The 54,601-nt window shown below is 60.6% G+C and overlaps 4 protein-coding genes across 11 annotated transcripts in view; 3 read left to right on the forward strand and 1 right to left on the reverse strand.

Moving 5' to 3' along the window:
* Positions 1-7,256, reverse strand: part of UNC93B1 (unc-93 homolog B1, TLR signaling regulator) — an 11,067-nt gene extending 3,811 nt beyond the window's left edge. Inside the window, exons 1-9 of the mRNA XM_036862295.1 lie at positions 7,095-7,256; positions 6,780-6,921; positions 6,033-6,186; positions 3,536-3,697; positions 3,180-3,312; positions 2,738-2,831; positions 1,711-1,835; positions 999-1,181; positions 88-361 (exon numbers count right to left, since the gene is read on the reverse strand). Of these exons, the coding sequence (XP_036718190.1) occupies positions 88-361; positions 999-1,181; positions 1,711-1,835; positions 2,738-2,831; positions 3,180-3,312; positions 3,536-3,697; positions 6,033-6,186; positions 6,780-6,921; positions 7,095-7,190 (1,363 nt within the window). The 5' untranslated portion in view covers positions 7,191-7,256. The remainder of the gene's footprint in view (positions 1-87; positions 362-998; positions 1,182-1,710; positions 1,836-2,737; positions 2,832-3,179; positions 3,313-3,535; positions 3,698-6,032; positions 6,187-6,779; positions 6,922-7,094) is intronic.
* Positions 7,257-15,394: 8,138 nt separating this feature from the next.
* On the forward strand, positions 15,395-33,368 carry ALDH3B1 (aldehyde dehydrogenase 3 family member B1). Of its 5 annotated transcripts, none has more exons than XM_036862674.1 (11): positions 15,395-15,526; positions 16,031-16,190; positions 20,640-20,802; positions 24,353-24,463; positions 24,576-24,696; positions 24,993-25,078; positions 25,663-25,744; positions 27,950-28,336; positions 29,048-29,214; positions 30,763-30,862; positions 32,671-33,366. In XM_036862674.1, exons 3-11 carry the CDS (start codon positions 20,641-20,643, stop codon positions 32,859-32,861), a joined length of 1,407 nt encoding a protein of 468 aa, XP_036718569.1. In that variant the 5' UTR covers positions 15,395-15,526; positions 16,031-16,190; position 20,640; the 3' UTR covers positions 32,862-33,366. The 5 variants fall into 5 exon arrangements, with proteins under 5 accessions (XP_036718569.1, XP_036718570.1, XP_036718567.1 ...); XM_036862675.1 differs by lacking the exon at positions 16,031-16,190 and adding an exon at positions 20,347-20,431; XM_036862672.1 differs by lacking the exon at positions 16,031-16,190.
* Positions 33,369-34,741: 1,373 nt separating this feature from the next.
* NDUFS8 (NADH:ubiquinone oxidoreductase core subunit S8) lies at positions 34,742-38,899 on the forward strand. Of its 2 annotated transcripts, none has more exons than XM_036862624.1 (7): positions 34,742-34,824; positions 35,777-35,834; positions 35,924-35,974; positions 36,548-36,637; positions 36,732-36,904; positions 38,497-38,625; positions 38,711-38,899. In XM_036862624.1, exons 2-7 carry the CDS (start codon positions 35,777-35,779, stop codon positions 38,840-38,842), a joined length of 633 nt encoding a protein of 210 aa, XP_036718519.1. In that variant the 5' UTR covers positions 34,742-34,824; the 3' UTR covers positions 38,843-38,899. The 2 variants fall into 2 exon arrangements, with proteins under 2 accessions (XP_036718519.1, XP_036718520.1); XM_036862625.1 differs by lacking the exon at positions 34,742-34,824 and adding an exon at positions 35,465-35,528.
* A 2,637-nt stretch (positions 38,900-41,536) lies between these two features.
* On the forward strand, positions 41,537-53,100 carry TCIRG1 (T cell immune regulator 1, ATPase H+ transporting V0 subunit a3). Of its 3 annotated transcripts, none has more exons than XM_036862535.1 (21): positions 41,549-41,600; positions 42,600-42,703; positions 43,857-43,977; positions 44,364-44,442; positions 45,283-45,503; positions 45,592-45,677; positions 45,925-46,048; positions 46,132-46,214; positions 46,391-46,484; positions 46,620-46,832; positions 47,513-47,657; positions 50,198-50,337; positions 50,410-50,567; positions 50,643-50,733; positions 51,274-51,392; positions 51,471-51,684; positions 52,008-52,130; positions 52,223-52,327; positions 52,401-52,518; positions 52,702-52,879; positions 52,964-53,100. In XM_036862535.1, the coding sequence occupies exons 3-21, from the start codon at positions 43,861-43,863 to the stop codon at positions 53,040-53,042; spliced, it is 2,487 nt and encodes an 828-aa protein (XP_036718430.1). In that variant the 5' UTR covers positions 41,549-41,600; positions 42,600-42,703; positions 43,857-43,860; the 3' UTR covers positions 53,043-53,100. The 3 variants fall into 3 exon arrangements, with proteins under 3 accessions (XP_036718429.1, XP_036718430.1, XP_036718428.1); XM_036862533.1 differs by having other exon boundaries at positions 41,558-41,600; positions 42,599-42,662; XM_036862534.1 differs by lacking the exon at positions 42,600-42,703 and having other exon boundaries at positions 41,537-41,600.
* Positions 53,101-54,601: the final 1,501 nt, after the last annotated feature.

A 54,601-nucleotide genomic window follows, 5' to 3' on the forward strand; every position in this document is an offset into this window, starting at 1 on the left:
CGCTGGGATGTCTGTGCTCCCCGCAACCGCCCTGAGGTAGCCACAGGGTCCCCTGCCCAGCCATCCAGGGCCCACGGCTATACTCACTGCTAAGCCCCGTCTTGTTGAGGGCACTGCCCACACCCCAGAGCACGGCTGCTGCATAGAGGATCCAGATGTGCTGCAGGACCCGGGGCGCGGGGGCCCAGAAAAAGAGGCTGAGAGTGAGCAGCAGATGCAGTCCCGCCCCGGCCACCAGGGGCACCGGGCGCGGCAGCCACAGCCCCAGCAGGCCCAGGGCCGAGGAGGCCGAGGCGCCCAGGCTATAAGCCACGAGGAGGTACGCCAGGTGTTCCAGCCCCACCGAGCACACGCCATAGCCCTGGGGGAACAGGGGTGAGGGTTGGAGGTCAGCCGGCCCAGGCTCTGGTCCTCCCCACGAGGTCTCACTTCAGGCCACGTCCTGCCCTCTCTAGGCCACCGCAGGGCCAGCTTCCTCCGAGGCTTGTGGGACGGTTCCTCGGGGACAGACAGTGAGAAGACGCTTGGACAGTGTCCCCAGACACCAAGGCTGAAACCCACATGGAGCCAAACACTTTACGGCTGTTATCCCATCTCAACAGTGTAACTCCTCTGGAAGTGAGCATGGTCATTAGAGACTTCACAGATGAGGAAACAGGCTCAGAGAGGTGAAAGTAACTTTCCCAAGGTAGGGGCGGGATGGGGGGAGAGAGGGAAAAGTAGAAGGAGGGGAATATCTGGGCCTACAATTGTCCCTTGGTGTCTGCGGGGGATTGGTTCCAGGACGCTTCGCGGATACTAAAATCTGCGGATGCTCAAGTCCCTTGTATAATATGGGGTAGTACAGTGGGCCCTCCGGATCCGCCAATGCAGAGGGCCCACTGTACTTGTACATACTTATACATATATATTCAAAACTTATTCGTTGTTATTCTGTGATTCAAATTTAACGGACGTCGTTTAATTTTATCTGGCAACGCTCTTCAGGCTGCACTTACCAGGGCGAGACCAGTGCAGGCAAAGAGCACCTCGAAGCCGCTGTAGATAAAGAAGGGCACGAGGTGGCGCAGGCGGAAGTCGCGCACGTGCTTGAAGGGCAGCTGGAAAATGTTGCCCCAGCCGACGCTGCGCAGGTCGATCTCCTCCGTGGGCCGGTACGCTGCGCCGCAAAGGCCCAGCACCTGCAGGCAAGGACGTGAGGGTGGGGGCGGGCAGCTGGGCATCCTGGCCCCGCCCCCGGGACCCAGCCCCGCCCCTCAGCCCCAGCCCCGCCCCCAGGCAAATCCACAGATGAGCCTCCCAGCCCCGCCTCCAGCCCTAGGACACAACCTAGTCACGCCCCAAACGCCTCAGCGCTGCCTCCTGGTCCCACCCCCAGGTTGGAGCCCCACCTTCTGACCCTCAGCCCTAGGTCCAGCCCGTGTCACAGCCAATCCTCTAGGACCCTGTCTTCAGCTCGACCCCGGACCAGGCCTGGATCCCCTCTCACAGGCCTCTGGGATTCCAATTCCTCTCTCAGTCCGCAGGCATCAGCCACACCTCCGAGCCTCAAGCCCAGCTCCTAGGCTCAGGCCCCCTCCCCAGGACTCAGCCCTAACTCTGGACTCAGAACAAGCCTCCGGCCCGCCCTCCGCGCGCCCAGCTCGCATTCCTCTCTCCCCGCCACGGTCCCCAGATCTGACCCCGTCACACCCCCATCCCGGGCCGCACCAGCAGCATGGCCAGGAAAGCCACCGCCATGAGCACGCTCTCCACCACGATGAGGTTTCGGCTCCGCGGCAGCGTCTGCAGAACCGTCTTGTTGAAGCCAATGAGGATGCCCTGGCTGTTAGTGCCTGAGAAAGGGGAGGGTGGGGGGCATCACGAGGCAGGGAGCAGGGCACACTGTCAGCTGAGCCACAAAGAAATGCAGCAGGGCTTCCCTGGTGGCACAGTGGTTAAGAATCTGCCTGCCAACGCAGGGGACATGGGTTCGAGCTCTGGTCCGGGAAGATCCCACATGCCGCAGAGCAACTAAGCCCGTGTGCCACAACTACTGAGCCTGTGTGCCACAACTACTGAGCCCGCGTGCCACAACTATTGAAGCCTGAACGCCTAGAGCCCATGCTCCTCAACAAGGGAAGCCACCCCAATAAGAAGCCCGCGCACCACAACGAAGAGTAGCCCCGGCTCACCGCAACCAGAGAAAAGCCTTCACGCAGCAATGAAGACCCAATGCAGCCAAAAATAAAATTAGTTAAAAAAAAAAAAGAAATGCAGCAAAGCAGGCGGGTGAGGGGAAGGTTAGAGGGGGTGGGCAAGGACCCTGCCGGCAAAGGCAGGGTTCCTTTGGGAAGCACTTCGGAGGTGAGGGCCACTGGGGCTGAAAGCACCTCCCCTCCCTCCTGCCCTATTACCCCGAGGCTGCCGTGGGAGCCAGTCCACCTCCCACCTCCATACATTCGCCCTGCATTGAGGGTATACTTGGCCCTGAGAGATCCCACAGGCAGCCTCAGCCCAGATGGCACCTCCTCCAGGCAGCCTTCCCTGACGTACCCCACCACCACCCCAGGCTGGATCAGATGTTCTAACGACAAGGCCCTGTGCCTCGGTCATCAGAGCTGTAGGACACCAGGCTCTCAGCCCTGAGCCCTGTGAGCGAGGGCATCCTTTCTGCCCTTGAGGGCCCAGTGTCTGCTGGGTGACTCAATGGGGGAGGTGAGCAGACCTTAGGGACCCCACCCCCATAAGCACTAACCGCAGTTCTGCACGTTGTACAGCGTGTGGTTCAGGTCATACAGGTAATGGTTCAGGAAGTAAATCATGGGCAGCTGGGCGCAGGCAAAGCTCAGCTGTGGGCAGGAGGGCAGCTTGGGTCAGGCTTGGGGCATGGAACCGGGCAAGGAGCACAGGCACAAACTGGGAGGGGGCCTGGGCACAGCCTTGGGGGAACAGGAGCCCTCCCACCTCTCGGGGGCAGCCTGGTGGGGGGGGGGGTGCCCAATGCAGGAAGACTTCCTCCTGGTCAGCGCTGTAGACAGGGAGGGAATGAGGTCTCTGTCACCAGAGGTAAGCAAACAGGAGTTGGCTCAAGAAAGGGCAGTGGGACTAGAGGGCTGAAAAGTCTGTGCAATGGGCTCCAATATGTGATTCTGGGCCTGGAATACCCCACCCCCCGTGTTCCCATACATGGCGCTCACGTGGAAGAAGCCGTAGAAGATGGCTTGGAAGACCAGGAGATAGGGTGCGTGGGAGCCCCGAGGCGGGCGCTGCCGGGGGCCCTGCTCATCCTGCTCCTTATAGTGGGAGTACTCGTAGTATTTCTGGGCCATCCTGGACCACAAAGGAGAGAAGGCTCTCCCCAGCCCAACCTCCGCCAGATGCCTCCACTTCCTGCACCCAGGCTTATGGACTGGCCAGCCAATATCTCACGAACGGGAAAACTGAGGCCCACAGGGCGGATGGGGCTGGTCCAAGGTCCCCAAGACGAGGTGGGCAACACAGGAGAGGCTCTGCCAGGTCTCCAGCCTCCCACCCTGCTGCCCACCAGGCTCACCTGGTAATGTAGTTGCCCATGGAGGCCCAAAGAGGCACAATGGCCATGCCCAGCACCACGGCTGAGGGCACAAGCGTGTAGTAGCGCTCCCAGTAGTTGGTGGAGACAAAGAGGGCGTAGATGCCCACAGCCAGGAACATCATCCACTTGGTGCCAAAAAACCTGCGAGCAGCAGGAAGGATGAGGATGCTGGCACCATGGGCCCATCCAGCCTGCTGCAGCCCGAAAGCAGCGTGGCCACAACTCCAGGCCCCAGCTGCCGAGGCTGTATGAGGTGGGGAGGGACCCCTGGCCTTGGAGTTGAGGGTCCTAAGATAGAGTCTCAGAGACATGGACTTGCTGGTGGCCTCAGGGGAGCCACTCTAACCAGACACCTGTAATGTGGGCTCTGCCCCAACCTCGAGCCTCTCACGGCCACTGCAGGGATAGAGGAGATAAAGCGGGGAGAGGGTGTCATGAGTCAGTGGGCCTTGGGCACATGCAACCCTCATTTGTGTCCTGGGCTGACTCGCCAGGCCCCCTTCTCCACCCACGTGCAGTGACTGCAGGACCCAGGTGAACAGCTGAGGGACTTGTCCCAAGCTGGGACTGAGGACCAGGGAGAGGAACCCTGGCGCCCCTTCCCCTCTGCACTTTGCCCTTTCAGTCCACTGTGGTCAGTCGGGAAGTTTCTTGTAGAACAATGGCCTCACTGGCTCTGGGAAAATGTTGCATCGTGTTAGAGGCAGGTTGACGAGTGACAGGATAAGGGCCCATTCAGGGCACTGGAGGCTGATCAGCCTAGACACAACCATTGCGATCTTTGGGTTGGTTTTGTTTTGGGTTCTGTTTGTTTGTTTTGAGTATTTGTGCTCGTTATTTCCTTTCTTTGTCTGAGTCTCCAGGAAGCTCAAAGCTCAATGACTCTGGTTTTCTGATACAATTACTTTCTCTTCTATTGCAGGGTCCCGGTTCTTTCATTTTATCCTTATCTTGCCATATAATAAATTGACAGGCAGCCTCCTCTGATCTATTTGGGGAAGGGCACCCAAACTGCACTGTAAATTTTGAAACAGCAAAAAGTAAAAATACTAGAACTCATTGCTGGTGAGGCTGTGGTTTTAAAAATGACACATACAGCCAGAGGGCATGCAGATGGTACAGCCCTTTGGAAAGTCAGCCTGGTAGTTTGGGTCGGGGGGCAAGCATGGGGTTTGGAGTCACTGCCTGGGTTCAGACCTTCAATCTGCCAGTTGCTGCCTGTGGGAATGGGTTCAACCTCTTGGTCTCCCTGTGTCTAAGATCAGAGCATCCACCTTGGATTGTAGGGAATGCGATATGCTTATAAAGCGCCCAGCACATAGGAAATGAAATGAGTTTGCCATTAATAATACTGCTAGGTTTCAAGAGCCATAAAGCCTTTTATATGCTTCTGACCTAGTAAGGGCAGCTCTGAGAGTTTATCCTAGGAGGTTTTCTTTCTTTCCTTCTTCCTTCCTTCCTCCCTCCCTCCCTTTCTTTCTCTCTCCTTCTTTCTTTCTTTAATTTTAAGACGAGGAAACAGCCAGAAGCATAAAGAGAACATGCAAAAAAGGAGAGGGAGCCGCAATGTCCAGCCCTGGGCCACAGTTCAGTGCCCCCATGTCTGCAGAAGATGCTAACATCACGAAAGTCCCCACTGTGAAGCTAGCCAAGATGTGTGCAGTGAAAAGAAAGCAAAAGTGACATTGCACATGCACACATGCACGCGCATACACTACTCCAGTTGACAAGGACAGAAATGTTATCCATGCATGCCGGTGGAAAAACAAAGTTAGCCGACTGCCTGGAGGGCTTGGGAGGGGTTTTCTTTTTTCTGATTTCAATTATGATTCTAATGTTGTTTGTGCGATTGTGATAAAAGAGTTTGAGGGGGTTGTTACTGTTTCGGAAAGACAGGGGAATTCATCTAATGTGTCCACTGATCTCTGGGTCCCATCTGAGTACAGATCTACTGCCTGGCGGTAGGATACTCGTGGAGGGCATTTTTGCACTGCACCAGATGCCACTAAGGCTCAGGTATGGAGTAGACCCGCTGGGGCACCTGCCCAGCCACACCCTTTTCAGTGAGAAATGTCCCTCAACACTGTCACAGCTGACCGGGCTCTTGGTGCGTCCCTGGCTTTGCTGGCTAATCAGATTCTCTCCAGAAACTCCACAGCCCTGATCTCAAAGGTCATTGTAGCTCCAGGCCACAAAGGAGGGCATGAAGATGATGCCACATGGGGTACGGGCAAGCTGAGGGAAGGAGCCTGAGTGAATTTCTGTTGCTTGAAACCCAAGGTGCCTTGGTTGCAAAGCTCTTGTTTCTTCCCCAAACCTGGGTTTCACCCCTTCTCTCTCACCCCTCCAGGTAGGCAAGTTCTCTCCCCACCCCACCCCAAAAGAACACCAGGGCAGCTGGAGACCCCATGTCCAACAGCCCTTGCACCCCTTCAAGAGCAGGCAGACAGCCCTCACAGGGACAGCAGTGTCACACCTGATGAGCACAGGTGTGTAGAGCAGGGCCACGATGGGGGTCACGTTGATGCCCATCAGCATCTTGCTGTCGATGTCAGGCAGCCCCATGTTGCCGTATTTCACCTCGCGGTAGGTCTCATCGTAGTGCAGGATCAGCTGCATCTGCAGGAGGCCTGGGGACAGGGAGGAGGCATGGAGGGGGCGACCCGGCTCTGGGGGCAACCAAGCAGAGGCTGGAACGCAAGCCTGGCAGGGAGCTCCAGGCACCAAAGGGATCCCCGGTTCCAATGCCTGTGAGGACAGAGAGGACACCCAGGCTGGGCCAAGGGTCCTACCTGCCAGTGGCCACGACAGCGACTTGAATCCAGACCCCCGCCCCGCCACGTCCCTCCGCCAGCCACTTGGACCCCAGCGCCCCTGATTCCGAAGGCAGCAGACCTGCCCAGGGCGCCCCGGGCCCGCCCACACACTCACGAAGCCTGTGGCTGGGCCCCGGGGACACTGCACCGTCCCCCCATGTGCGGAGGCCGCAGCTGCAGCTGTGACGGCGCAGACGGAGAAGTGAAAGAGGAAGGGAGCCGACTGGCCCCAAGGTTTCTCTTTTCCTGAGAAACCTCAGGCCTGGGGAGGGGCGCGCGGGTGGAGGGGAAAGGACTTGGGTCCCAGCGCAGAACCCGCCGGGCCGTGCCACCTCGTCCGGCCCGGGGCGGAACGGCGTGGCCAGAGACCCATCCCGCCAACCCGCGGGGCGCAGCGGGCCACCTACCCAGGTAGACGCCGTAGGTGAGCATGCCGCCCGCGCTGGCCGCCAGCACGTTCTTGAGCACGCCGAGCCGCTTGCGGCGGTAGTAGCGGCGCTCCTCCTCCTCCTCGTTGTAGTTGGGGTACGCGCCCACCAGCTCGTCCAGCTGCGGGGCACGACGGCGCTCGCACCCGGCCACTGCACCCCCGGAGCCCCGCGTCCATCCCCGGCCGCCCCCGGCCCCCCTCACCCCAGCCCTGGGGCCGCATCCCACTCCCGCGGGGGAGACCCCGGCCCTCCGGGTCCCCGCGCCGCCACGCCTTCCCAGTCCCCGCTCACCGGGGCCTCGGGCCCGTCTGGGACCCCGAGCTGGTCCTCATCGCCCTGCGCACCCACGGCCCCCGCCACCGGATAGAGCGGCGGCTCCGCCTCCATGGCTGGACCAGCCGGAGGACTCGTCCGGCAGCAGACGGCCACTTCCTCCGGGCGCCGGGACCTGCCTCGCCCCGCCCCGGGGCCCACCTCCTCCGCGAGGGGAGGGCCTGGCGCCGCTGGGGGCGTGCCCAGCGCGTGTGCGTGTGCGTGTGTGTAGGGGAGTGTCCGTGCGTCCCTCGGCGGCCTCAGGAATGCGAGGTGCGATTTCGAATGCCCCGTCTGCCACTTCCCGGCGTGACTTTGGAGATTAAGTCCACTTCTCTGTGCCTCATTTTCCTAACTTGTAAACCGGGGATACTCAGCACGACTTCCAAGGGCTCTTTGGGGATTACTGAGTTAATGCAAAGCCTTAGGAAAGTGCCAGGCCCGTAATAACTCCCCTCAGCCTTACCGCTGTCACTGTCATCCCTACCCCACCTCCAGCCCTACCCCTACCACTGTCATCCCTGACCCATTTGGTGTGTTTGCAGGTCAGCAAAGAGCCCTCATAGCGGGGGGAGAGGGCTCCCACCACAGGACTCGGCAGCCCGTGCCCACCTCCCGCTCACCCTGAGCTTCCTTTGGGCACCCGTAAGTGGGAGCTCTGGCAGGGCCCCTGGGAGGCCGAGATTGTGGGGGCTGCCGGACTGCAAGGGGGCGACCCACCCACCACCACCCTGCAGCAGGGGCCAGAGCCTCCTGCCCCTGCCTGACTGGGCACTGGGGCTGGGGCTGCAGTGAGAGCCCATGAAATTTCTGCTTTGCTAGAGCTGACACTCCACAGCTCTGGGTGTCAGCCTGGTTAGAAATACTCTGGGAAGCTTTTAAAAATATTGGTTTCAGGATAGTCTCCTCAACAAGTGGTGTCGGGAAAACTGGATAACCACATGCCCAGAATGAAATTGGGCCTCTGTCTCACAGTACGCACAGAAATTAACTTGAAATGGATCAAAGACACATAAGACCTAATAACCTAAAACTCCTAGAAGAAAACATCGTAGCTCCTCAACATGGGTCTTGGTAATGACTTCTCAAATACCACATCAAAAGCATGAACAACAGGGCTTCCCTGGTGGCGCAGTGGTTGAGAATCTGCCTGCTAATGCAGGGGACACGGGTTCGAGCCCTGGTCTGGGAAGATCCCACATGCCACGGAGCAGCTGGGCCCGTGAGCCACAACTACTGAGCCTGCGCGTCTGGAGCCTGTGCCCCGCAACGGGAGGGGCCGCGATAGTGAAAGGCCCGCGCACCGCGATGAAGAGCGGTCCCCGCACCGCGATGATGAGTGGCCCCCACTTGCCGCAACTAGAGAAAGCCCTCGCACGAACCGAAGACCCAGCACAGCCAAAAATAAATAAATAAATAAAAATAAAAGTAGCTATAAAATTTAAAAAAAAAAAAAAAAGAGAAAATCAAGGGGAGATCAAGAATTCAAGAATCTGGAAAGGCTATTTCAACCAGGCCAGAGAAAAGTCCTGAGTCACCAGAGAATACTCCCCTCCAGTGATTAGAATTATAAAAAAAAAAAAAAAAAAAAAAAAGCATGAACAACAAAAGAAAAAATCAACAAGTGGGACTACATCAAACTTAAAATTTGTACACTGCAAAAGAAATAATTAAAATAAAAAGGCAACCTATGGAATGTGGGAGGATATTTACAAACTATGCATCTGATAAGGGGTTAATATCCAAAATACATAAAGGAACTCATACAACTCAATAACAACAACAACAAAAACCGATTTAAAAATGTGTAGCAGGGGCTTCCCTGGTGGCACAGTGGTTAAGAATCCACCTGCCAATGTAGGGGACACGGGTTCGAGCCCTGGTCCGGGAAGATCCCACATGCTGTGGAGCAACTAAGCCCGCGCGCCACAACTACTGAAGCCCGCGTGCCACAACTACTGAGCCCACGTGCCGCAACTACTGAGCCTGTGCGCCTAGAGCCTGTGCTCCGCAACAAGAGAAGCCACTGCAATGAGAAGCCCGCGCGCAGCAGCCAAGACCCAATGCAGCCAAAAATTAATTAATTAATTTTTAAAAATTACCCAGTTCCCCTCCCTCCCCCCACTCTGCACAACGCACAAGCTGTTCCTTCCGGTTGGAGAGCCCCTTCCCCTGCTCCTTCCAGGAGGGGTCCTTCCCACCCTCAGAATAAGAAGCCATCCCTGATGAGGGGTACAAACCCCACCCCAACTATTTCCCTTCTGGTTTTCTGTAGTTTAATTGTCCCCCCGGGTGACTCTTCATCACGTACCGCTCATGCAGAGGATTGTCTCAGGCGCTTAGTAGGTGTTCAATCAATGTGATTGGATGGATGGACGGGTAAATGGATGACAAATATCCACCCCAGAAGGGTTGCTGGGAAGGTGGAGAGCTGGCCGTGTGCAGGGTATGAATTTACAGAGGCTTCTGTCTGCAAGGTGGTGGAACTTTCTCCAGACCGTGCCCAGGTGCAGATATGAGTAAAGCAGACAGGTGGAGTCAGGCAGGCAGGACCTGGCAGTGGGAGATACGGAAGGAGCAAGAGAGAGGGCGGGGCCCAAGGTGGTCCAGAGGAAAGGAGGAGGCGGGAGAGCAAGAATGCAGTGGGCACCGGGGGGCTGTGGTCGGAGAGTGGACGCAGGGCTCATTACCTTGGGAGATGACAAAGTCCAGGGTATGGCCATGGCATGGGGTGGGGAAGGATGATGAGGTCCAGGAGGTCACGGGGCTTGGGGCGCACGCAGGCAGTGGACTTTGTCGCCCCCAGGAGGACGCAGTCCTGTAGATCTCAGCGGGCGGGCAGGAGACCAGGCCGGAGGCGAAGGTAGCTGTCCGAGGTGGCTGGTGTGACCGCAGAGGGTGGGTTCAGTGAAGCAGAGGGTAGGTAGCAGGCAGGGGGTCCAGAGGCTCAACGGGAGAGTGAGGAGGACACCAAGGAGGGGCCCTTGCCCCTCCTAAGAGTGCACCCTCCTAAAACCATATCAGAAAGGGGGCCCTTGGGCCTGGGTGGAGACTAGCATCTGTGGTCTGGAAATGACCTCCCTGTCTGCCACCTTCTGCACCTGAGGCAGTTATGGAAAGAAATCACTCAGCCAAGTGCACCTGGCTCCTCCAGCTCCTTGGACGGAGAACGGAGAACGTGGGACAAGCCAGGGAGGAAGGGTGGGCGAAGGGCCCTCTTGTCAGGCAGCGGGGTCCCCAGGGTGCCCGGTCTTCTCTGGGCGTTAGTGTGGGAAGCCCCCTCACCTCGTCTTCCCTCACCCCAATATTTCCTCCCTTGCAAAATAGGAGTAGGTGAAAAAGGCTTCTGCACACTGAAAATAGTTTGGAGGGGGCCAGCCTAGTGGCCAGGAGGAAGAGAAGCATCTTAGAGGCCAGAGCAGACCTTTAGGGGCAAGAGAGAGGAGTGTGACACCTGTCAATGAAAATAATCAATAAACAATCTGTAATGGGAATAGAAAAGAGTTTTATCTGAGCCAAACTGAGGACTATAGCCCGGAAGACAGCCTCTCAGGTAACTCCGAGGAACTGCTCCGGAGAAGCATGGTTTTCAGCACAGTTTTATGCCTTGTCAGAACAAAGAACACCAAACAAGTCAGGGAGACATTCCTTCAAGGTTTCACAGAAAAAACAGATCAGCACCAACACGGCGAGTCAGTATGGCCTTGGCACTTGGGAAAGAAGTCTTATTATCAAAGGAGCACCAGCATTGGCGTCCCAGGAAGGGACGCATTTCATGTTTATTTTTAACATGGACATTCTTTACTTCTGGTCAATGCGCCCTTTTCTTTAATGATTAAAGCAGATGTACAGTGTATGCTTGATAGGCCACAAACAGGCTGTTCTAGTTCGCGTCAAATTCAAGTTAACTCATGGATAAGCCAGAATGACTTCCCCAGACATCAATATGTGAGCATTTCTTTTATTGCACCCAAGGAAAGAGAGGGGCAGTGTCCCAGGCCCAATGGCTCTTAGAGAGAGAGAGGACAGGGAAGATTTTTAGTTGTCACTATGTTGGAAAGAGGGCAAGCCCACAGAAGTCCTATAAAGGGACAAAGGGAAGATGGCGTGACCTCTGAAGGGGTCAGGAAGCTCCAAGATGCAGCCACCTGAAGTTCCCTCTGCCCGAGAGCCCCCCATCCAGCATTTTGAGGTTTCCAGGTGGCCCAGTATTTACCCAGAGCGGCTGTGTGTCGTCCAAGAAAGGGTAAAGGCCTCCTGGGCGGGCTTATGTGCTCATGGGGAAGGGGGCAAGGCTTATTGAACAGCAGATGCCTTGGGCAGACCCAGAACTCACAGGCTGTTTATCTCCCACCAGGAGGGACCCCCCAAGACGAAATCAAGTGCAGTGTGTTTTATGAACCAGCCAGAAAGCAAAGAGAAGGTAGGAGGGGAGCAGGGACACTGCTCCAGGAAGTGGGTGGTCTGCCTATACCAGTGGGTCCCCCTGGCCTCCCCTGTGCTGAGCCCCACTGACAGCTACTTCTTTTTTCTTTTTTCTTTTTTTTTCTGACCGCGCTACAGCATGTGGGATCTTAGTTCCCTGACCAGGGATCAAACTCGCGCCCCCTGCAGTGGAAGCTCGGAGTCAACCACTGGACTGCCAGGGAAGTCTCTGGCAGCTACTTCTTAGATGTTGGCTTTCTGCAATATTGCTTGCTTTCTGTGGGGTCTTGGTCCATGCCTAAAAAAAGAGGTTACTGTACAGTTTAGGGCCCTAAAATGATTTAATTAAGTCCTTGGAGTCCTTGTTACATGTGGACTCCTTCTGTGATGTTGGTAACTTTTAATTTTGAATTGCATTATTAAAATCAATTCATTTTAGAAGATTTGTTGGGGGGGGTGGTGGTTCCTGGTAGCTTGTTTCCAAACCTGACATTATGGCACCCAGTGGTTAATGACACTGTCCTAATCTTATTAAAAGCGAAAAGGAAATATACTTACATCTAAATTTTAAATATCGATTAATTTTTAAAAACACTGACATGAAGAATGCAAATTCAAATGTCCCAAGTTGAGTGAGGAGTAATTTCGGTCTTGTTAGCGTTTGACACAGTGACCCTGGATGAATTTGAGAAGCAGGTGCTTTCAGGCTCAGGGCTCCTAGAATCTGCTGACTGCTCAGGAACTCTGTCAATTACCAAGAGAAACATCTCCGGATCAGTCCAGACTGGGGTTTGGATGTGACTGGCAAACTGCTCCTAGAGAGACAAATACTTGAGCAACAAGCTCCCTGGTTAGGCTTGGCCAGTGGGAGGTTCTGGGTTTGGGAGGAGGAGAGAGCAGGGCTGTAACTAGGGTGGGGATTGGGGAGCACGTGGAGAGTGGCTTGGATCCTCCAGGGTCCCAGTGTCCACAGAGCAGTCCTACCATGGTCTAGCTTTCCCTGGCTGACCTTGACCCTCTGGGGTCTGGTGACACCACTTCCTGCCTTTGACCTTTCCAGGCTCCCTCACCAACCCAATTCCCTGTACTCAATCTTCCCTACTCAAAAGACCTAGCTTGGTTTCTGTTCACTAAACCCTGACTTATAAATCCCCTTGTTTCCAGAAAGAATTTTTCCATGGCTTAATAAGCTGCTGTCAGGGAGCCTTGAGACTTCCTGTGAGACTGTCCTAGAGGGGACCCAGATAAACACAGCCCATGTGACCTGCAGGGCAGAGAACGGAGCAAGGCCAGCGGCCCCTCCCACCCCATCCAGACCTCAAGCACTCCCTGTCACATCTACCCTCACTGTTGTCAAATGGTTTTCTCTATACTAGGTTCCATTTTTGTTCTCACTATGAAAATAATAGATGTTCCTTGCAGAAAAGCAAACAGGAGAGATACATATTGCTCCCGATTCAAACACCCTGAGACAGCTCCGGCGATCTTGTGAAGTGTCACCCCTGCATTGTATCCAAAGTAGCATGCAGGGTCCACTGCTGATTCATCTAACACCACTTCCCTGGCATTGAGGCAAATCTTTACCATTTTTGTTTTTTATAAATTTATTTAGTTTATTTATTTTTGGCTGTATCGGGTCTTCGTTGCTGCACGTGGGCTTTCTCTAGTTGCGGCGAGCGGGGGCTACTCTTCGTTGTGGTGCGCGGGCTTCTCATTGTGGTGGCTTCTCTTGTTGCGGAGCACAGGCTCTAGACGCGCGGGCTTCAGTAGTTGTGGCACGCGGGCTCAGTAGTTGTGGCTTGCCAGCTCGTTGCTCTGTGGCATGTGGGATGTGGGATCTTCCCGGTCCAGGGCTCGAACCTGTGTCCCCTGCATTGGCAGGCAGATTCTTAACCACTGCGCCACCAGGGAAGCCCTAATCTTTACCATTTTTTAAACTGAAAACCATGGGGATGATGATCGTCCCAAGCTGTCGGGAGGTCCCCGAGCTGGGATGTGCCAAAGACCCTGCCCAGCCTGGCACAGCAAGTGTCCAGGAGAGATGCTGCTTTCGGCTGAGACTCCTGGGAGTGGGGGTAACCCCCCCCCAGCTCCTAAACAAGAGTTCGGGGCACCCTGGAGACGCTGCGGGCTGGGGACTTGGGGCTGGCTGGGTTAGAATCCCCATCTGTCCCTCTCCTGTGTGGCCCCAGCCCGGCCACTGTCCCTTTCTGAGCCTGTTGTTTCATCTGTAAAGCTCAGACCATAACATCTGAGAATTATACGAGAATTTGTGTCAAGTGCTTGGCGCAGGGCTTAGCACACAGTAGGTGCTTAGTAAAGCTTTGCTAAGTGAGCACATGGATGAGTGCCAGCTGTGTCCAGGCACTGCACCCCAGTGGCCTCTGACTGCACCCCAGGGTCACACTGGCCTCTGTGGGTGGCTGCTGGGGGGAGCCAGGTGGTCCTGCCTTCAAGGCTGGGAGGGGGAAGGAGGCGGGGCCAGGGCCCCAGGACAAGGCCTGGGGTGGCCACTCCCTTAGGAAGGTGGGGAAAGGGACAGAAAAGCCTTCGCACCTATTGAGCACCTACTGTATACCAGGTGCATTCCAGATGTGCTTTGATTTCACCCTCACTGCAGCCCTGTGAGGCAGGTCGAATCAATCCCATTTTGGGGGGAGGAAACGGAGGCCCAGAGAGGGGCCTAACTTGCTTGAGGTCACCCAGCAGGTGGGCTGCGGAGCCAGGTTTGAATCTTTCAGCAGGCGATGTGGTGAGGTGCTCTTGGGCAGGTCTGAGGCTCTGTGAGCCAGGCTCACCAGGTGAGGGAGGGAATGATGAATGAATGAATGAATGAATGATGCCTTAGCCCATGACCAGCTCATCCTCCCCCACCTCTGCCCGGAGAGGGAGGCCAACAGTGACACTCATGAGGGTCTTTTCATCCCGTTCTCCAAACTAAAACCCAGAGGAGTTGCAGAAGAGCAGGGCCTGGCTGGGCAGATGTGTCCTCTCCAACCTCTGTGCTCCCCCCAACACCTGCCCCACCGGCTGACCTGGGACCCCGGCAGAGCCTGCCACCCGCCGGAGCTGGTTCTAAGAGTGGCTCCTAGTGGTACCCCACGCAACATCCCCCATTTATCCCGAGCTCCCTGCGACAAGGATGTCACCCCTAGGTACCACGGAGCCCTTGGAGCTGCTTTTTTTTCTTTTTTTTTAAATTAATTAATTTGTCTGCGTCAGTTCTTGGTTGCAGCACACGAGCTCTTCTTTGCGGTGCACGGGCTTCTGTCTAGTTGTGGCGCGTGGGCTTAGTTGCCCCACGGCGTGTGGGATCTTAGTTCCCCGACTGGGGATCGAGCCCTCGTCCCCTGCATTGGAAGGCAGATTCTTAACCACTGGACCGCCAGGGACGTCCTGCTCCTGGAGCTCTGAGGATCAACAAGAGGCATCCAAACCGGAGAGGGGAGAGGGCCGGTCCCTGTTCCTCCCCAAGGGGCAGTGCCCCCTCAGACTGGCGAGCGCTTCACTCCCAGGCCAGGTTAGGACCCCTGTGTCAGGAGGACAGGCCTCTTTGGGGACTTCCCAGGCTGAATTCATGACAAGTTCAGGGTAACCCCAGCTGGAGGGATCCCCGGTCAGGGAGGGGCCGCTCAGGATCCTGCAATACCCCTCCCACCCACCAGTACCTCCCCAGGTGGGTCCCTGATTGGCCGTGTGGCCTTAGATCAGTGGCTACCCCTCTCTGGACCTGGTTCCTGGCTGACCGCTGCCAGGCTCAGCTCCAGCCCAGCCCCGCCTGACACTGGCTCTGCCTCTGCCTGGCTCAGCTCCAGACAGCAGGGCAGGGCTGTCACATGCTGAGCCACGTGACAGGCAGCGGCTGGGGGCTCCATCCCACGCAGAGGACGGGGCCCCTGCAGCCCCTTACCCCAGTCCCAAACGGCTGAAGCCTCCAGGGGCTACCAGAGCAGGTGTGGGCCGGGAGACCTCTCCTGCCCTCCCAGGTAGGCAGGGGCAGCGGGGAGGGCGGGGGGCAGTGAGGAGCATCTCCCAGGTGCCCAGTCGGCCCAGAGGCCCTGGGCCCGGATCCCAGGCAAGACCTAGGGCACCCAGGTGGAAGGGCAGCCGCGGGCCCAGGGCGACGGGCATGGGGTGATAGCACAAAGGATGTTCCTGTCCCCCTACCCGTAACCTAATCGCCTGCCTGTTTGACACCAGCACCTGCCAGGGGATCATCCCCCTCTGTGCTGGCTCTGACAGGTGTGCCCGGGGTGGGGGCAGGGTGAGGCAGAGGGGCAGGGACACAGGAACCTCATGGCGACACTTACATCATGACGGCTCACCTAGAGGGCAGAGGGTGGCGCTCTTTCCCGGGAGGTAGGAGGGGACAGCAGCGGGGTGGACCCAGCCCGGCTCTGGAGCAACAACCTTCTCATGTGGGTCCCAGCCTGTCACTCATGCCCTGTGCCCTCTCTCTGGACTTCCGTTTCCTCATTGTAAAATGTCAGGTTGCAGGGGTGGCAGGTGCTGTGAGCAGGGTACTGGATGAGGTGGTGCTGTTGGACACAGACGCACAGAGGGCAGGGACGAAGCCTGCAGCGGGCCTGGGCCCTGGGATTGTATTTCTGGACTCCAGCTGTCTTTGGATCTGACCTCTTCATTTTGCAGGTGGGAAACTGAGGCTCAGAGGGGCTGCCGGGGGTGGGGGGCGGCGGGTTGTGGGGAGCGGGGCTTTCCCTGCTACTCCAGGCCACAGCCTGCACCCCACACCGTAATTCCTGGGCCCACTACCCTGAGCTCATCCTCCATCCTGCCCATCAGGGGTCGAGATGGACCCCTCAGCTCAGAGCTCCCTGGAGACCTGCTGTGTGGCCCTGGCCTGGTGCTGGCCCTCTCTGCGCCCCGGCTCCTTCTCTGTGGTCCAGGAAAGGATCTAGAGGCCCCTGAGGGAAGTGATGGGGAAATCTCAGCCTTCAGCCTCCAGCCAGCCCAGGGTCAAAGTCAGGCACGAAGCCAGGGCAGCCCCGCCCCAGGGGCTGGCCCAGCCTTGGACATTTCGTAACGGAAGGGCAGCTGGGTAGAGCAGGGCCGACCAGGAGGAAGGGCAGCTTGGCAGGGCCTCAGGTACGGTGTTCTGCAGAGGCTGGGGATATAGCAGCGAGCAGTCGGGGCCAGGGACCCGCTGGCAGGTTGGCTTGGGGACTCTGGGTTGCCGTCAGTCCTGGCAAGCCTGGCCACTCACGGCCACGCACAGGGACTAGCTTTGTCTTCTCGGGGCTTCTCTGCTCGCCTGAGGAGAAAGGGGAAGGAGGAAGGGAGTTTCCTTTGCCCCAGCCTAAGAGAGCAAAGAGAGAGGGCCAAGAGTCCCCGAGGCCAGGCAGCACCCTTATTTTGTCTGAGCTGGACTGACGCCCCTCCTCTCCCTGGAGTTACCAAGGGAGCCAAGAGTCCCAGCTCTGGACCGGCCGCCCCAGGAAGGAATGCACCCCTGTCCCTGACGGGGGGGCGGTGGTCGAGCATCCATTTGGCAACACATTTCCTGGGCAACTGCCACGCATGCCCGCTGCTGGGGTGGGCTACGCAGCGAGCGGTTCTGAGCGATCGTGTTCTTGGGAACGGACTCTGCCAGGGTCCACGAAGGAGAGACTTCTCCAGCATCAGGCAGCCGGTGGCACAGCCTCTCTGTGCGGCGGGGCGGGGGTTGGCTTGGCCCACGGCCAAGGGTTGGTCCCCAGCTCCCCACACCCACCATGGAAGGGAGGGGGCTGCTCCCCAGAGTTTGGGAGACCTTGTAAAAATCCAGGTTAAGGCTACACGGGGCAGGGAGGGGAGATCAGATTGGAGACTCTAGGGTACTGGGACCTGCAGAGCCTTCAAGGCAGCCCCGTGCCGTCCACCTTCTGACAGGCTGATGGGGGTCCCCTGGGCCCTCAGATCACCATGTTCACCTCTGTCACTCTTGCCAGCCCCACATCCCTGCCCCCACCTGGGTCTCAAGTTGATGTCCTTGCCTCCCTGGTGCCCACACTGGGCCAAGGTCTCCTCGGGTTCCCACCCCAGGGTCTCCTCCCCAAGACACCCCCAGCACAGCTGTCCTTTGCAGTCTGAATAACCATCGTTCAGAGCCATCCTTACTGAGCACTCACGGAGCTCGGCCCTGCACCAAGCACTTCACAGCACTATGGGGTACCTACAAGACACCATCCCCATTGCACAGATGGGAAAAGTGAGCCACAGAGAGGCCAAGCCACCTGCCCAAGGTCTCCTAGCTGATAAACAGAGTTACTGGGATTTGGACCCAGGTCCTCAGGCCCCCGACACGTCATACAGAGGGTGCTCTTAGAAGACCTGTGGTATAGACAGGGAAACCGAGGCAGAAAGGATGAGAGGGTGGGCAGAGGTGGGGGCTGGGAGGTAGCTCATCAGCAGGACCAGCCAGGGCCCAGGGACGGGGCTCGGGCAGCAGCTGTTTCTTGATGATGATTTGGAGGTAGCAGACCTGACTGCCCGCCCCTTTTGTCACCCTCCTCGATGCCACATGACCTGGGCCTCAGCTTCCTACAGGGGTGCCATCCAAAAGCCATGCTGCACTCACATCAGGCACCCACGCTGGCACAGTGCCTGGCACAGTCAGTGCCTGGTCACTAGTATTATTATTATTATTATAGAATCCCCAGGCTCACGGCCTTGAGGGAAGGTGGCTGGCCCTGGGGCCCGGGGAACCAGGCCCATCCCTTGTCGCATCAAGTGACTTAGCAACTCCCAGGGAGGTGGGCTCAGGGCCCCCAGACCACCCGATGAAGGAACCCCCTCATTTGTGTGTCCACAGTGGCTTCTCAGCTCCCTTGTGGGCTCACAGGCCCAGGGTCCCCCCAGGCCCAAGGCAGCCTTGCACATCTGCTTACCTGGGTTGAGTTCAGTTCCCTGCCCTGCAGCAGTCACCCCTTGGGGTCTCGGTCCTGACCAAACTGCAATATGGTGTGAGCTGGCCTCCGTGTTGCCAGGAGAGGCTGCTGGAATGTTCCAACCAGACCTCCACCCCCGCAGAGCTCCCCACCCCACACTGTACTCGGAGATGCACTATTCAAGTGACGTGCCTTGCATTTTTGTGGGTTCTGCAGACTCTTAGGAAAGTGCAAAGAACCTTGTGGAGGCGGGAGAGGGGCGGGTGTGGTTTGCCCTCAGCAGAAGTCTGAAGGTGAGAGAGGATGGGAGGAAGGAAGAGGGATAAATATTTGTTGAATACTTGGTAACAATAACCACAGCTGACCGTTATTAAGCTCTTACCATGCACACAATGGCCAGTGCTTCATGTGGTGGAACGGTAGCACCCCCTTTTTACAGGCATGGAAAATGAGGCAGGGAGAAGATGAGTGACTTGCCCAAGGTCACACAGCCAGAGAGGCAGGGTCAGGGTTTGAGCTCAGGTGGCGGCTTTAGGGGTCAGCAAGTCTCTTGGCTCTTGGGTCTCTGGCCAGTATGCCTTCCTCCCTGGAGGAGGGTTGGAGCTGGGGACAAGCCTGGAGCGAGAGGGGCTCTGATGAGGTCCCTCTTCTGCTACAGTCACCCTCTCTGGGGGATGTGGTGCCCGCCCTGTGCCCGAGACAACTGCCCCGTTTCTCCTGATCGGAGTAGGAGGCCTGTGGGGCCGGTTTGGCCCCCTTCGTGCCTACGGGGACAGCGTAGGGCTCCAGCCAGGCTCTCAGCACAGAGTGCCCACCAGGCCAGGCCATCCTGTTGGCTGGAACAGCTCAGCCCTTGGGGTCATGGAGTCCTCCAGAAAACTTAAGGCTGTGGTGGCAGTAGTCACTTAACAATAGCTGGCAACCCTGAGGGCACTGACACCCTGTCCTGGGCTTAGAACTGGCCAGCATGGTCTCATCCTTGATAAACACCCATCAGGTGGTAGGTGGAAGGGTGACCTTAACAGATGAGGAGATTGGGGCACAAAGACCCAAATGATAAGTTAAGTAGGCAAAGAGGGGTCCTGCTGCCCAGTCCAGTGGGAGGGGAAAGAGAGGGATGGGGAGGCGGGGCAGGGAGGTGGACAGAAGGAAACCAGGTATTTATCACAAGGTATGACACAGTGCGGTGGGGAGCAGAGCCAAGGGCCCACTGTGAGAATGTGTAAGGGAGTAATCATGGTGGGCTGCCTGAAGGAAGCATCAGCCAAGCAGAGACCAGAAGGGAAGTGAGTCAGAGAGAGAAGGAGGAAAGGGTCCCCACTGGTCCTTGGCACCAGGCCGAGGACTGAGTGCATCAGAGAGCTCCTCTGATGAGCTTCAAGTAAGCAGGCGGGCGCCCGGGGGAATGTCAGAGCCCCTACCCTGCCTGCCAGCCCTGGCTGATGACAGCATGGAGGCATGACTGCCCCCTCACCCCTCACCCCTCACCCCTCACCTCTCACCCCTCAACATTCCCTGCTTCTCCAACTCTGTGGCCGATGGGGCTGGGATGGGCAGCAGGGCCTCTGGGAGGTGGGGTTCTTCTTTCCCCGTCTTGCTGCGGAGCTGGGGCACAGGGAGAGGAGTCCTGTCACCCAGCCCTCTGAGCCACAACCAGCCAGCCTGGCCACCCTGGGCAGGGCCCCCAGGCTGGGGACAGTGGGAACAGAGCATTCTGTGTTGGGAATGTCCCAAAGTGGTGGTTGCTGGACTCTCCCTCTAGTTACCGAACTCCCCCTGCTTACTCCACTCAGGCCTGCTGGGGGTAAGGGCTACCCGTCTCCAGGAGGGGCACCGGAGTAGGGTGGGGGCCATGGCTTAGGGCTAATTTCCGCGTGGCAGGAAGAAGCGTGACCCCCTGGCTCCCTGCTCACTCTTAGGGGCCACGGAGTAGCTGTCCCCAAGCCCACACCCAGTCCCGTGACTGCCTTGGGGTCCAGAGCCCTCCTGCCCACTGGTTAAGAGGTGTGGTCTGTAGCTCTGTCAGTGGGTGTCCAAGTGTGCCCCTTGCGTGTGTGTTTGTGTGTGTGTATGTGTAGGTGGGGCAGCCCTGGTCCCTGGGCTTACGTGTGAGTCCCCATGGGGGCGCCCGTGGGCCCACGCGGGTGCAGGCAGGGGCGGTGGAGGGCGCCTGGAGGTGGGGCGCCCCGGCCCATGCTGCCCCGCCCGGCAGGATGGACCCCTTCGCGGACACGCTGCAGCGGTTGCGGGAGGCCTTCAGCTCGGGGCGCACGCGGCCGGCCGAGTTCCGGGCTGCCCAGCTGAAGGGCCTGAGCCGCTTCCTGCAAGAGAACAAGCAGCTTCTGCAGGAGGCGCTGGCGCAGGACCTGCACAAGGTGGGTTGGGGGGAGGGGCAGGGGTGGGAGGAGGAGGGCAGGGGTGGGGAGGTTGAGACAGGGGAGATGGGGACAGCTGCATCCCCCATGAAGGGGAACTAAAAGCCGTCAAACCCCACCTCCTTTCCTGTGCCGTAACCCGCTCTTCTGCATTCACTCATTCGTTCATTTCTTCATTCACTCCACTACTATTTTTTTCTTTTTTTTGGTCGCGCGGTGCAGCTTGCGGGATGTTAGTTCCCCGACCAGGGATTGAACCCGCGCCCTCGGTAGTGAAAGTGCGGAGTCCTAACCACTGGACCACCAGGGAATTCCCCCACTCCACTACTATTTACTGAACACTTACTATGGGCCAGGTACTGTTGTAGGCTCTGGGGATACAACAAATAAAACAAAGTACCTGTGTCCAGGGAGTTGGCCTCCTGGGGAGAGACACAACTAGACAGTAAATAAATACACAGTACGTTGGATGGTAATGAATGACATGGAGAGACACTCCCAGTGTGAAGGGGGTGAGAGAGGGCCAGGGTCAGGGTGCTGTTTTGTATGTGGGAGTCAGGGAAGGTTTCTCTGAGACAGTGGCATTTGAAGGAGGAGGGGGAAGGATCCACGTGGACAAGGGGGGGGAAACAGCAGAGGGCACAGCATGTGCAAAGGCCCTGAGGCAGGAGGTGCTTGGTGTGTTTGTGCTTGAGGAGCAGCAAGGAGGCCAGAGTGGCTGAAGGGGAGTGGAAGAGGCAGAGGTATGCAAGAGATGAGGTCCAGGGAGCTGGGTCACACCGCTAGGGCCGCATGTGCAGGACTTCTGCTTCACTAGGTACTGTGGGCATCATGGCCTCTGTCCAAACCCTGGAGGCCTGGGGGCTCGGCCCCTCCCATCTCCAGCAGCAGCCACAGCAGGACCTCAAGAAATACACTTCCTTGTAGGCAGCCTTCCACCATCTCAGCTAGCAGGCCCCACCCGTGTGGCTGCTGCTACCCTAGGACAACTGTCCAGGGGCTTCTTCTCTGGACAAAATGTCCCTTGAGCGTGCCACAAAGGCCACGGTGTCCAAGCTCACCCCTGACGCCCCACTCCACTGGCCCCTCACCACCTGTAACTTTCCAAGGCTGTGACTCTTTACCAGCTGGCAAGGTGCTGTTTTGATACTTAACACCCAGGACAGGCCCACGGTGCATATTGGCTGCCGGCCAGCCCCTGTGGTCACCACTTGTCCCCAGGGGGCTGCAGCAGTCCCACACTGGCTCATGCTGGGCGCTGAGCTCATCTTCACCCCAGACCTCCTGAGCCCGCGAGCAGAACCCTGGGGTCATCCCTTTCTGCCCTCCTGCCTCCCCTGCCCTTCCGGTGGGCCTACTGGCTCCACCCAGGTCATGAAAGAGATGCCGGCACTGGCAGGCCTGGGCGGCCCTCTGCAGCCTCCTTGGGCCCCAGCTGATTTGCAGGCACCCAGCCAGGTGTCCAGAGCAGTCACGGACTTCGAGACTAGTATCTTGTGGCATCTGGGGTCATGGATCGGGCACCCCCGTTCACGGGGGCAGCAAAAGCTGGCCACAAGGACTTGTCCTGAGGACGTGGCCTCCTGGTGACGCCTACTCCCTTTCTCAGGGTCCTCAAACCTTCTATTTATCACCACACTCCGGGACTGTAGCCAGGTGAGACCCGGGCTCCCTCGTCAGCCATTTCTGGAATCATCTGCTATCCCATTTATGAAACCAGGGCACCGGGTCGTACTCTCCTTGGCTCTCTGACACCCAAGGGGCCTGGCTTTGCCTCCCTGTGGGGAGTGTCCATTCACTGGACCTGGTCCAGGACAGAGGGGGCTCACACCCCCTACCCTGGCATGTCGGGCTCCCTGGGGACTGACACCCCACTGAGCCTCTGCCCTGCCCACCAGCTGGCCTGGCCTGGCCACCTCCGTGAGACCTGACCCGATGGTCTATCTGGTCCCTGTTCTCCCTACGGCTCAGATTTCACCTCCTGCCTGCAACTCTCAAGGCTCCAGGAGCCCGTGCCCCACAAAGGGAGCAGAAGCCCAGAAAATCCAATCTGGTCCCTGCCTCTGGTCTGGTCCCTCCCTCTGGGCTCGGCCAGCCCTGTCCCCCACCCTCCCAGCAGGCAGCAACTGCCCTGTCTGACCTGCACAAATCCTCCCATTTAACCCCCCGACAGCCCTTCCAGGTAGAGGTGGTCACACCCAGTCACCCCCAGAGGAGACTCAGAGAGGGCATGTTCTTGCCTAAGGGCACAGAACCCTGGCTCAAAACAGCCTACTCTTCCAAGCTCCTGGCATTCAGCAGGGTCCAGATCATCCCTTAAACAGGCCCAAACCTCACTCAGGTCACAGGAGACCTCGCTGGGCAGGAGTGTGGGCTGTGGACACAGACATAGTAGAAGGCATGCCTGAAGCAGGCTCAGCTCCTAGAAGCGCTGGTGGGCGTGGCTTCTCCCCCCCAAGGTCCCTGCACCCTCCTCCTCCCCCCAAGGCTCAGCTCTGGCACTCCTGGGCCCATCGCCCTCTCTTCTGACAGGAAGGAACTTGCGCCATAATGGCTGAGTCTCAGGCATCAGGACAGCCTGGCTCTTGTGTCCTAGGCCATGGGCCTCCAGCTGCCTGCAGCCCACAGGCTGGGTCCCTCCTCCCTCGTGGGGGTGGGGCAGGCATGCCGGCAGACAGAGATCAGGACAAAAGCCCTATTGATTTTCTCCTTTTTCCGACTCCTGCCCTTGAAATCTGCCCTGGCCCCTGGGCTGTGGGAACTGATGGCAGAGACAACTGTCCCCAGTGACCAGTCCCCAGTGACCCAGAGACACCTGTCCCCAGTGTCCCCTGCAGACTGACATCCACACAGCAGGCCACAGAGGGCCACACAGACAGTCCTGTTCAAACTGAAGTTAGATCCTGTCCCTGCTCTGCTCAGCAGTCCTCACCCCAGCTGCCTGGCCTCATCACCTCACCCGCTCTTCTCCCTGCTAATCAGGAACATAGCAAGCCTGAACCTGCCCCAGGGCCTTTGCACAGGACACACCATCTGCCTGGAATATTCTGCCTCCAGGTATCCATGGGCTCCTTCCCTCCCTTTCCTCACTGCTCAAATGTCACCCAATCCCAGAGGCTGGCACTGACCATCTTATATAAAATAGAGCAAAGACACACACACACACATACATGCGCACATGCACTCACACGCACGCACACACACTCCAGCCGTCTCTATCCCTCCTATCCTGTTTCATCCCCTCCCATTGCGCTTGTCACGTCCTAATGGAGCAGTCAGTGTTATCATCACGTCGACCATCCCCGCTACAATGTCAGCTCCGTGGGGCAGGTTTTCTGTCTGTTTCAGTCGCCGCTGCATCCCCAGCACAGAAACAGCACCCACATACTGTAACCATTCAGTGAACATGGAGTGAATGAATGAATGAATGAATGAGTGGATAAGACAGGCGTTGCCTGGGGAGGCTTTGCCCGCCCCACGGCTCCGGCCACCTGCGGATCCTGGGTACCCTGGCCCAAGCCCTGCCCCTGCCCCTCCCCCTCCCCTGCAGTCTGCCTTCGAGTCAGAGGTGTCTGAAATCAGCATCAGCCAGAACGAGATTAACTCGGCCCTTAGGAACCTGCGGGCCTGGATGAAGGATGAGAAAGTGCCCAAGAACCTGGTGAGTGACCCTGGGGGTCAGGGCCGCAGGCAGCCTCTCTGGGTGGCAGGTGGTGCTGAGGGGCTGGGGTCTTGGCACCTCACCGTTCACCATCACTCCGGCCCCGGCCCAGGCCACGCAGCTGGACTCGGCCTTCATCCGGAAGGAGCCCTTCGGCCTGGTGCTCATCATCGCCCCCTGGAACTACCCTCTGAACCTGAGCCTAGAGCCCCTGGTGGGCGCCCTCGCAGCAGGTGAGAGGGAACCACCACCTTCTCCCCCCACCCCCCGCCCATCCCCCCAGCCTCACAGCCGCCCACAGAGCCAGGGAGGAGGGGGGAACTGGCACCAGGTGGCTAAGAAGGCCTGGTTCCCATCTGGCCCAGCATCTCCAGGCTGTGTGGCCTTGGGGCCAGCATGGCACCTCTCTGAGCCATATTCTTCACCTGAAGGTGGAGTGAGGCCGGCACCTGCCCTGCAGGTGTGAGGACTGAATGGAGACGGGGAGTGGCTACAACTGGCCCCCTCCTCTCCCCGCCCCGCCCCTCAGGGAACTGCGTGCTGCTGAAGCCCTCGGAGATCAGCAAGAGCACTGAGAAGGTCCTGGCCGAGGTGCTGCCCCGATACCTGGACCAGGTGAGCAGGGCCAGGTACAGACCAAGCAGCTACGCTGGGGCTGAGCAGGGCTAAGCAGGCCCCCCTGGGCCGGGCAGCCCTTGGCGTGGCTCCTTAGACAGGACGTGAGTTCCAGCCTCAGTCCTGCCCCCTCTGGGTTGTGTGGCCTTGGCCAGGTCACCGCCCCTCTCAGCCTGTTTCCCTCTGAGTGAAACAGAGGGGTGGGGCCTGTCCCCCAGGGGTCCCTATCTGTCTCTGGTCAGCCCTGCTGGCCCAGCCCCGGCCTCAGTCCCAACCCCAAACCCGCCAGACCCCAACCTTACACCTGTTGGGCTGGGACTGCCTGTGCCCAGTGCCCCTGGGGAGCTCCCCGCTCCCCCTGACCCAGCCCACCTGGAGCCCTGGCACCTGTGGGTCAGGCCAGGCAAGGGGGAGCCGTCCCAGGCAGGCAGGCAGGCAGGCAGGTGCCCTGTGGGCTCTCAGGCTGGCGTCCCAGGCAGGCAGGTGCCCTGTGGGCTCTCAGGCTGGCGTCCCAGGCAGGCAGGTGCCCTGTGGGCTTTCAGGCTGGCGTCCCAGAGGGAGACCTCCGCCCGTCTGCCTTGCAGAGCTGCTTCGCCGTAGTGCTGGGCGGGCCCCAGGAGACCGGGCAGCTACTGGAGCACAAGTTCGACTACATCTTCTTCACAGGTGAGGCGCCAGTTTGGGGGCTGTGCAGGATGGGAGAGGTGAGAGGCTTGAGCCCAGCCCCACCCTCAGGGGTCTCATCTCCAACTCTGAGAGAGGCTGCAAGGGACAGAAGCAGACAGCCAGCCAGGGACGATGCAGACTGGGGCAAGTGCTGGGTGGTGCTCTCGGCCCCAGGACGAGCTTGCTCCGCGCTCCCTGAGCAGGCTGGGGAGCAGCCCCGGGCCCCTGGGGACCCTTGGGAGGGATGGGCCCCATCCCGGAAACAGGCCTCTCCACCACCCACAATCTCACACATCACAGCACCTGCCCTGGCTGAGCTTCGGCTGTGCCAGGCACTCATTCAGGAGCCCACGGCCCTTCTGGAGGGCTGGACAGATGAGGATTTGGGGGCTCGGGTGACAAAAAGATGCAGTGCCCACTGCACTGGCCAGGATTGGGGCAGGCTGTATTTTGCTCCCAGAGGTCACCTACCATCACCCTGACATGTGCCCATGTGGTCCAGACACCACCTAGCTTCCAGTGACCAGGACGGAGCTTCCGGAAGAGATGGAAGGGCGGAGGATACAGACAAGACGAGACCCTGGGGGAGAGAGGAGCAGACCCGCCTCCTGTGCTGCACACCTTGTCCCCATCAGAGCAGGGGACGTGCCGTCTCTGCCTTTCTCCTCCCCAGACCCTGCCACGAGCCCAGGACAAGGCCTGCCAGCCGCCACCTTAACAGACAGGGAGGGCGACTGTGGGAGCAGAGGGGCCAGGGTCCTCAGCTGCTCCTACAGATTCCCAGGGGGTGGGAGCACCAGGAGGAGGAAGCCGGGGGTGGGGCCTGACCACCCTCCACCATCACACCCCGAAGCTCGGTGGACTCTGGGCCCTGGCCCCCCAGGACCGAGGGTGCAGAGGCAAGGCAGGCAGACCCCCGGAGGCCAGCTTCTACGCCAGGTCCCCGAGGCAGTCTGTGCAGAGGCCGATGGACCGCCAGAAGCTACTCTGCCATAATCTCCTGACTTCTCCAGGCCTCAGTTTCCTTATTGGTATGATAGGGGCCATCCCCAAGTCACAGGCCTGTCTTAAGGACAAATGAATGAATGAAAGCCTTTGTCACAGCATGTGGCCTGGGCAACATCCACTCACTCACTCAGTGAATGTTTACTGAGAGCGCAGACGGGCACCGCAAGGCCTTGGGATAAAGCAGGGCTAGGAAGACAAAGCCTCCTACACTATCCTGGAGCCCGTGCAAAGGTGATCAGGGTGGAGGTGGGGAATTCAGTTGTGGGCATGGTCAGGACGGCCTGACAGACAAGGAGGTGTTTGAACAAAGATAGGAAGAACTAAGGAAGGAGCCGTGGTAGGGGGAGGCCCCTGGGGCAGGCTCAGCCGACACGGGGGCCTGGATGGGAGGGAACGAGGGCAGGGAAGCAGGAGGAAGTGGGACCAGAGGGGTGACTGGGCTCTGGGCTCCCTCGGGCCGTGGTGGCTGGCGAGAAAGGCCAGGGTCATCATGACAGAAATGGCAGCGTGGGACCCTGGGCCAGGCATGGGCAAGAGTGTCTCGAGGCCTGGGGGCGCTGTCAGGAGTGTTTGGGGGTGGCTGAGTGGAGGAGGGGACAGTGAGACCCAGGACACCAGCCCAGAGGAGAGGTGGGGATGTAGAGGAAGCGGGGGCAGACGGCGGGTGTGGAGGGCGCCTCGGCTGCCAGGTTAGGTCAGGGAGGGGAGACCCAAATGTGGACCAGCTAGAGCTGGAGCCGGCCCATAGGAGTCACTTTCAGAGGAGAGTGGAGGGTGGGGAGGGACTTCGGGCGGCAGGTTAGAAAGAGTCGCCTGCAGGCCCAGCTGGGATCAGAAGCAGGGAGACGGGGGTTCCTGGGTGTCTACCTGGGCAGGTCAGGAGAGGGAGCCGGGCCTGGCTTGCAGCTGTGGGCAGAGCTCCTCGGGGACCTTCCACTGTGTGGGGCTGGTGGGGGAGGGTGGGAGGAAGTGGAGGGGGGACGACCTGAAAAAGGTCCCAGTGCAGCAGCAACTGACAAGGAAAAGCCAGGTGAGGGTGACTCTCGCCCCCCCACCCCTGCCCCACCCTCCGCTCTACTGCCTCTCCAGGGAGCCGCAGGGCAGGGAGTGAGCCCCCTTGAGGGGTCCCAGCCCTGGGCTGAGGCCGTCCCGCCTGGTCCAAGTGACCGAGAGCCACTCTGGTTCCTTCCACCCCAGGGAGCCCCCGAGTCGGGAAGATCGTCATGGCTGCTGCCGCCAAGCACCTGACGCCCGTCACGCTGGAGCTGGGGGGCAAGAACCCCTGCTACGTGGACGACAACTGCGACCCCCAGACCGTGGCCAACCGCGTGGCCTTCTTCCGCTATTTCAACTCCGGCCAGACCTGCGTGGCCCCCGACTATATCCTGTGCAGCCCCGAAATGCAGGCTCGACTGCTGCCCGCCCTGCAGAGTGCCATCACCCGTTTCTATGGCGAAGACCCCCAGAGCTCCCCAGACCTGGGCCGCATCATCAGTGAGAAGAATTTCCAGCGGCTCCGGGGCCTGCTGAGCTGTGGCCGAGTGGCCATCGGGGGCCAGAGTGATGAAAGCGATCGCTACATCGGTGAGTCCCGCCCTCCCTGCCACTGTGCCCCACTCCCAGCCCACCCCAGCTACGGCCCCTCCACGCTGGGGGCCACAGCTGGGCCCCGAGTCTGGGCCCAGCCTGTAACCTGGGGCCCTGAGGCTCCCCGACCCCACTGCTAGAGCCCAGTCTGGTCCACGGCTCTGGTGCCACGATTCTGTGACACTAGTGTTCCGCCTTGCCGTGTCTGAGCCTGTGACCCCACGACTCGGCACTCTGGCCCAGGCTCTGGATTCTCCAAGCTCAGACCCCAGAGTTCTAGGGCTCAGGCTCCAAACTTCAGCCCCAAGCTCTGCTGCTCCAGGGGGTCATGACCCCAGGTCCTATGAGCCCACGGCTCCTGGTTCTGAACTTCAACAGCCCGTCCTGAGCATCCGCTATGCTGTGAACAGAGCAGCCCCAGTTTCCTGGGCTGAACGGCTCAGAGGGTGGCGCTGCTCCCCAACAGGCTGGGACCTGGGACCTCGGGTCCGGTCACCCTCTGACTGTAAGACCAAGGCTGAGGGGCTCTCTGGGCCCCACGGGCCCCCGTCAGGCTGGGGAGCCCCTCAAGGTCACTTCCCGGGGGCTGTGGGGAGATCACCTTCCCCAGAACGTCCCTGAGCCTGGGGCCCTGGGGCCCTGGGTCCCTGAGCCCTGCCTGCCCGAGGCCCCACCCCTAGGGCTGAGCCGTGCCCTGTGCCCGGGCAGCTCCCACGGTGCTAGTGGACGTGCAGGAGACAGAGCCGGTGATGCGGGAGGAGATCTTCGGGCCCATCCTGCCCATCATGAACGTGGGGAGCCTGGACGAGGCCATCGACTTCATCAACCGTCGGGAGAAGCCCCTGGCCCTGTACACCTTCTCCAACAGCAACCAGGTGGGGCTGGGCGGAGGTGGGCGCAGGTGGCAGCAGTGGAGGGTGGAGTGAGGTCAGCAGACGGTGAGGTGGCTCCAGGACCAGCGTGGACCAAGGGGCCTGGCAGGAGGGGAGGGGGTCCTGGTCCCTCGGGGACAGTCATAGGAGCTCTGGGACGGTGGCGCTGTCTTGGCTCTGTCCCTCTCCTTTCTCCTCGGGGCAGCAGGGCCTCCCCCTGCCCTCCAGTCTAGGCCACATTCTCCTGGGCCTTTAGTGGGCGGCTCCCCAGGGTCTTCTCTAGGGTCCAGTGTCCCCTCTAGGTCAGCCCCACCTCCATTCTTCTGCATCATCATGGCCTGGTGGCGGCAGTGTCCCCTTTCTCTGCCTGGCTCATGGAAGGCACACACGACATGGGATGGCACGACTCGGGGAGGATGAATGACCAGGACATGCAGGCCCAGGAATGAGCCCTGGTCCCCTGCCCCTCCCTGGGATTTCTCTCAGTGGGATTTCTGAGTCGGCGGATGGGGGTCCACTCCACCCACCAGCAGGCAAGCCCCGCCCTAGCTGTTACCTGAGGGTCACACGTTGCAACTAACTATAGCCAAGTTTTCCTGCAACTACTGTTTAGTGTCTACTAATCTTTTCCTCCCCCTTTCTTCTTCTTTTTTATAAATTTATTTATTTAATTTTGGCTGCACTGGGTCTTCGTTCCTGCACGTGGGCTTTTCTCTAGTTGCGGCGAGCAGAGGCTACTCTTCATTGCAGTGCACAGGCTTCTCATTGCCGTGGCTTCTCTTGTTGCCGAGCATGGGCTCTAGGCGCGTGGGCTTCAGTAGTTGTGGCTCACGGGCTCTAGGCGCGCAGGGCTTCAGTAGTTGTGGCTCACGGGCTTAGTTGCTCCGCAGCATGTGGGATCTTCCCGGACCAGGGCTTGAACCCGTGTCCCCTGCATTGGCAGGCGGATTCTTAACCACTGTGCCACCAGGGAAGTCCCCCCACTACCCCACCCCACTGCCCTCATTCTTCAAATACACCTACAGACTGAAGAGGAAAGGCCTTCATTAAGTCAAGCAAGGATCAAGTTCATGTTTCCAAAACCCAAATCTCAATGTCCTCCCTGTGCTGCACACAGGCCCCCCGCTGCGTCCCTGCCCCACCCCACCCCTGGCCTCCCCACCTGCCCTTCACTCTGCCTGGGGGGCCCTCCTACTCATCTCTGCCCCCCCTTGAGACTCAGCAGGCACCTCACATCCCTCCCGGGAACGCCTCCCTGACTGCCCGCCCCTCACCCTGCACCCTCCACGTCCCCAGGAGGATGCTGGGTTTCCCGCCTCCCCATCAGGCCTGAGTCTGTGTCCACAGTCACCTGCATGGGCCACAAGCAAGGGACGCTCAAGAAACACGTCTCCAGTTGGGGATGGGTGGCAGGCTGCTCCACAGCCAGGGGGTGTGGCCCTCACGGTGGCCTCAGACCCTGCAGTGGGTCCCAGGGCCCTGAGGGGGCCGGACAGAGCCCCCGCGGCCCCGGCAGCTCCGCCACCAGCCTCATAGCTGCTTCTCTCCCAGGTGGTCAAGCGGGTACTGGCCCAGACCAGCAGTGGGGGCTTCTGTGGGAACGACGGCTTCATGCACATGACTGTCGCCAGCCTGCCTTTCGGAGGAGTGGGTACGTGCCGGCAGAGCCATGCCATCTCTTACCGTCATCTCTCACCCTGCTCCCCTCTGCAGAGTCTGAGGCGGAACCTTCCATACCTGTCTCTGCACGTACATATGTAGGTGGACCCACAGATACACAGTTTAGGTTTTTTTTAAACATCACTGTGATTGCTAGGGCTTAGCGCATGCAGGGCGGCCTTGGGTGTTCTCTTTACTCCACAGTGAGGCTACATGCTGCTCCTTTAACCCCTCCTGTGTCCCCTCTGTCCCATGCTCGGCATGTCGCACAGGAGACAGGGGCTCCTGCCGGCTCCCCCCTCCACCAAGCCCCAGCAGCCCCCAGTACCGCTGTGAAGTCCTGGCCTCTGAGGCTGGTCCCAGCAAGCCTGACGGCTGTGTGATGTGAGGCCACCACTTCCCCTCTCTGAGCCCACCTCCTCCTCAGGGGACGAGAGGGCCAGAGACTTGCGGTCCCGCCACCTGCCCACACCTGGCACTAGAGTCAATGACCAGCAGGTCCTGGCGGGCTGCCCTGGTGGGCCTGGACCCTCCCTGGGGAGCGGCTGGTGTCACAGGAGCACACGGCAGGCTGAGATCGATGCTGTGGTGGTGGAGGTCCAGGGCTGCGCACCGCTGCTGTCCCCGGTTCTGGAACCCCTTTCCCCAGCACCCCCTCCTCAGGGAAGCGTGGGGGTCTGTCTGCGGGGGAATCTGGTCCTGCTGCTTCCCTGACAAAGCCTTCCACGGCGCCCAGGCCCTCAGACGGAGCCAGGGCTCTGACTCAGCTTCCTGAGGCCGCCCTTCCTGGTCTGGCCATGGAGTCCTGCTCCCGCCTCCTTCCCCGCTTCCCTGGTTGCTGCCCCAGACACACAGAGCTCTGCCCAAGTCCCAACACACCACGGTCAGCCACCTCCAAGGCTCCCTGAGTTGTCCCCGAGCCTGGGACCCTCTTGCCCCACACACCCACTTTATCTGGTCAACTCCACATCCCTCAGGCCTCACCCACTCAAGGAAGCCCTCCCGGATTACCCCTGATTCCACCAGGCTGGGTCCCCTGGACTTCCCACTGCCGGGTCCTTGACTGCCTCCCTACCTGGACATTGCGACTCATAACAACACAGCACTTACTGTATCTATGGGTCTGAACACTTGCCCAATCCCCGTAACTCTAGAAGGTGGGTGCCACTGTCACCCCATGTCACAGAGGAGACCAAGGCGAAGTCACTTGCTTAAGGTGACATGGCTACTTCAGAGCTGAGATTCAACCCTGGGCAGCTGCCCTGGAATCCACTTTTTTTTTTTTACTTTCCCTCTTTTTTTTCTAATTGAAAATGTTGATTTACAATATTGTGTTAGTTTCAGGTGTACAGCAGTGATTCAGTTATATATATATACACGCTCTTCTTTTCAGATTCTTTTCCATTATAGGTTATTACAAGATATTGAATATAGTTCCCTGTGCTATACAGTAGGTCCTTGTTTATCTATTTTATATAGAGTAGTGTGTATCTGTTAATCCCAAATTCCCAATACATCCCCCACCCCCCAGAATCCACTCTTGGCCACTGTCTACCCATCGTGCCCCAGCACCTGGTGTCCCCAATATTTATTTGAGTGGGTGCTGGGGCCAGGCTCAGGGCTAAGCCCTTTACCCACAGCATCTCATGATTAGCCCACTTTACAGCTGGGGAAACCAAGGCTCGGGGGGTGAAGTAGCCCACCCAGGTCATACTGTGTGACTGGCAGAGCCCAGGTCTGTCTGATGCTCCTCGGCTGGCCACTGGGGGCCTGACTGCTGTGTTCCCTGTCACTGTACAGGCGCCAGTGGGATGGGCAGCTACCACGGCAAGTTCTCCTTCGACACCTTCTCCCACCACCGCGCCTGCCTGCTGCGCCGCCCTGGGCTGGAGAAGGTCTACGCTCTCCGCTACCCGCCCCACACTCCCCGCAACCTGAGTGTGCTGCTCATGGCGATGGAGACCCGCAGCTGCAGCTGCGCCCTGCTCTGAGCCAACCCACGCACAGGGGCTCCGAGCATCCCTCCCAGCTCATGTCTACGCGTCCTCCGCTGCCGTGGCCACCTGAGGCTGGTGGAGACACGACCTGGGGTCCACGACACAGGAGGAAAACACCTGCCGGGGCCACGGCCCAGACCAGTGCTTGCCCTCCTCCCTCCTGGGGCTTCTCTTTTCAGGCCCTAAGCTGCCCCCCAGCCAGGATGGGCCAAGGTTTGGGAGCATGGGAAACAGTGCAGTAACCTGCCCTCCCGCTCCCACGCTGGCCACCTGTGTTCCGGGAGACGAGGGCAGATGTGGGCACCTCTCAGGACCCCCCTTTCTGTGGAGGGTGCAGAAGGGGTCCTGGCATCTAGTCCTTGACACACTGCGGGCCTGCTGTGACCTGGGTCGTCCCTGCCCTCTCTGAGCCTGGTTCCCTATCTGTTGCACAGAGGAGGTGATTAACACCTCCTGAGATCACCGTGAGGATTAAATTTTGGAGCTTAATTGCCGACTCCAGGCTCCAGGCGTCCTGTCTCCTCATTTGGGAGGGGGGAGGCTGCTTCCCTCTACTCTCTCCGCACCTCTCCCTCCAGGTCAGGTTGATGAGATGCCCACGGTAGGATCTCCCTTCCCTTCACCTCGGGCCTCTTAGGAGCTCTGAACTGGCTCCTGTCCCCCAGGTGGCTGGCCCTGGGCACCTTCCCCTCACCGTGTCCCACACTGGACTCTTCCTCTTCCCTGTCCTCCTGGGCCCCCATGCCATGCAGTGATCCCCCATCCACTCAGCCACAAAGCCAAACTCCCGGGCCTCCTGCTAGACACTCCCTTCTCACCTCCCAAGTCCCATCTTTGAGCAATTCTTGATGATTCTATAAAATACCGCAGACTTCTCCAATCCACACACTAATCGCTGGGCCCCGGGCCATCCATCACCTACCCTCTTCCCCCGGGGCCCAGCCCTTCCCCTCAGAGATCTTCCCAAAGCCCACTGGACCATACTAGCCCTCAGCCTGAACCCCTTCAGTGGTTCCCCTGGCTCACAAGTCTGGACCCATAACAATCCTTGGGAGGCTCCGCACAGCCCTGTGTACGCCCCCCCCCATCCTTGTCCTCTTCTAATGCACTGGATGTGTCCTCCTTCTCTGGTGGACCTCCGCACAGAAGCTGGGCATGCTCTCTGGCCCTTCTGGTTCTGCTCGACTCCTCCTTGCGCTCTGCTTGGATATCACCTCCTCTAGGAAGCCCTCCCTGACCACCTTCCACTCCCCCCAACACACAGGCGGCCTCAGGGGCTTTCTCAGTGTCCGCAGCCTCTGGGGTCCCTCTGCCACACAATTCACTGGGAGGAAACACGGGTTTGGGGGCTGTTGAGGGACGGGGCTACCGGGTCATACAGATCCAGGAGTGGTTCAGGCGGCCGCACTTCGCAGATCTAAGGCTTGGGCCAAGTTACTACACAAGTCCGTGCCTCAGTTTCCCCATCTATAAAGCGAGAATAATCGTTCCTCCCCACAGGGCTGCCGGGAGGATTAAATGAAGACGCCAGGATGAAGGCTTAGCATAGAGTAGGCATGGCTCCCGCGCGGAATCACCACAGGCTACGATTCTCATCACCGTTATCACACACGCCCCGCCGAGGCCGAGCAGGTGTCCTCCGGCCCAGGGCGCCGGGTCCGACAGGAGCCGCAACCTTAAACCACGCCTCGGATGTCCCGCCTCCAAGTGCTCGGGAGTCCCGGCTCACTAGCTTCTCGCACCCAACCCGGCGGCGCTCTACACCACTTCAAGCGCCTGCCTGCTCCCCTAGCCAATCGGAGAAAAGATTTTTTTGATCCCGCCTCTTTCGGCTGCGCCACCAGCCAATCAGACCACACCATGAAGAGTCCGCGCCCAATGGCAGCATCCCAGAATGTAGGCTCCTCCTCTCGACGGACAGAACCCTCGGCCCTGGAAGGAGAGGCAGCGATTCAAGGTGGGTGTTCGGGGCTCAGCTGTTAAGGCCCAGCCTGGGCAGCGCGGCATCGGGGTCGAGTGTGCGGCCCCCGTTGGCTCCGCCGGCTCCGCGCCCGGGCTTTATCTCGGCCCGCTCAGGACCCGCGGCCTCTGTGTCCTTGAGCGTGCAGCGGGCGGGAAACCGGCACCCTCAGGGCGCATATGCACCTCCTGCGCCCGTCGGGTCAGAGGTCATGAGGAAGGTCGGGGAAGGAGCCGGGTTGGGCGCCTGGCACTTAAGTCAGCGGTCAAAAGAAATGGTCCCGCTAGAGGTCACAGGTCTCGAGAGGGGCACTTTTGGGCTCCGGCTAAGTGCCAGGCTCTGGGCTAAACCCTTGGCATCTTCGAGCCGCCTCCATTCTCGTGACCTCCCATTTCACAAGTGAGAAAACCCAAGGTCACTTGGCAGGCTGGGAGACAGTTCCAGAAGGACCTTGATGCTGAGGAGAGGAATTTAATCTTGAGGGTTATTTAAGCCTTTAAAAGGTTCAGCAGGGGAGGGCTGGAGGTGTAAAGGGAGGGGTCTGGCCTGGGTTCACATCCTGGTCCCACCCCCCTCAGTGTGTGACTTTGGGCAAGTCACTTAACACGACTGAGCTGTGGCTTCTCATCTGTGCCTCCCTCTGAGGTCCTCATGTGGATAAAGTGACAGTGCGCGTGACCCCTAGCACAGTGCCTGGCACGGTGAGCTCTGAATAAACGCCAGTGGCAGTTGTCAGTGTTAACCTGGGTCAGGTTGGAGGCCGGGAGGGGCTGCACCTGGGAACAGGAAACCCGTCTGTGCCTCTGACAGGAATGGGGGTGAGCAGGGACAAGCTGACACAGTGGCACTGGGGTCAAGGGTCAAGGCTCCTGCAATGCTCCGGTTCCTGGGGGTGGGGAACCATGCCTGTCTGAGACCCACCTATGCCTCACTCTCTTCATGCCCACAGATGCGCTGCCTGACCACGCCCATGCTGCTTCGGGCCCTGGGCCAGGCCGCACGTGCAGGTAGGACCAAGGGAGCCTTTCCTGGGTGTGAGGGGCCCAGCCTCCTAGCATGAGGTCGCATCTGCACAGCGTAACCCCTCTCCTTGCAGGGCATCCCAGCGGCCGGAGCCTCCACAGAAGCACAGTGGCAGCCACCTACAGTGAGTCCCGGGGCGCCTCAAGCCTCAGGCTTTCTGATCAAGGTCCCGCCAGAGGCAGGGGAGAAGGCCTGGGTCCTGGTCCTGGCTTTGCTGGGGGCTCGCCCTCTCGGAGCCTCAGTTTCCACTCTGTAAAAAGAGGATGGTGATCAAGATTGAATATGATTCTTGGGGGCAGGGTCTGTCATTGCAGGGGGTGGAGGGCCTTCCACGTGGCCACACCGTGTGATCTCAGACCTTCCCCGTGTGGGACAAGGAGGGAGCTGCCAGGTGTGAGCCCTGGGAGCTGTGCCTCTTCATCAGGACCCCAGCGCCCGAGCCCCTTCCAACCCCCATCAACTCCTGGCTTGGGTGGCCACACAGGCACAGGGAGAAGCAGGCGAGGACTGCCCAGGGCCTGAGGCTGGCCTCGAGGGTGCTCACTGAGGTGCGGGAGGTTTGGTGAATGAACAAACCCCTGGGGGCCCAGCTGTTGCACCTAGAAGGAGGCCAGGCCTCATCTCCCTGAGCTGGAGTCCTTGGGGAGGGCCTGTGTGAGGCCTCCTGCCACGGCCTCTCTGCCCGCCTCCCCTGCAGAATATGTGAACATGCGGGAGCCCTCAATGGACATGAAGTCGGTGACCGACCGGGCAGCTCAGACCCTGCTGTGGACCGAGCTCATCCGAGGTGGGCCCTGGGGGGAGGGGAGAGGCCGGCTGGTCGGGGGCACAGATGTGTTAGGGAGGAGGGCCCCCTCCCACCGTGCCTGTGCCGCCCCCAGGCCTGGGCATGACCCTGAGCTACCTGTTCCGAGAGCCAGCCACCATCAACTACCCATTCGAGAAGGGCCCACTGAGCCCGCGCTTTCGCGGCGAGCATGCGCTGCGCCGGTACCCGTCCGGGGAGGAGCGCTGCATCGCCTGCAAGCTCTGCGAGGCCGTCTGCCCAGCCCAGGTGAGCCCCTGACCCCACCTGACCGCCCCCGGCCCCTGCCACTGGGAGAGGGAGGCCACAGCCAGCTGCAGAGAGAGTGAAGCGGGCAGCCCTGGGCCCGAACTCTGCCCCCCCTGCTGGGTGTGTGTCCCCGGAAAGTCGCTTTCCCGCTCTGAGCCACTTCCCCCCGTGAATGGGAGCCGACGCAGAGGCAGTGAGTCAGGGGAGGGAAGCTTCCGGCCCTAAGCAGGCCACGTGACGCACGTGGGTCCAGCCCCTGGGGGTCTGGGCAGGGGCGTGAAACCCAGGCCTCGAGCCACGAGGCGGCACCTGAGGGTCTCCACTTTCACCCGGATGCAGCAGCAGTTTCAGGAGCACTGCCTATGTGCCCGTCACAGGACCGGACCCAGGGACACGTGTGCCACAGCCAAGGCCCTCACTGCCCCCGGTTGCTGCTCCTTTGAGCCCCTGGCATTTGGTTCTGTCGGAGGGTCCCGCACGGACTGCCTGGAGTCACGGCCTGTTAGTGCAGAAACAGAAAGACACAGCTGGGGCTCTTGGGCTGGTGGATGTGCCTGGCAGGAGCCCAGCAGGCTCGGGGGTCCTCACTGTCCACACAGCGACCCCCTCCCAGCGGCTGCTCCAGGCCGCATCTCTGTGACTCAGGATGGCTCCTGTCCATGACCTGCCTCATTTCCTGGACCACTCCCAGGTCCTGCAGGCCACAGGTTGTGGCCTTGCTGTCCCCAGTCTAGCCACCGACCTGGAGCACGTAGGAGAGCCCCGAAAAAATAATAACAGTGGTGGCATCCAGACAGTGAGTGCCGGCTGTGGACCAGGCACTGAGCCAAACTCGTGACTCATCTCTGCAACAACTCTAGGAGGTAGAGATTATTACCCCCATTTTTATAGATGAGGAAACTGAGGCACAAAGAGATGAGGCTACTAGCCAAAGGTCCCACTGTGAGTGGTGGGCATTACACTCCTGGGGACATCTGAGGGCCTTTGCCACATCCCTTTGAAGGTCCTCCCAGCTGTGGGAGGCCCCAGGCCACCCCCTCCCCCAGCTGGTGCAAGTGTGCGCCCAGGAAGTGAGAGTTAAGGACCTGTGTTTGAGTCTGGGCTCTGCCCCTCACTTACTGTGTGGCTTTGGGAAACCCCTCAACCTCTCTGAGCCTCAGTTTTCTCATCCATTAAATGGGGATAACTAGATGTAATTGGGAAGGTTGTTCAACATACAACCGACAGTAATGGGGCATGTTTTTTACGGGGTGGAACCCCTTGGGGCTGCAGGTGCTATGGTAAACAAGGCAGGCAATGGCCCTCTCCTCGTGGGACTCACGTTCTCAGGCAGGAGGTGCTGGCAGTTAACAAACAAGAGAATGTCAGCTAGGGCAAGCGCTCAGAGGCCGACGTCACAGCCGCACCGGGTGGCCTGTTAGGAGAGGGGTCAGGAAAGGTACACGCGGGCCAAGAGTGGATGACAGAGGGTCCGCTCTGTAGGCTCCGGGGGGCCAGTCCCCCAGGAGTGGGAATGAGCCGTGGCGGGGGCTGGATCCTGTGTCTGGGGCCAGCGTGGCTGGCAGGTGACAGTACCCTGTGCCACCCCCCAGGCCATCACCATTGAGGCTGAGCCTCGGGCCGACGGCAGCCGCCGGACCACACGCTACGACATCGACATGACCAAGTGCATCTACTGCGGCTTCTGCCAGGAGGCCTGCCCTGTGGACGCCATCGTTGAGGTGAGCGGGCCCCGCGGCGGGGGAGGCCGGGGCGGAAGCTCCTCGGAGGGGCCTGACGTGGCTGCGCCTGCTCCCCCGCTCACAGGGCCCCAACTTCGAGTTCTCCACGGAGACGCACGAGGAGCTGCTCTACAACAAGGAGAAGCTGCTCAACAACGGGGACAAGTGGGAGGCCGAGATCGCCGCCAACATCCAGGCCGACTACCTCTACCGGTGACCGGCCCGCCGGCTGGCCCGAGGTCCCCTTCTGCCCAATAAAAAGCTCTGACCTGCCCACCGCCTCTGTCAGCAGTCCGCCGTCCAGGCCAAGACCGTCCGCGGCCTGACCACGGCCTGTGGCTTCCTGCATTGGACCAGGTCCTCGGACAGAGTCGCCCTCCTGCGCGACTCTGTGGGACCTGCCAGGCCCTCCCCGTGGCTGGGCTCCGGCCCGTGGCAGCGTGTGGCCCACACATCTTCCTGGGCATATTCCCCAAGGCTCCACAGGCTGGAGGTCGGCCCAGGTCCACTGTTCCCATGATCCTGTGTGCCCAAGGGGTGGGGCTGGGGCCTGCCCTCTCCTGAGGGCCACCCACAGCTGAGACCCTAAGGACCTAGAGCCTCTCCCAAGGCCGCAGGCAGAAATACATCAAGAGCAGGAACTTGGAAAGGCCAGGGCATCCTTGTTGGGAGGCAGGGAAAGCCTGCCCCGGGGGGTGGGGTGGGGGGGTGGTGACAGTCACGAGGGGGTGACACAGGCCCTGCTGCCTGTGAGCTGGCTCTGCCTCGCCTCCAGCCACATCCCCTTTTCTCCCCAGGTTCCCCAGACTAGGCTGCTGGCTTGGCTTCTGCTGCTCAGGACTTCCTGCTTTGCAGTCTCAGCCAAGTGATGTGGTTCCTTCTGGGGCCACACGCAAGCCCAGTGGCAGCACAATAGCCAAAAACAACCCCCTCTAACTTGGTGCTAAGAGGTGTGAGAGGATTTCAATTCGTTCTCAGCAGTGAGGAAACTGGCTCAGGGGGGTGAAGAGTCTTGTTCAGGATCACACAGCACACATCTGATGAAAAAACTAATTCAGGCCTGAGAGATCTCGGAGTTCCCTTTCTCCATTATTTCCAAAAGTGCTTTTTACAAAACACTGATCTCCCAAGATGCTTCTTGGAAGGGTGTTCTATGGACCAGTAAGTGTGGGAAATGCCCCAAGTGCCTCTCCCCTCTGGGACAGGCACTGCATGATAGCACATTCAAGGCTCTGAGAAGGCCTGCAGCAAAGAAACCCAGATTACCCAGCTCATTACCAGGGAGCCCCTTTTCTCAGATCCCTTGCTGACACCTGGACCTACTTACCAGGCCAGGCTGGGCCATCTCCTGATGCAGAAGTGGCCCAGGACTTGTGTGGGCCCCACCACTGGCCAAGGTTTTGGGGCCCTTTGAACCCACAAAATGGCACAGAGGTGAGAAGTGCAGGACCAGAAAGGAAGACTTGAGCCCGGGGAGTGTCCACTAGTCCTGCTGGCTGCTGGGGGCAGGAGCTCTCCAAAAACAAGGCCGGTTGTAAGAGGCAGGCTTTAAAATCCTAAATCGCCTCTAATTTCGCTTTTCCCACACATAACCAGCACTAGATGCTTGACATGAAGCCTATATCTGTACGCAGGTAAATAGAATACTTTCATTTAAAGTGGATGAGTCTAGGGACTTCCCTGGCGGTCCAGTGGTTAAGACTCCACACGTCCAGTGCAGGGGCTGTGGGGTTCGATCCCTGGTTGGGGAACTAAGATGGCACATGCCATGCGGCACAGCCAAAAAAAAAAAAATAATAATAAAATGGATGAGTCTATCCAGCTCCTGACTTGATTCTCTCCCTTACTGCTGGGTCAGAGTGCAGCTCTAATGCCATTTTGTAACATGATAGAGTTCCAGTTTGCCCTGAACAGGAAGTATTGACCCGAGGCCCCCACTGGTACTCAGTTTGGTTGTGTCGAGGTTACTCCTTGAAAATAGCCCTACCGTGCCCCAGAAAGTGTCTCCCACTTTTCTGAAGACACTAGCCTTGGCTGTGACTCAGTTGCCAGCCCCCAGCTCTGGGGCTCCGTTTGCCCACCCTCCCCCCACCTCTCACAGGCCCTTGCCCTGTCGGGGTTCAAGAATCACCAGAGCTGAGGGGCCCCAGCGGGTGCAGGCTTGGCCTGTCCAAAGTGCAGGCACCTGGACAGTCGTGAGCCCCAGGTTGGGGGTGCTGCGATAGGACAAACTGCATGGAGCTCAGTAGGAGCAAGGTCATGGGGCCACATCCAGCCACAGGAGGAGTGACAGCCAGGGCAGAGCATTGCCCAGTGCCTGCTGGGTGCAGGCCCCATGCCCTGGCCCTCGGTGTCCTGCTGCCATTGAGGAAAGAGGCCCAGAGAAGGGCAGCCACCCACCCAAAGGCCCAGACCACTGGACCTGGAGTCCAAGGTGGTGGTCAGAAGCAGGAAGCTATAAGGACCTGTGTAACTGTGGCCTCACGCAAGGGGGAGGGGGTCCCAGAGGTGGGGACACGTAGGTCTTGGGCCCCAGGCCTGAGCGTATTGGGGTCTTATCAGCCACAGGCCCAGTGAGCCCTCTAGATGGTGGAGATCCCACCCTGTAGCCCCGGAGCTGGGCCTAGGCTGGGCATCTCCCCACATCCCGGCCACGGAGATGTGCGCGGTTGGCCCTGGTCAGTGTCTGCTCCCGTCTCGGGCCTCCTCGCCCGGATTAGGCGGCCCACAGCTCCGAATGGTCTCCCAGCCTTGAGCGAGCAAGCGAGGATGCCAGGCCATCCCAGCCCGGGGCCTGCCTCGCACCCGCGCTCCAGCTCGCAGGACGCCGGGTGGGGGTTCGGGGCGGGCCAGGGGCGGAGCTTCCCTGGCTCCGCCCCTCCCGGCCCCGCCCGCCGCGGAAAGTGAGTTGCGTGGGCGCTGCGGCCGGGATCGCAGAGCAGAGCCGAGCAGCGCCGCGTGCGGCCGACCCGGGGGTGAGTGCCCCAGCCGGGGGCTGCAGAGCCCCCAGCTCTGCCTGCCACCCTCGCTTCCCACTGCCCCGGGAAGGGGGGGGATCATGGCGCCCCCAACTAGCTGGGTCAGTAGAGGCAGCTCAGTCCGCCGGCCCGCGGGTGTCAGCCGTTGCTGGGGGCCACAGAGGCGACTAAGAGGAGAAAGAAGAGGAGAATGGGGGTGTTAGCAGCCTGTAACAAACAACTAGTATTGAGCTCAGCTGTGCTGGGCCAGGTGGTGCTCAGAGCGTTCTCTGCTGCGTGTTCCTGGCAGGGAGGGAGGGACCCATTCTACAGATGAGGAAACTGAGGCCCACCCAACTAGGAAGAGGCGGAGCTAGAAGAGAGCACAGACCCTCGCCTCCAGCCCAGCTCATCGTAGCGGGCCAGGGGCTCAGAGGAGAGAGCTGGTGGTTTTCTGGAGGAGTTGGCCTTAAGCCTCCAGCCTCCCAAGGGAGCAGGAGGAGAGGGGCACAGAGTGACTAGAGTCTGGACCCTGAAGGACGGAGGCACCTTCATTTGTTCTGTAAATGTCGCTGGGGTGGCCCCTGCCTCAGGAAGGGGCCAGGGAGGATGAGGGGGAGGGGATGAGACAGTGGAGGCCTGAAATGCCAGGGGAGGGATCTGCCCAGGTCTCTGCACCCCTGTGCTCACCACGGCTTGTCCCATCCAAGGGACGTGCCCAGGCCCCAGGGCTGCTGCCCCGCCTGGATCCCCAGACCTAGCTCCCTACAACCGCCATTTGGCCAGCCCAGCCTTTCGGGGTACCTGGGTCAGAGGACAGCCCTCCCCTGAGCGCATATTGTGGGCTGGGACTTCCAAACCTGCAGCCCCAGGGCCTGGCTCCTGCCTGGCTCGGTCCTGTCTATAAAACAGGGTTACAGTGCCTCCTCCCCCAAAGATTGCTGTTAGATTTAAATGAGGTATTGTGGGTGAGGGAGTTACATGGGGGCCATGGTTATTTTTATCTCCCCACCTAGGTCCTGTCTCTGCCAGGGTGGCCAAGTCCCATTCACCCAAAGAGGAAGTGGAGGCCCAGAGAGGGTGAGAGACTCCCCAAAGAACACACAGCTAATCACAGCTTGGTAGGGCTCAGAGCCTTGGTCCCTGGCCCTCTTGCCCACCCTTCCCTGCTCAGGGCCTGGCTCTTCCACAGCCCCCAGCTGTCTCTCCGCATTTTCTCTTCTCTCCTCCCGGGGCTGGGGAAGGGGCTGCTTTTCCTATTTACATTTAAGTAAACCAGACCCAGGAGAGGAAGTGACCAACTAGGCAGGCCCCAGCCCAGCCCAGACAGCAGGCCGGGTGTCAGATGTTCACCCTCTCAGCGGGGCCCTGGCCTGTTCCTGTCCCCTCCCCTCCCCTCCCCCGCTCAATTTGAGAGCTAAGGAAACTGAGTCCCACAGAGGGGAAGGGGCCGGCCCTGGGCCCCAAGGGCAGTGGCCATGGAGTCCTGGCTTGTGGGCTGGGCGTCTCCAGGGCCCAGGGAGGCCACCCTGGCCCTCCCTCTGCCCTGCCGGCGTTTGAGCAAAGACCTGGCCAGGCCCTTCCTGCCCATTTCAGTTTCCACAGTTTCACTTTTTCTGGTTTCGACACCTGGAGGGCTCCTCCCTCGGCCCCTACCCGCGGGCCTCAGGGGAAGGTCCTGCTTCCTCAGCGCCCCCTGCCTGTCCTCTCTACCCTTCCCGAGTCCCAGCGGAGGCCCCCACCCCTCAGCGCCCACAGACCCGCAGGGAGGGAGGAGGGCCCTGGCTGCCTGTGGGGATGGGGAGGACCTCAGCCCTGCTGTTCCTTGTCAAGGATGCTCCCCAGGGTGGAAAGGCGAGGGCAGTCAGGTGACCGGTGCTGGAGGTGGCCCTTGGCCTGGGGCCCCGAGGATGTGTAGGATCTCGGGTGAGGGCAGGTCACGGAGAGGGCACAGCAGGAGCAGGGACCAGGTGTGAGAAGAGCCAGTGTCCCCAGGAGCCACTAGGGGTGGGGGGCAGGGGTCTCAGACGGGGCAGAGCCAGCTGGGAAGGAGCTTGACGTTGGACTGTGGGTCCGGCTGTGAGGTCAGCTGTGCCGCTTACTTCCTGTGTGACCTCAGCACCCCGCTGAGCCATCCTGGGCCTCAGTCTCCCCATCTGTCAGATAGGGGTGGTAGCGGTACCTTGCAGGATCATGTGAACCCAGAATTCACACCTGGTGGGGAACTGCCTGTGACCCCACCCGCCTGAGCTCCCACCCCTGCCGGCCCCACAGGACCATGGGCTCCATGTTCCGGAGTGAGGAGGTGGTGCTGGTCCAGCTCTTCCTGCCCACAGCTGCTGCCTACGCCTGCGTGAGCCAGCTTGGGGAGCTGGGCCTTGTGGAGTTCAGAGACGTGAGTGGGGCCGGGGTGGGCGTGGGAGGAGGCCTCATCCTTGGGTGTCCCATATGGTGGACCATCTTCCCCAGACTGACCCCCGGCCCTGCTTGAATCCCGGCAACCTCTGCCATAGATACTTTGCTCTCAGGCCGGCTTTACTCGTGGCTGAGACTACCCTGCCCCAGCCTGGGTTCAGCCAGGCCTCCTGGGCCCTGCCTCACCCTTCTCAGGCCACATGGGGTCTGGTGTGTCTTCAGCTGGGCATCTGGAGGGTCACAGTGTACTCAGCACTTTTCTGGGGGAGGCAGCTATGGCCTGAGGAGAGCCAGGCCTGGGCCCTGGTGGGGGGACCTCCTTGGCCCTCTGCCTGGAAAACTGACCCCTCCGTTTGGCAACCACAGCTCAATGCCTCGGTGAGTGCCTTCCAGAGACGTTTCGTGGTAGATGTTCGTCGCTGCGAAGAGCTGGAGAAGACCTTTGGTGAGTTGGCCCTGGGCCCACACCCCAGGCACACTTCCTGGAGGAGGCGCCAGTCAAGCTTGGTCTGAAAGGAAGAGTCCGAGTTGCCTAGGCGGACGGCAGAGAAGGGAGGTCCTGGCCAGGCCCTGCAGAGCCGGGACAGGGCAGCTGGGATCTTTGGGGTGTTCTTGGGTGAGCTGAGCAGAGGGTCCAGGCCAGGCCTGGCTTGGAAGAGGCCTTGAATACCGAATGAGGGCTCGGGACTTCATCCTCTGGACGCCAGGATCCACCCATAGGTTCCGAAGCAGGAGAGAAGCATGGACAGAACTTTCTCTGCTGCAGATGGACTGGGGTGGGCAGAGGCCAGGATCCTGGGTCGGGTGCCCCCACGGAGCAGCTCCTTCTTGGACCTGGGCAAGAGGGACCCCTGCCCTGGGTTCTATTCTGGAAACCCCTCTTAGGAGGATCCTGCAAGGTGGGAGGATAGAGCATGTCTGTTTAATGGTTAGCTTGACTGATAGGTTTTAAGTCGTCAGGCAGGTACCCTGTGGGCCTCCATGCAAGTTCTCATCCCCTGCAGCGCTAGGGCCACCTGCCGGGGGACCGCTGTGGGACCCAGGCCAGGGGCTGGGGACGGAGAGCCCCAGGGCGGGGGGAGGCGGAGCAGACCTGCAGGGATGGAGGTTTAGCCTGAGGTTTTTCCGGGATCTCAGACGCAGTGAATCAGTTAGCTGGTGGCCAGCGGAGTCTGGGGAGGCAGTTGGAATTCCCTAGGTGTTAGCCATCCCTTGGCTAATAGTGGCCATTGGCTGGTGGTGGCCCCTGAGCGGGATCCCCTGACGCCCGTCCCTCTGCACCCAGCCTTCCTGCAGGAGGAGGTGCGGCGGGCTGGGCTGACGCTGCCCGTGCCCGAGGCGGGGCTGCCGGCGCCCCTGCCCCGTGACCTTCTGCGCATCCAGGAGGAGACGGATCGCCTAGCGCAGGAGCTCCGGGACGTGCGGGGCAACCAGCAGGCCCTGCGGGCCCAGCTCCACCAGCTGCAGCTCCACTCGGCTGTACTGGGCCAGGGCCACGGCCCCCCGGTCAGCTCCGGCCTGGGCAGGGCGCGGGGAGGGGCGGGGGCCCCAGGCCCCACCTGGGCCGGGACTCATGGCGCCTCTCGGCTCCTAGTTGGCAGCCAGCCACACAGATGGGCCCCTGGAAAGAAGCCCCCTGCTCCAGTCCCCCGGGGGGCCGCACCAGGACCTGAGGGTCAAGTAAGTGAGGGGCAGCTTCGCTCTCTTTCCGGTTGGGGCAGGGGTGAGGCAGGCCAGCTCGGACTTCTTGTCCGGGGCCCTTCTGCAGCCGCCCTCAGGCCTGGACTTGCCTTTGCCCCTGGGGGTCTCTTCTGGCCCTGCCTCGTGGGCTCCTGCCTCCTCTGTGGGGACGGGGGCAGTGTGCCTGGCTCGGGTGAGGCGGGGGGAGGTCGGAGCAGCCCCTGCCCAGCCCCGCCCGTCCCCGCAGCTTCGTGGCGGGTGCCGTGGAACCCCACAAGGCCGCCGCCCTGGAGCGCCTGCTCTGGAGGGCCTGCCGCGGCTTCCTCATCGCCAGCTTCAGGGAGATGGAGCCGCTGGAGGACCCCGTGACGGTGAGCCGGCCGGGAGCACACAGGCTGGGGTGCATCCTGGGTGGAGCGGGGACTGCAGGGTGATCTGGGCCCCGCTCCGGCAGGGTGAGCCTGCGACCTGGATGACCTTCCTCATCTCCTACTGGGGCGAGCAGATCGGGCAGAAGATCCGCAAGATCACTGACTGGTGAGCCCCCATCGGGTGGGGGGCTGGCCACCCGCTGCCCTCGTGCCCAGGCCCCTGCGTGTCACCTCCACCGAGCCCGCTCTGTCTGCCACACTGCCCTGTGGGCTCCCTTTAGACTCAGCCTCTGCAAGACCTGGACCCTGTGCCCACCTCACCTCCCCCCTCCTCCCTGCCAGCTTCCACTGCCATGTCTTCCCATTTGTGGAGCAGGAGGAGGCCCGCCGCACAGCGCTGCAGCAGCTGCAGCTGCAGAGCCAAGAGCTGCAGGAGGTGGGTGCCCGTGGCCTGGCTGGACCCCTGCCTTCCCCCTGCCCCTCCCCTCCGGACACCCCTCCCCCTCCCCCCCCAGCTCTTCCTGCCCCCCCCCCCCCCGCCACTCCTCCTGACCGCCTGCTCTGGCCGCAGGTCCTGGGTGAGACGGAGCGCTTCCTGAGCCAGGTGCTGGGCCGGGTGCAGAGACTGTTGCCGCCCTGGCAGGTGCAGATCCGCAAGATGAAGGCCGTGTACCTGGCCCTCAACCAGTGCAGCGTGAGCACCACACACAAGTGCCTCATCGCCGAGGCCTGGTGTGCCACGCGCGACCTGCCCACCCTGCAGCAGGCGCTGCAGGGCAGCTCGGTGAGCATGGGGTGGGGGGGTCTCCCGCCCTCCCCTGCTGCCAGGCAGGGGCTGGTTTCCTCCTCACAACACATCTCCCATTCCCGGTGCCATCAGCGCCGTGCCTTTGCTGGGGCTCATCCTCCTCCAGGGAGTCCACCGTGATGGCCCTGGTCCAGCAAGCCCTCTCCCTGCCCCGACTTCCCAGAGGCCCTGGGATGGGCCATCACACCCTGGAAGCTGCACTGGGTGTTAAGTTAGAAACCGGGTTCAAATCCGGGCTCTGCAGGCACTGGCCCTGTGACCTTGGGCCAACTGGAGGGAGCCTTGGGTTCATCTGTGAAATGGGTTTGCTGACCCTGCTTCCAGGGGTCGCCGTGGTAGGTGCTCACCTGTGGCAGTGGGGCTCCCTCTCCCGGGCCACCTGGATGGGAAGAAGCACGCTTCTGTTTCCCAAGTGACTTCTGGGCCAATCTCTGGCCCTCCCTGAATCCCCCTGAACTGGGGCAGGTGGGGCTGGTCGTGCTATTTCACAGGGAGCGGAGGGGCTGCCCTGGGTCCCCTGGGTCCCACCCAGCGAGTCCCCACAGTGCTCTCCATCTCTAGCTGGCCGTGGCTGGAGGGTCCGAGGGTCCCTGAAGGCCCCTGCCATCAGTCTTGTCTGTCTGTCTGCCTGCCTGCCTGCCTGCCGGGTGCCCCAGAGCGAAGCGGGTGTGAGCGCCGTGGTTCACCGCATCCCCTGCCAGGACATGCCCCCCACACTCATCCGTACCAACCGCTTCACGGCCAGCTTCCAGGGCATCGTGGACGCCTACGGTGTGGGCCGCTACCAGGAGGTCAACCCCGGTGAGAGTCGCCACATCCCACAGCCCCGGCCTTCGGGAGGCTCAGCTGCCGCCCTGGGTGGAGGCCTGGGAGGGCTGCGTCCCCACACTGGGCCTGTCCCGCCCTCCTGAGATGAGAGGCGCACTCCTGGTCATGCTCTTGGGGGTCCAGTGGAGGCGCTTCGTGTTTATCCCCCGCAAACACCCCCACTGCCCTGCTGTTAAGCTAACAGGGGAACCAGCAGAGTTGTGCAAAGAATAGCAGCTTTGCGGTAGGAATGGCCCAGGTTGGAGGTCCTACTCACTTACTTTGATGAGTTTCTTAGCTTCTCTGAGCCTCAGTTTCCTCATCTATAAAATGGGGATAATGGTACAGACCTGAGCAGTGTTGGGAAGATTAATGATCGCCAAAGGTTGCAAACCAGCGGTCCACGAGGCCAGCATCAGTCTGCGGATGTGTTTTGCTTGGCCACGTTGTCTGGCCACATTGAAAGGTTTGAATTGGGTGCAGCCCCAGGTCAGGTTCTCCCAGAAGCAGACCCTGAGATGGGGTCTCTGATGCAAGTGGCCTATTAAGAGAGGTGTTCCTGGGAGAAACCAGTAAGGGACCTCAGGGGATGGGGAAGCAGGCAGGAAGGGGAGAGCTGAGTAGGGCCAGTCTCAGGTGAAGTCCGGCCTCAGCCTGAGCCTGCAGGGAGCTCTAGAGCATGAAGGACACTATGGTGTGTCCACCTCAAGGCTGATGAGCAGGGCTTTCAAACCCAGCGCCCTCAGTCGTCTGCCGGCCCTCGCGGGTGGGCAGTGAGGCTGTCAGCTCCAGGCACGTCCACCTGGGTGCTCACTGGCCTGGCGAGGCTCTGTAAGTGGCCCACTGGGCAGAGGGTTGCACAGAGCTGCCAAGGGAGCTGCGGCCGCCTGGGCAGAGCCTCAGTGTCTGCTGCGGGTGCCAGGGTTTAAAGTGGGAGTTTTTGCAAAAGTCTGCATTTTCTCAAGACTGGCGAAAAGTGAGAGATTTGGCGACATGGCCCACCTCCAACAGGCTGGAGCTGGGTGGTGGCAGCCCCCTCCCGTTTGCCAGTGCCCGTCCCGAGGGCAGCAGGCACTGGCTTTCCTCCCTTCCTGGCCTCCTCCTCCTTCCTGAGGCCTGTGGGACCTGGCCTGTCATCCTCCCGGTTCCTCTCCCTCCAGACACCACCCTCCCTGCAGCAGGCTGGCTGCGGTGTGGCCAGTGGCCCAGCGTCCCCCTTGTCACTGGGTAGGGGCTGCAGTGCATCTCTGTGTGAGCCCAAAGAATGGGTGTGAGGGTGAACCGTGATGAGGTCCCTTACGGGAGGCCAGGGAGGGGTCCTGCCTCATCCAGTGGGCAAGAGGCAGGGTTTGGGGTCCCCGGGGCGGTACAGGCAGCACATGAGGACAGAATCCAAGGCCGCGTGGACTGAGACCAGGGTCACGTGGTGCTCTGGGGCCTGCTGACCCTGCAGGACCAGCATCTGGGAGCTTGACGTGGGACCCCCAGCCCATTTCACCGGCCTGTAGGCCCTCTGCATCAGCGGATGCCAGTCCGGTTAGAGCAGGCCTGATCACCAGATATCCACGGTTGGTAATATGCCACCAGCTCTCAAAGCAATAGCTTTGCGGAGGTATTCGTTTGCTAGGGCTGCTGTAACAAAGCATCACAGATGGGGCGGCTTAAACGATAGGTATTTATTGTCTCTCAGTTCTGGAGGCTGGAAGTCTGAGAGCAAGGTGTCGGCAGGGCTGGTTCCTTCTGAGAGCTGTGAGGGAGAATGTGTTCAGGCCTCTCTCCTTGGCTTGCAGACAGCTGTCTTCGTGTTCGTATGGCATTCTCCCAGTGTATGTGTCTAAGGTCTAAATTTCCCCCTTTTTATACGGACACCCGTTATATTTGATTAGGACCCACCCTAATGACCTCATTTTCACTGGGTTACATCTGTAAAGGATGTATCTCCAAATAAGGTCACTGTCTAAGGTACTGGGGGTTAGGACTCCAACATATCTTTTGTTGGGGTGGGGGACACAATTCAACCCATAACTGGGATGTGCATTAGAATCCTAACACCTATGAGAAAATTTCCCCATTTTACTAAAGGGAAGCTGAGGCCCCAGAGGTTAAGTGACCAACTCGGCCTTCTGGAACTTGCCATGTGCCAGCCAGGACTACCACTGGGCTCTCTGTGCTTCTGCTTTAAGCTCTTCTCATAAATAATAATAGCTAGAACTGCTAACGTTATATTGAGCATTTATGGTCTCCCAGGTACTGTCCATGGATAAACTCATTTATAACAGCCCTATAAAGTGGTGGTATTGTTATCTCCATTTTGCAGATGGGGCAGTGGAGGTTCAGAGAGGTTAAGACACTAGCCCAAGTTTGCACAGCTAGTAAGTGCCTGGATCTTGAATGCAGGCAGGCGGTGTGGCATCCCTGCCTGGTTACACCACCTTCACGTCTCCTGGGGCCCCAGAGCCTGGCTTGGGGGGCCTCTGTGGCATCCGGTACAGGGATGGGGGTCCTGGCTGACCGCGTGGCCCCTCTGCCCGCAGCGCCCTACACCATCATCACCTTCCCCTTCCTCTTCGCCGTCATGTTTGGTGACGTGGGCCACGGGCTGCTCATGTTTCTCTTCGCCCTGGCCATGGTGCTGGCCGAGAACCGGCCAGCCGTGAAGACGGCGCAGAATGAGGTGAGGGGCGGAAGGGGGTGGGTGGTCTCGGGGGAGGGGGGTGGCCGGCTCTCACCACGCCTGCACCCCCAGATCTGGAGGACCTTCTTCAGGGGCCGCTACCTGCTCCTGCTCATGGGCCTGTTCTCCGTCTACACCGGCTTCATCTACAACGAGTGCTTCAGCTGCGCCACGGCCGTCTTCCCCTCGGGCTGGAGCGTGGCGGCCATGGCCAACCAGTCGGGCTGGAGGTGAGGCCCAGCCGCGCCCGCCCCGCAGCCCCGAGGCCCCCGAGCCCCTGACCAGCCCGCCTGCTCTTGTCACAGCGACGCCTTCCTGGCCCAGCAGCCACTGCTCTCCCTGGACCCCAACGTCACCGGCGTCTTCCTGGGACCGTACCCCTTCGGCATCGACCCGGTGAGTCCCGGCCGCCTGTCGGAGGCGGTGGCGGGCGGGAGGGCGGGTCCGGGGCTCCCCGCTCGCCCAGCCCCTCCCGAGCACCAGGCCCGGTTCCGGGTGCAGGAGGCAGGAGCCCCCCTAGACCAGGGCCTGCCTGGCAGGGGGGCCTGCACTGCAGCCACTTGAAAAGCAGAGAAGCGAGTCCTAATAAGGGCAGCGCTCTGTAGTCCCCTCTGTGCCAGGCAGGCACTGTTCTGAGCCCTTGTCGAATTGATTTTATGTCTAGTCCTCGTGACAGCTCCATGGGAGCACGTCAGTCCCGTCCCCATTTTACAGGTGAGGAAACTGAGGTTACACGCCCAAGGTCACCCAGCTAGGAAGAACTCGGGTTGGGGCCCAGGCTGCCCGGCCCAGTCTGTGCTCTTAACTGTTCCCCTCTGCTGCCCCTCGTCGGGCGGGTGACGGGTTGTGCGGAGGCCCTGGAGGGGCAAACGGGCCGATGGGAGTGACTCGGGTGGAGAGGCCCCTTCACGACACCCATCCCTCCCGCCACCCCAGGTCTGGAGCCTGGCTGTCAACCACCTGAGCTTCCTCAACTCCTTCAAGATGAAGATGTCCGTCATCCTGGGGGTCACCCACATGACCTTCGGGGTGGTCCTGGGAGTCTTCAACCACATGTGAGGACCGGGGGCCTTGGGGTGGGGGGCCGGGCAGGGCCAGGGCGACCTGGTGACCCCGCTCCCCTCCTGCCCCAGGCACTTCGGCCAGTGGCACCGGCTGCTGCTGGAGACCCTCCCCGAGCTGGTCTTCCTGCTGGGGCTGTTCGGCTACCTCGTCTTCCTGGTCGCCTACAAGTGGCTGTGTGTCACGGCCGCCAGCGCTGCCTCGGCCCCCAGCATCCTCATCCACTTCATCAACATGTTCCTCTTCTCCAGCAGCCCCACCAACCGGCCGCTTTTCTCCGTGCAGGTAGGCTGGGGCAGAGGGGGTGGCTCACACCCTGCCCCGGGGCCCCCTGGTTGCTGGGCCTCTCAGCTGCAGGATTCTCGTCCGAGAGGTGGGATGCAGGCCTGAGGCCGTGAGACAGGCAGGTCGAGGGGCCTCCCTGGGAGCTCCCAGCAGGGCTGGTGGCTTCTATGCCCAGAAGAATTCCACACGGGGTGACGTCCATGCCTAGCGAGGGGCCCTGGGCTGGAGTGGGCTGCGGGCTCCCTGGGCCCCCGGGGACTCGCGTGGCCCGAGCTGGCCGGTGGCTCGCAGGGGCGCCCTGACCATCGCCCCCTCCCCCGCAGGAGGTGGTGCAGCCCACGCTGGTGGTGCTGGCCCTGGCCATGGTGCCCGTCCTGCTGCTCGGCACGCCCTTGTTCCTGCACCGGCAGCACCGTCGCTGCCACTCTCGGAGGAGGCAACAGCCGGTAGAGGCAGGGGAGCCTGGGGGTGGGGTCCTGTCCGGGACGTGAGCCCCATCTGGGGCTGGGGGTCTGTGATGCCGCTGCTCCACCCCTAGGACGAGGACACGGCCGGGCTCCTGGACCCGCCTGACGCGTCCCTGGCCAGCCAGGGCTCTGATGAGGAGAAGGCAGGGTGCCCAGGGGACCAGGAGGAGGCCGAGGTGGGTATGGTGCCTTCCTGAGTGGGGGTGGCTGCTGGCCCCGCTCGCCCCTCACTGCCGCCTGCTCCCGCAGTTTGTCCTGTCCGAGGTGTTCATGCACCAAGCCATCCACACCATCGAGTTCTGCCTGGGCTGCATCTCCAACACGGCCTCCTACCTGCGCCTCTGGGCCCTGAGCCTGGCCCACGCCCGTGAGTCCCGGCTCCTTCCCGCACCCGGCTGCTGGATGGGTGGCCTCCTCTGGTCACTTCTTAGTATCCCTGTCTGTAAAGGGGGGAACGTTGGAGGAGGTCCCCCGCTGGCCCGCGGGGAGGGTGGGCTTCGGGACGCCGAGGTGGCGTGGTGGTCCCCACGGTTCCCTCCTTCACCTGCAGAGCTGTCACAGGTCCTGTGGGCCATGGTGATGCGAGCCGGCCTGAGCCTGGGCGGCGAGATGGGTGTGGCGGCTGTGGTGCTGGTCCCCGTCTTCGCCGCCTTCGCCGTGATGACCGTGGCCATCCTGCTGGTGATGGAGGGGCTCTCGGCCTTCCTGCACGCGCTGCGGCTGCACTGGTGAGTGGCCGCCCGGCTGGTGTGGGCAGCACGGCGGGCGCCGGGGGGGGGCGTCCCCTCACCGGCTCTCCCTTCTCACCCCAGGGTGGAGTTCCAGAACAAGTTCTACTCGGGTACTGGCTACAAGCTGAGCCCCTTCACCTTCACCGTGGAGGATGAATAGGGGCCACAGCCCTGCCCTTGCCTTGCTGAGCACGGAAGAAATAAAGGGGAAGGCCCAGAGCCCGTGTCTTGGTCTTGTCTGGGAGGCAGGGGCTGGGGAGGCTGGGTGTGGAGGAGCCTGGGCTCTGGCGCAGGCTGGTCCTGTCCCTGGGAGCCTTTTGGTTGGATGGACACCATGCCAGCCTCTGTGCCCATCTCCCTTATGTCTGTCTCTGCAGATGAAGTTGGTGTGGGGTGGGGGGAGGTGGGAGCCACTGGCCTACGATCTGGGGCCTCAGGATGTCAGGAGAGGACCCACGAGCACATCTGCAACAATCCCAGACTCTTGGGGCGAGGGGGGGCAGAACTAGGACAAGGGAGCGCTGTTCCCAGTACATTCTAGCTCAGAAAGATTGTCCTGCCAGGCTGGGCCAGGGGGAGTGAGCTCCCCATCCTTGGGGCTATGCAAACTGGCTGTACGATGATGTCTGGGCTACCCTGGGTATGGAGGGTGGTGCCTGGCACGAATCGGCCAATATTCTCACGTCCCTGTGCTGGCGCCGGCCCCCGACACTCAAGATGCCCTGCAGCAGAGAGCAGCCTGGGACACCTGAGCCGAACGCGGCACTCCACGTGGGACAGTGGTGTCACACCCAAGGCCACCTTCCTGCAGACAAGGGCAGAGGCTCGTCCAGGGCGCCCTGAGGATTGCCCAGGGCTCCGAAGGTCAGATAAGGGCAGAGCCGGACTCCAGGCCCTGCCGCCCCAGAGGCCACAGTCTTCCCCCATCCCTCCCCGGTGGGATGTCCTGCTCCCAGGCCATCCTTCCGCTGGTGGGAAGGAGGTGGCATCCTCGGGGCTCTCTGGTCTGGGTCCCACCACCAGCTGGGTGGCAGAGCCAGTGCTTCTCAGAGGCCTCGTTCTCTCCTGCTGAGGAGCTGCCAAGTGGTTCTTCCGGCTGGAAGCCCCAGGAACAAAGGCTGCCTTGAAGGCAGAGACGCCCTGGGCGCGGCGAGCCGGGAGGCCTGGCCCCATCACCGTGGCTCTCGTCTGGCCAGCTGCCGGGGGGAGCCTGTCCCTCCAGAGCCCAGGGCCGCCCCGCTCAGGGCCCCAAGATGCTGGGCTGGGGTATGAGGGGCTGTCTGGCTGCGGTATGACACACCTGGCAGAGACTTGGCTCCAAGAAACGTTGAGAGCAGCGTCTGGTTAGGAACGGAGGAAGTGGTGTGCGTCTCAGGATCTGGCCCAAGCCCAGGACTCCAACCTCTACCTTCCTGGGGAGCAGAGCCGTGCAGAGACTCGCAGGGTGGGGCCGGTGCTCAGCGCCAAGAACGTGGCACGTCTCGGGGGTGGGTGGCAGGCGTGACCCCAGGGAGACGCTAGCTGGCCCTGCCCTGGCTTTGACACGTGGGCAGCTGGCAGCCTGGCTGGAGGGCTGGATGCTGCGGAACCAGCGTGCGCAGAGGCCCTGGAGGGGGCGCCCCTGGGGCGTGGAGGTCACCTGCACGGGGGACAGGCCTGCTCCAGCGAGCGTTCGGTCTCGTCCAGGAGGATGGCTGAGCGAACAGACGGGCACCCCAG

Source organism: Balaenoptera musculus, chromosome 8 (genome assembly GCF_009873245.2).
Source record: "Balaenoptera musculus isolate JJ_BM4_2016_0621 chromosome 8, mBalMus1.pri.v3, whole genome shotgun sequence".
Lineage (NCBI taxonomy): Eukaryota > Metazoa > Chordata > Mammalia > Artiodactyla > Balaenopteridae > Balaenoptera > Balaenoptera musculus.

What these genes read in the sequence shown, in the direction of transcription:
- NDUFS8 (XM_036862624.1), top strand. Translation starts at nt 35,777, where the DNA reads ATGCGCTGCCTGACCACGCCCATGCTGCTTCGGGCCCTGGGCCAGGCC. An exon ending in GGGCCAGGCCGCACGTGCAG is followed by an intron (nt 35,835 to 35,923) that starts GTAGGACCAAGG and finishes CTCTCCTTGCAG; the next exon opens with GGCATCCCAGCGGCCGGAGC. An exon ending in CTGTGGACGCCATCGTTGAG is followed by an intron (nt 38,626 to 38,710) that starts GTGAGCGGGCCC and finishes CCCCGCTCACAG; the next exon opens with GGCCCCAACTTCGAGTTCTC.
- ALDH3B1 (XM_036862674.1), top strand. Translation starts at nt 20,641, where the DNA reads ATGGACCCCTTCGCGGACACGCTGCAGCGGTTGCGGGAGGCCTTCAGC. An exon ending in AGAAAGTGCCCAAGAACCTG is followed by an intron (nt 24,464 to 24,575) that starts GTGAGTGACCCT and finishes GCCCCGGCCCAG; the next exon opens with GCCACGCAGCTGGACTCGGC. An exon ending in TGAAAGCGATCGCTACATCG is followed by an intron (nt 28,337 to 29,047) that starts GTGAGTCCCGCC and finishes GTGCCCGGGCAG; the next exon opens with CTCCCACGGTGCTAGTGGAC.
- TCIRG1 (XM_036862534.1), top strand. Translation starts at nt 43,861, where the DNA reads ATGGGCTCCATGTTCCGGAGTGAGGAGGTGGTGCTGGTCCAGCTCTTC. An exon ending in GCCTTGTGGAGTTCAGAGAC is followed by an intron (nt 43,978 to 44,363) that starts GTGAGTGGGGCC and finishes TGGCAACCACAG; the next exon opens with CTCAATGCCTCGGTGAGTGC. An exon ending in ACCCCTTCGGCATCGACCCG is followed by an intron (nt 50,734 to 51,273) that starts GTGAGTCCCGGC and finishes CCGCCACCCCAG; the next exon opens with GTCTGGAGCCTGGCTGTCAA.